Source organism: Panthera pardus, unplaced genomic scaffold (assembly GCF_024362965.1).
Source record: "Panthera pardus isolate Hobbes unplaced genomic scaffold, ASM2436296v1 HiC_scaffold_2, whole genome shotgun sequence".
Classification (NCBI taxonomy): domain Eukaryota; kingdom Metazoa; phylum Chordata; class Mammalia; order Carnivora; family Felidae; genus Panthera; species Panthera pardus.
The window spans coordinates 76,488,272-76,560,360 of NW_026526765.1; positions in this window are offsets into that span (position 1 = coordinate 76,488,272).

The following is a 72,089-nucleotide window of genomic DNA, read 5'->3' on the forward strand; positions in this document are numbered from 1 at the left end:
ACTAAGTCCAAGGATCAAACTAATAATGTTGATAATTCAATAAATATATCCACTGGAGACAACTCCATATTATGTCAAAACATTAATAAAATGTAAAAAGAAAAGAATTCATGGTGTAAGTAGTAATTTAATAGGAGTTACATTTTGGTGCTTATTTCACCAGTCATATGGGAGTGATTATATGAGATATTCTTTGATTTCTATTTCTACCTGCCAGATATTTCTTCACTTCTTCCTTATTAACAACATGAGAATCTGGTTTTGTTTAGTTATCTACTCCAAAAGAATAGTAACCTTGTCCAAAATGTAGAGGTAAGTATACTTCAATGAAAACTAATCATAGAAATCCCAGACCTCTCATAGATGATTAATTTAGGATGTGATACAGTTCTGTTCAATAGGATGTGAAGGAATGTCAGCTATGAGGGTTCTTGTACAGGTTTCCTTGATTTTTAATGATTAAATTAAAATAGACAGCATCCTCCCTATCCCCCAACCCAGTAGAAATTATTATATTTTTTTCTGTGATAAATGGAACTGCTGTATACATCTTGTGATACTAGGGTAGTTGGAAAGAGGACAAGACCACTGCACTGAGGATGGCAGAGAGAAAAAAAAAGAATAGCCAAGGTTCTAGGTAATTTTTTTTTTAACTTTTGAAATAACCATGTATAAAGTTTTACTATCAGGTTTACTCAGTATGAAATATAAAAATTTGAATTAGATTTATTTAAGCTTTTTCCTGCCTCTAGCTGAGGGACATCCTATTTGTTACAGCAGGCAAAGTATGAAGTGTACTCAGACTCTAGTGAATGAGGAAATTGGTTTGAGCTACAATTTGTTCTATGTGATCTCTCTGGGATTCTGACACCAAAAGTACTCCATCTGCTTAATAAATAACTTATCCTACCATTTGGTTCCCAAGTTCAAATTACAATCATTAAAGTATATAAAACATCTCAACTAGATTCAGATTCCCTGAAATATGTATGATTTATGACCAACAATACCTTGAAAATTCAGGATATTTATTTCTGAGATTTCTATGGCCATCATTTATATAGTTTCATGCACAAAGAATATTCTAAACAAGTGAACAAGAGTCTAAATAATATTTTGAATTACACTAGGCATAGATTTAACTGATTTAACTGATCAGATTTAACTGATCTAAAGCCATTTCTTTTTTTTTAAATTTTTAAAAAATGTTTTTATTTATTTTTGAGACAGAGAGAGACAGAGAGAGACAGAGTATGAGCAGGGGAGGGGCAGAGGGAGAGGGAGACACAGAATCCGAAGCAGGCTCCAGGCTCCAGGCTCTGAGCTGTCAGCACAGAGCCGGAGGCAGGGTTCCAACCCACGGACCGTGAGATCATGACCTGAGCGAAGCCGGACGCTTAACTGACTGAGCCACCCAGGTGCCCCTAAAGCCATTTCTTTAAAGGATTAATAAATCAGTTGCAAATTCAACTATAAGAGAAATACACATAGCAACTTAAAGTAGATGAAATTGACTTGTAATAGCAAAGAAGGTACCATAAAAACACAGATATGGAAACTTACATGGCTCTTAATAATCTAGTCTTTTTTTTTTTTTTTTAACTTTTCCTCCCTTACCCCATGCCATGTATTCCTGTGATCTCTCCTTTACTGTTTTCTTCAGAAATAGGGTTTGTTTTTGTTTCGTTTTGTTTTGTTTTGTTTTTTCCCTATTTTCTCTTTGAGGCCAGAGTTTTCATTCAGCTGAGATATTTCTCTACAATCCAGCACCTTCTCTTCCTGGAATACTCATTTCCCAAATCTCAATTTGATCAGCTTCTACTGCTTCTTCACTTCTCACATTAGATTCTGCTTTCTCCTTGCAGTTTTTTTCTGACCTACTACAACCTGTTTAGGTACCTTCCTTTTTAGGGCGCACCTGCTATTTTTCCCATTATGGCATTATTCCATTATGTTGAATTTGACTGTTAAATTGACTGTGAGTCCCGGGAGAACAGAGTGTGTTTGATTTGTTCATCGTCTTATAGCCAGCATCTGACACAGTGCCTAGGTCTGTAGTTTGAATAAATAAATACCTGTAGTTTGAATGAATAAATAATAATTATTCTGAGTAATGATGCTGATGTTTTAGAGCTTATAGGAAGAGAAGGGATTATACATATCAAGAACAGAATTGAAAACTTTGAGAAGAAAACAAAACAAACTCAGGCTCACTGGCAGATCATTTCAATGTTTTCAGGATGTGGTATCCTACAGGGTTGTAGTTTTAATTTTGTAAGCACCAAAAGCTAATGAATACCTTATTGTTAGCTTTCTGTTATATATGAGATGTGGTGCTAGGTGCTGATTAAATAATAATGAATAAGATCTTGGCTTCTCTGCCTTCAAGAACCGTGCAATCTATGGAATACAGATCTGAATAATGTGTTTCTGAGTAGGACTTTTAAAAAGTATTTGTAATTACCTTCATTCCTCAGATTCCTTTTCTCCCCTATTTGTCTTTTATTAACAACTTATCCAAGGAGTTTAAATTTAGATCACATGACAGAAGAACTTTATTATTATGTTAATCTCTGCATGGCCTGTTTGGTTTGCGAAAACCTACATGTGTTTCATCTTGAATAGTTGACTTTGTAGTAACTTTAAGAAAAGAGATAAGAAAGTGAAGAAATGTATTGGACCTTTAATTAAAGGGTGGTTCTAAGATCAATGTCAAGATGATCAAACTTTTCAAATAAATATAGTTTGGTTCAAGTTGTGGAACAATAATGTAATTTAATTTCTCTCGATGCAAATATGCTGAATGTTCTTATGAAATTAACCCTGGCCCAGTGTTTGATTACTGGAAATATCACACCTGTATGCTTTATTGACAAACATTGTTTTGTAAGGTTGAACTAAGTTACAACTTCATGAACTGACAATCAGTATTATGAATGCTAATTTTCAGCACAGCTGAAGCAGCAAACAATATTGAATCCTATTTAATACAAGCTACAAGAATAAGAAATATTTCCACATTATAAACCAGAGTCTATTTTTTTGTTAATGAGCCTTAAATCCTGCCTTCATATGCAGTATAGAGACTGAGCTCTTTATGTCCATAATGGTATTGGGAAGTCAGGTACTTCAATTAGGGCAAATATTAAGCAAAAACCCAAACAAACAAAATAAAATACTCATATGCTTCAGAAATTAGAGAACAAATCTATTTTTTCTGTTTTAGTGCAAAAAACTACTTTAAAATAATATAACTAGATTACAAAAACCATTTGTAATAATAGTAATACAAGTTACTCATTATTTTGCTATACTAACTAAATTGTTGCTATTATTAACTGTATTTATTTCTCTTTTCAGGCTTTTACTTTTTTAAAATTCACATTTTATCTTGAAAACCTTCAATGTTATCTCTCTATATGTCTATATATGTATATGTGTTATCTATATACAGTTTGTTTATTCATACATGTACAAAGGTTGTTTTTTCCCTTTAAGATTTTATTATGTTGACTCTTGGAATGCCTATCAATTTTATATCAAATATCATTTTCTATTAATCTTTTTTTACAAATTTCAGATAATATTTCCAAGAGAAAAAATAGACAACTGAAAAAGACCCATAGGTGATCCAGGCATTAGAGTATACAGGTTAGAACTTTAACTGAAATTAGCATGTTTACCAAAATGGGAGGAAGAATGCTTCATAGGAAAAGATGAAATGACTCACAAGTTTATTAGATTGTAACATGAAAAGTTCTTGGAAGAGCCTGTTATGCCTTCCAGAGTTTACTGGTGCTCTTTAATATAGACGGTTGGACAAAGACACTGGTGATTTCCTTTTGTTTTCTGAATTATGAATGGAGAAGCATGGGTGGAGAAGTCTGCTACTACAGACACAGCAGTTCAGCTACACAGAACACAGCACCAAGTGGGGCATCTTGTACTCCCCTATTAGGTGCAGGAATGTATGCCATTGCAGATAGCTCTGCTCAAGCTGTCTTTAAGCAACCTGTACTGATTTTGTTATGAACCTTCAGGAACAGTAACTACTGAAGGTAGGAGTCAAAAAGGTTAGCCTGCATAACGTAACTCATATCAGGAAAATATAAAGTGTTGAGTTTCCTACAGGGCCTCCAAATAGCCCAACAATATTCTGATGATATCAGTTTGCATTATGAAGACTGCTATGGATTTCATTGCTTTACTTTTATTATTTTATTTTACTTTCATGGGGAGAAACATTTCCCTTTAGTATATGTCTTAAACAAAGCTATGAAAATCATGGTGTAAAGAAAATTCCATATGTGTGATGCACTACTTGCACATAAGAATTTATATGTCATATTCTCATTATCTACTTTAGAAGATTTGAGGCAATCTTTATCACACTATTGGGAAATCAATAAACATTGCTATAAGCCAAAAATCATTATAAAATTATTAACTATTAATTCTTTTAAAATTGGTTTTGTTATCATCACAGATCATGTCACAAATGCTGATATCTATACCCCATTGGGAAATATGCATATGTGAACTGCCTCAATTCTGATGTTAGAAAGACCTAGACCAAATCTAATTTTCTACCACTTTCAATTCAAATAGTTGATAATTTATCCTTTATATTTGTTTAACATATCTTGCATTGATTTCCTCATATGTAATGTGCAAATAAGGTTATCTCAAGATTAAATGCAATGCAATGTTTTAAAAAAGCAAACAGTACAGTGCCTGGACAGAGTGCTTAAGCAGTGCACAAGAATTCTTATTATTTCCTAAACTGTTCCACTTTCTTCCTTATTTCTAGCCACTGAAATCCTAGCCATGAAGAGACTTAAATATTACTTCTATTTTTCCAGATAGGAGTAATAATTTCAACTAATACTTGAAAAATAATTTAAAATTATAAATATCAAAGTAACACTTGGAAAAATTCAACTCCTTTTAGGATTTTATTTCAAGATACAGACTCAAATATGAAGGAAAAATAAACAGATAACTCATATAATTACTACATGACATACCTTTCACAGAAGTGTTATTTTTATGAAATTGATATTTTAATATTAGAAATGGGGACTCACACTTACATTTCATAATTTTTTTCAAGATGTTATAAAAATAATACCCCCACTCTTATATACAACAGCTGCTAAAAATCCACCCCTCAGTACTTACATTATTTCAAGCATAGAAGAAGAAGGGATGTATGCCATTTTGTAAAACTAGAGTTTAATAATTATAATAATAAAAACTCTAATTTAAAGAACAAAATTAGCTGTACTTGCAAAAGCAGCGTAAAACACATTAAAATTTGCTAGAGTAAGTGTTTCTTCTTTTAATGAGCCAAAGCATATTTTGTGTCTGTACAATTGGGTACATTCCTACCAAGACAGGAAAGGGCTATTAAAGCTGAAGAAGCCAGAATATAGCAAAATCTTAATCTTAAATGCTTAATAATATCTTCATGCATGTAGAGATTCCACTTGACATTGTTAGTGGATTTTAATTAAATGTATGTAATTAATATATCTGTAATTATTATTCTTACTTTTAAGGGAGAGTGTACCTATTTACTATTAATTTTAATTGTATATAAAAATTGAATATTAAAAATGTAATATTTTTTTTTATTTTTACAGTGAGATTAGATCAAACTAAATAAGAATTTGGCACTGATAACTTATAAGGCAATGAATGCATAAAAAATATGTGTCAAACATGATTTTGAAGGGTCAGAACTTACTTTAGTGTCCCCTAAGTTTACATTAATAAGGGAAAAAGTGTAATCATTAAATCCATAAACAGTTACAATCACTTGACAAAGTCAAATTATAGCAGATGGCAACCCTGGATAGCTTAACAGTTTTCTGTAGTACTATGTGTCTTATCCAAAAGAGGTGTGAAATTCATTGATATGAAATGCATCAATAATAAGGGAGGCTGATGGAATGTCTTATCTTCACATGCAATTGGCAATCTTAGCAGTGTAAAATCATATTTTTTTATGTGAGGTTTTTTTTCATGGAAATGGATATCTCAGCTTACAAAAATACTCGATGTTTATATTCTATCAGTCATGAAAGGTCAAAAGCCAAATATAATTTCTCATTTAGTAAATTACATTCTGAATAGTACATGTTTCTTCTTTACAAGTGATTTGATAAAAGCTCTTGAGGACAAGCTTCCAACTCCTAGAAACGTGTCATTATGTTGAGAAGGCATTTAATAGAACTTGAGAAGATGACAAACCTTTGAGTAATGAAGATTTTAGGTTTCTAAGAGTTAGAACTATAGGGAAATCTCTTAAAATGGAGGGGCAGCTGAATCCAGAGGTTATACATCAGCTCTTTTAAGGTCCTCCCTCTGATCAGTGCTGCTATACCTTTAAGGCTGACTTTTCTAACACTCTGGACCAAAAAGGAGACATCTCCTTTGGTAATGCTGTGTAGAGCTGGAGATAGTTTAAGACTTAAAGATTTGGGGAATAAGAGAAGGAACATGAGCGCTGGTAATACAAATACTCTGAACGAGCTGGATTATAAGGGAGATTTTCAGAATTTGAGAGAGTGCAGTGGACCGACTGTGTCTGCCTAAATTGCTATGTTGAAATCTGAATTCTGATATGATGGTATTTGGGAGTAGGGTCTTTGGAAGGTATCTAGGTCATGAAAGTGGAACCCCCATGAATGGGATCAATGCTCTCAAAAGAAGAGGTCAGAGAGCTAGCTAGCTCTTTTTCCACCATGTGAGGATACACTTTGAAATCCACTGTCTTTAAAGCAGGAAATGGGCTTGCATCAGACATTGGCACTGTCAGAACCTTGATCTTGAACTTCCTCAGCTATGGGAATTTTAAGAAATAAATGTTTGTTTTCAAATCCCCCCAGTCTATGGAAATTTCTTAGAGCAGCCTGAACTGATAAGTGAGGTCTCAAACACCATCAACTTTTTAGATTTCCAATATGTTAATAATGAAGACATCAAGACATAATTATAAAAATTCATTGTTTATAGGTAAACAAATTTACACTTTTCCCACATAAATATGACTACTGCATATATAGCATCTTTTACTCTGTCACTAATAATCTAAATTTCAATTTCCTTAGAAATATGAATCTTGTGGACAAACGACCCTTTTTCCTATCTTTTGTGGAGGTACTGGATTACTCCACAGAATTTCTGTTTCATTGTGATCAAATCTTAAATATAGAAGGATATGCAACTGTGTCCTTAAATGCCTGCTATCATGTGATAGATGCTATCTTTTTCATCTATCACATATGAACACCTACTATTGCATGCAGACTTTAAGTTTTCTACTGAAACAGAGGCTGATTGACCTCCCCCTCTTCTCTGTTACCTGTGTCTGATTTTCTGCCAGAGAAAATTTTAAGACTAGAACCAGGCCTTACCCACATTTATTCAAAAAGAGACACATACAGTAACAATGAGGGCATTCCATTAGAAGCAGCAGGGTAGCCAAAAAGAACTTTTTGGTTTTGTAAAGCCAACAAACCTCAAGTGCTAAGACTTTGAAGATCTGTACTCTTGGAATTTAAAGTTATCTTCCCCATGTCATGTGGAAAAAATACCCAGTAGTCTTACAAATAAGTATATAATTATTGCATTTGTGATCAGGGTTTATATGTGTACTGAGCCACACTGATTTGGGGGGTAAATTTCTACCCATACGTCTTGTGATCTAAACTCGCATGCTCACTATCCATTATTCACCATTGAGGATTATACTAAGGGTGTGTGGGGATGTCAAAATATCATTGGCTAATAATTTATATCCTGTATATATCATGTTTTCCACAAGGATGAATTGAGCCACTCAGATTATTCCCTTGAGTAGTTGGAATTGGGCAATCTTCAGTGAATGAGGCAACTAGTTTTGGGTCCAGAAGCTAATCTAATTGAGAAATTATTTGATTTAGAAATAGTGTTGAAATGGGTGATGGCAAGCATACAGAGTGAGGGAGCAAGACCTATAGAAAGCAGAGGAATCTGTCTGATAGAGGAAGAATCAACCAGAAGAGCTAGAGACATAATCCAGGTTCTAAAAGAGAGAATTGCTGCAGTTTTTGACAGTTTCCTATGTCTAATTATCATGTATTTTCTTATAAAAAACTGTTTTTTTCTTGAGGTGACTTGAATCTGGGTCAGTTCTAGCTTTTACATAAACCTGACTAAATCATGATTAGGTTTTCCTCTCTATGCTTGACTAAAACAACATTTGGACAATAACTTGCAGGGGCAAATTGGATGCGTATTCTTTCTTCTCTACCTCACTTTATGGCCAGTATTCCTTTGAGGACACATTTAGAAACAGCCAATTTAAATTTGATAACAAAGTCATTGATGATTTAGCAGCTTTAACTTCAGTGAAGAGACTGAAGGATTCAGCAGCTGTGACAAGGAGATTTAAGGGTCAATGGCTACCCATCAGATTATTTCATAAAGAAGAAATGAAAACTGATTGATGCGATTGGCAAATTAATGATCTGCCGGAAATTATCCCATTCAGGAAGCTCTGGAGCCAGACATGAGTAACTTGGGTGAAATCATGAAAGGAACTCAGTTCAAACACAGATTCTAGCTTATATCCCTCTGTAACTTACTAAGTATCTGGTGGGTGCCAGGCACTGTGCTAGGTGTTAAGTGCCCATGGGAGGAAAAGTCCAACCAAACAACAACAAAAACAAGACTATCTACAAAGAACTATAGCTTTCTTTGTTTAGGGATTTGGATTTTGCAGCAAATCTATTATAGTACCTAACACTACTGCTAAGTGATAAATGTAAAGCTTCTCTTGGTTTCTAAAAGTGGTATTAAAATATAATGTTTTACCCATCAAAGCTAATATATGAAGTCATGAATAGTCAATAACACGTTAGCAAGGATTGATTGATTAGGTTAGTGGCTTACAAACAAAGAGAAAATTGTCCTTCTAGTAAGAGTTTTGGCATCAGAAACAGAGTACTGGAAAAATATTTATGGCAGTGACCTCATGAGGATCTAGAGATTAAAGACTACAGAGAACTCTTTTTTTTTCTTCTAAGAATAAAGCAGACTTGAATTTGGAACAAACAGCATGAAACTTATAATGTAGTACCTCTATGGAGAGTTAAAGAAAGTGAAGAAATGCTTTGAGAGTACTAGGTATTGGGTAAGGAGAGGGATGTAATGGACTAGAAGTTTAAGAGAAACAAATCCTAAAAATGAGTAATGTTTAGCAAAACGAAGTCAGTGAGAAGTCAGAACAGAAGTGCTGGAAATCTAGATGATGGTCTGGCCTAATTTGATGAGATTGAGATTCCATAGCCTGTTGTGTTGACCATGCTTCTCTAAAATGTGTCTCTTCATGGAAACATTTTAAAAGCCACATGTTGACCCTGAGAACCACTGGGAAAAAGCATCTTCCCATAATGATAATTAAAAACTATGAAAGTAGAGTTTTCTAATATCTTTTCCCTATGGTAGATTTAAAGTGCACCAGTAGTTTCTAAATGTGAAAAATTTAAATTCAAGACTAACATTACAATATTGATAATCATCATACAGTGAAATGATATGTAGGATAGAAACTAGTACTTATTAAAAAGTAAAACAAACAAAAAACATTGACCTGCTTTTGGAAAAAATCAGGCTTACAAACTCAGAATTATGTATAATGTAATTACCAGATTAGCATCTTAGGAACTAAAGTGGCTTTGAAACTACTTTGCTTTTAGAAAGACGCCTTGTTGAACTCTTATCTCATCTGAGAAAACAAATATTAACTTATGGAGAGGAAAAATGAATGGTGACATTTTATGAATATGAAAAGCAATATAAGTGCTGAATGACAATAATGCCATCTTCACATGACATCTGGGATTTTGTTTGGAAAAATTCTGTTTTTATATTAGATTACTGTTTCTTCTCTTCTGCATTAAATAAGTGAAATGAAAGTATATAAAGAAGCAGAAAACGGATAAACACAGAAAAAGTTTCAAGTCTATTTGAATATCTAATATATTAGAATTGATTGCTAACTGCTACCAGCTGTAAAGCTGAAGGAACTATAATACCAAGTCAAATATGCTAAAAAGAAAATAAACGTAAATAAGGGAAGATGTCACCACACAAAAGATGAATGTCTAGTCAGCTGTGGGAGACCTGGTTTCATGACGGCAAGTAGGAAGATCCTGAACCCACCTCTTCCCATGGACACAAGAGTCAACAACTACATATGAAAGAATTTCCTCTGCAAAAAACCTTGAGGCTGGTGAATCAGACTGTACATTAGGCAAACAGGAAGAAAACCCTATCAAAGGAGGTAGAAGATGCTGGCACGCAGTCTCCACATAAACCCCACCCTGGAAGTGACCCACAATCAGGAGAAATCTTAAAACCTGGTGCTTTTTCCTGAGGAGCAAGAGTTCTGCCTCCACACTGGACATCTCAACTTTTAAGACTTGCCACTGAGAGATAAGCCCCCAAACATGTAACTTTGGAAACCAAAGAGACTCAGGTCCTGAGACCGGAAAGACCGCAACTATCCAAAAAAGGGCTCCCCTCTCTTGTACTGGCTGTCCTGGGGCCCAGTGCAGAAGCAGCCATAAGCCCACCTTCTTAAAGGAGGCTCACCTGCTTATAGTAAAGCATCGGTCTGTTGAGAGGCATCTAATGTAACACACACCTCTAAGAGTTCTGCTTGTGTGTTAGATTACTACTGTTCCTTTTTTTCTGTATTCAATAAGTGAAATGAAAGTATACTGTAAAAAAAAAAATCAATGAGCTATGTGTTTTGGGATCTGTGATTCTACAAGAATCACCAAGAAGGCCTCCGAATTCTGCTAAAGGTCAACACAGAGTAGCCGCCTAAATGGAGATTGTGCCCAACACTGGGAAAGGAGAACAGCTATCATTTAAATCTTTAATATTGGAAATTAAAGAGCAGTGGAAGGCAAGAAGTAAAAGCTGAAACTTTAACTGAGTAGGAGAATATTAAATGCAAGAGGGGGAGAAGATCTGTTCTTACATCATCAAATTAACAGAAACAGACTCAAATTAACATAAGCAGAAAAAGGGGATGCATGGGCGAAGAGACGGAAACTTCAAGAAAAGGCGATTGAGATGGGAGAGGATCTAGGCATTAAAACTATGGATTGGGAGTCTCTTTCTACCTCTCTTAACCCTACTTCCATCCATGTTGGCTGCATTCTCAGTGGGTTTTGGCTCATAGGAATAAAAACGTCACCAACAGATGGAAAAAATTGTCTTTCTGGTTAGAACACTTAATGAAAGACACTGCCTCTTTTCCAAAGGTTTCAGCAAAGGTTCCTATGGGAGTCCAGTTTGTTCAGCTTGGTGTCTCTCCCTAAAGCAATCACTTGAGTCTGGAAAATGAGGAATCTGATTGGCGGATCTGGGCAAGGTTTCATTTCCTCATGGGCGAGGTGGGGCAGGATGAGCAGGTTACAGACACACTCAAACACCAAGAGAGCATTCCTCAGAAGAAAGAGGACCCAGAAAGGCAAACAAGAATGCGTGATGAGTAGACAAGGAACCCAGCCTTCACAGTCCATTACAGCCTTGTTTCTTACAGCGTGGTGTGCAAAGGGGCAGCATCAACTGTCACCTGGGAGCTTGTATAAATGCAGAAGAACAAGGCTTACCCTAGACCTACCAAATTAGAACCTAAAAAGATTTTAAAAAGATCCCCAGGTGTTCTGTAAGCATGTTAAGATTTTATTTCATTTATTTGAATGTTTATTTTTGAGAGAGAAAGAATGTAAGTGGGAGCAAGGCAGAGAGAGAGGGAGACACAGAACTCAAAGCAGGCTTCACGCTGTCAGCATAGAGCCCCAACTCAGCAACTGTGAGATCAGGACCTGAGCTAAACTTCAAGGCTTAACCGACTGAGCCACCCAGGCACCCCTGAATGTTAAGATTTTAAAAGTACTGATTGACACTTCCACAGAGGATTACATCCACAACCAATCTCCCCATCCTGCCTTCTGTCAGTTCGTATTATTAATCCTTTTCTTAACCATATCCCTAAATTCTTAGGCTCTACTTAGTGGCACAAAGGTTTCAGAAATTCTGATACTTTCCTCCTAAGGCTCTCATATATCACAATAGCAGAAATAATCCCAATGCAAAGTGACACTAGGGGACAAGTTAAAGTTTGCTAGCAGGGTTGATTACGGCCATCAGTTCCCTCCTCTATATAAATTTTAATTTAACTGTCTTCCATTTTATCCTTTATCAGCTTTTCTTTTGCTTTTTGTTACATTATCATATAGTATATGCAGATATAAATTAGAAGGATTATTGAGTGTTCTTTTAGTTGTAGTCCCTGCTCAGACCTTGTATGAATCACTTGATTGGCAGTTGTTTTCTCTGCTATTATCTGGGTAATCTCAAATACCCAGACAAGGGTTGTCAAAAACATTCACTGTTCTTTTTCTTCCATGGCTTTGTTGCTACTCTGCTGCATTTGCTCTGTGTTAAAGTGACATTACTCTCAGAAAGTTTTCATTTTGGCCATTACTAGCAGTTTCACTGCAGTTTTTCATGGCACTTTCATAAAATGCTTTGTTTTGTGCTTTGTTACTCAGTTGTAATCACAGGGCTGAGGTGATGTTGGCTTTCCTTATGGTCATAGTTTACTAAGATACATCGATAGCTTTGTGGAACCCAACTCTATGTGGCCAATATTGCCTTAAACATGACATTCATTTGACCCTTGACTTTAAATAAGTGGTAAATGCATCACTTAATTTATTCTAAGGCTTGTTTTTCCCATTAGCCACCAGTGTTCTTATTTCCTGACTCCTGAAGACATTTTGCTAAATTGTGTCATTTCTGGAAACAAACCCAAAACAGCCTATTCCTTAAAGTACGATGCTTACCCTTATTTTATTGCTTAGTAAAAGTAGATATTTAGCCTAGAAAAGTTTAAGTTGGAAATTTAATGCTTATTTGCACTAATATTCAGACTACTTCAAGAACAACCACAAATAGGGAGCGCCTGGGTGGCTCAGTTGGTTGGGTGTCTGACTTCGGTTCAGGTCACGATCTCGCAGCTTGTGAGTTCAAGCCCTGTGTTGGGCTCTCTGCTGGCAGCTCAGAGCCTGTACTCTGCTTTGGATTCTGTTTCTCCTTCTCTCTCTGCCCCTCCCCCACTGCCTCTCTGTCTCTATCATACTTTTTGGATTATGTTGAAATGAGAAGCTGAAAGGGTCAAAATTAAAATGGCTGTTTCATGCCTTTTAATACATCCCTTTGCACAATGAAAAAATGTTTTACTTACTGTGTGTAAGTCTCCACCCTCCCTCCCACTCCATGGGATAAATGATTGATTCCTTTTCCTTATGATTAGTATAATTACCTTGGGGCATAATTTGAAGACTGAGTAATATATACACAAAGCCATGAAATGACTGTTTCGTCTCTGCTGGGAAGTCATTTTATCCTTTAAGTTGGAGAGAAATGGAAGGTAAAGTGGACAAACACTGAACATATTTTTCTCAGTAAAATATAAAATTGGGTATCATGTTTTAGAATGTTAAACAGCCATCATTTTAATTTGTTAATTTAAATTTTAAAAAGTGTAAACGGTACTATATGTGAGCACAGATCTTAATCTAAATCATTCTTTTATTTGGGTTCGAGAGAAACAATGTGAAAGGGAATCTCAAATGTTTAGTCTAAGTCAGTCAAGTGAAGTAAAAAAAAAAAAAAAAAAAAAAAGGTGGCCGAGAGATAATAGTTCTCTCAAATATTAAGTGAGTTAAGATAAGTTCTTTCAATATCTACCTATATAACTAGGATCAACAAACAAGCATGGAAGAGAACAATGTGAGTTTTTTAATCCATTCATTGTTGAGGCATCTCTCATGGCTTATGGAAGTTCCCTAAAAGGATAAATGTATTTTCCCTTAATTGCTTAGGTTTTAGAATTTGCTGAACTTTATAGAAGTTTATTAGGAATTTCTGGTCTTTCATTAGTAGTCCTAGGCCAATGAGTCTTTGTTAAGATAGGTCTTCTTTGTGGGGCGCCTGGGTGGCTCAGTCGGTTAAGCGTCCGACTCGTGGTCCGCGAGTTCGAGCCCCGCGTCGGGCTCTGGGCTGATGGCTCAGAGCCTGGAGCCTGCTTCCGATTCTGTGTCTCCCTCTCTCTCTGACCCTCCCCCATTCATGCTGTGTCTCTCTCTGTCTCAAAAATAAATAAAAACGTTAAAAAAAATTAAAAAAAAAAAAAAAAAGATAGGTCTTCTTTGTCATACACCCTCGAGAGCACTGTGTCCAGTATGGTAGCCACCAGACACATGGGGCCGTTAAGCAGTTGAATTGCGGCGAGTTCAAACTGAGATGTCTTATGAATGTAAAATACACAGTAGATTCTGAAAGATTAGTTTGTAAAAAAAAAAAGAAGAAGAAGAACATAAAATACCTTATTACATCTTATATTTATTACATACTGAAATGACAACATTTTGGACATATTGGGTAAACACATCTTATTAAGAATTCATTTCAACTGTTTCTTTTCACATTTCAAAAGCGGATAATAAGGAATTTAAAATTACATATGTGGTCCTCACCTATGGCTTACAATATATTTCTTCTGCAGAGCTGATCTAGATTCTTTACTGTTTCTGAAAAGAATTTAGCTTACTGCACAATTGCTTAAAATACTTAAATTCTTAGTTGATTAATGAGATCTTTTCATCTTCAATATTTCTGGTGGCAATTGAGGCAGAAGGACATATGCATCTCTAATGTGGTTTGAGATTAGGAAAATATATAATGCAATGTATTTGATTGTGCAGTGCTTTTTATTCACTGTTCAAGCTGTCAAATAACTGCAATATAGAGACTAACAAATGAGTTAATGTTTAAAAGAGAAAGAACAGAAAAATGTTTCCCTGTGTACTCTTTGGAAATACCAATTACCTTGGCATTGAGTTACCACGTCTGTGGCTTAGCTAGAGGTAATTGTTTTTTTCCTATTGGAAAGAGAAACAGTGGCTCAAAAGGAAGATTAAAAATAAATGAGTGGCATTATCATTTATATTATTAAGCACCAATTTTTGTTAGTTTCTGAATTAGTCAGTTTGCAAAAAATGAGTAATAAGAAAAGACCTAGTATAAGAAAATGATGGAGCAGTCGGTTTCCTAGGCAGCAATTTGCAGAGGTATTCTGCAATGTGAAGAGTTGATGTTGAATCTTGCATTGTTAAGTGGCTTGGCTCAAAAATTTTTATTGACACAATTATGATGCATTTTTCCATTAGAAAACCAATTTTCACTTAAGCGGAGAAATCAAGCTGCAGCTTGATCGTTATGGTGAGAAGGATTATGCTGTCAAATCAGTTGGATCCATGTGAAGACAATGTGTTTTTTTTTTAGACAAATACTGAAAATTATTTGAGTGCAAAAGATCAGCATATCAATAAAGTTTCAACCTCACTGAATAAACTATAAAGACAACTTGTATCTTCTTTCTTAAATGGGAGTTTTAAAAGACTGGAAGATGCCACAAACAAAATTTTAATTTTCATAATTAATTTAAACATTCGATTTTGATTTTACATTGATTACATGGAATATTATATTGATGATGTTTTTTACTGCTGTTAATATTTCTAGTATTTCCAAGTTGTACACTTTTGAACACTGCAAGACGTTATCCACGGAGCTTTTAATTTGGCATAATTCTTTTGTTGTTTGTTAAAGTACGTCACAAAACCAGAAATAGTCAACGGACTAGATCTGTATCCATACATACTTTCATCTGAAGTTCTTAATTTTACCCTATAGCCACTAAACCAAACTTTGAGATTTTGGGAGTCTATCTGGGAGCCTAACCTTTGATTTTTTTCCAAAAGATTTAGCTTGCCTTTCTGGCTAATGGCACTTCCTGGCTGTAGCTCTGCCCTTGCGGATGAAGTAAATATTAAACAAATGTTTGATAGATAAATGAATGGATATCTTGACCTAGAGAATTTTGTAAAGCTATTGCTACTTGTGAGATGTATCTAGCTATAGTTTCTGTGAATTATGAAGTTCTGAGATGAGAACTTTAACATTATTTAACGAAATTGAATTCTGTGATGGTAATTAAAATGATTTGGCTGTGTTGATGGCAAGAATTATAGAAATATGAGTTTTTAAATTTGTTTCTCATTTTATATAATCCAGAATTATAAGTCTGGGAGTACATGCATCATATAGATGTTTTGGAAATTGGATAGCTTTGTGGAACATCCTAAAAACTGAGATTTCCATTGGAAATAATGGGGCTTAACAATCCAGAGGTAAAAAAGCATATATATATGAAATGGATGGCAGCAGCAGTTGTAGCCAGGGGAAAGTCAATGCATCATACATGGGTACAGATGTATCAGCATAGGAAGAGTATATAAGAGATTAAGCCCAGACCGGTGATATCTCTAGGTTTGCAAAAATTGGGAAGGTGATGATAGAGGAGAAGCTATTTACTCACACGGTACTACTGAAAACATGTGAAGATCCTTCTAGCATTTTGAATGGTTTCTGGTGGTCTGTCTGGCAGGGATGTCATAGCATGAACACATTACTTGAGGATAAATTGCTGGTAGAATGTAGCAAATTGCTGGCAATTTGGTGGATGCTTACCTTTCTGGAAATGTATGAGGTGGTGGACACTGTGTAGATCTTATTTTTAAAAGGATGACACTTTACGGGATAGAAACCATTATTACCTGTTGTCTTGACTAGGGGCTGTACTCAGGCCAGAGAAATGCAAAAATAGGGGGAACATTATTATTTTATAGGAAGAGTACTGTTTTTAACACTCAAATATAATTGACATATAACATTATGTTTCAGGTGTTTCAAATATGTATATATTGCATAATGATCATCCTGATAGGTTTAGTTAACATCCATGAACTATTTTTTATCTACATGTTTTAAGCCCTAAGCTAGGTAAAACAATGGTGAAAAGAATAAAACATTTTTTCTGTCCTCAGTTAACTTTCCAGTGGTGGAAAAAGATACATTCTTTAGATACAAAATCAAATTAAAGGTTAAATTTTAAAAAGCATTAATTAAAAGCAAATTAAATCATTTTTTATAAAACAAATTTACATTGGCAATATGACAAGCTTTATGAACATGAGATTCATGGTGTTCTGAAAATTTGATGAGATTTGATCCTGTTATTTAAAATACATTTGGAATATGGAACTGTAGATCCTTTCTGAGACTCAAAACGAAAATGATCCATGCCAGAGTACATAGGAGGTATCCTAGTAGAGGGGGTAGTTTCTCTAAATACTAGATATCCTTGGATACAGTGGCTCAGTTTGCTACAGGAGAACGTCTGGCAACAGGCTTTCCCCTGCTTTACTTGTGGTCGAGGATATGTTGGAAAGATCATAAAGGGTATAGATGCTTCTTTAATTTTGGTGAAGACTGTATTTTTGTATTTTTTGAACAGCTGAAGGTATAAGTAACTTATGCCAGTTCATCAAGATGTGCCTTATCGTCAATTTTTCCCTGGAGCTAAACATCCCTGAGTCTACCAAGTCTCACAAGTGGGACCCAAGATACATTGTTATACCTACTACAAGGTATGAGGAGTTGTCCACAGTGGCCTGACAGCTCTCAGACAAGCATAAGATCATCAGTGTGACCCATTCTTCCCCTGTGCATATGGAGCTGGATGATTTCCATTTCTTTCCAGACAACCAAATTTTCACAAACAGGATCACAGCCTTGCTGGTGGACACTGAACAGCAGCTCCTAGAAGGCTGGTAGTGCAGTGACTCCAAGCATAGGGTTAAGAGGTCAGTGGTTCCAGGAGGCTTTTGGAGTGACTGTGGTTGAAGAGCACTCCTAGGCCAAAGAAATCCAAAGACAGCCCTGCTCTTGAACTATGAAGGTCTAATATTCATACTGATCTCCATCTGCTGTGTGCTGAGCCAGACTAAGTCTACAGTCTTCCTGGGGAGATCCTGCCTGGTGCTGGCAGTGGTGAAGAAGTGACCCAAGTTGGGGAACAATGTATTCCCCTTCTTTGTTAACCAAACACCAAGTTCTTCAGGTAGGTATGGTTCACTTCCAAGGATAAATCCTGATTGGTCAAAGTGCATCATGTTAATTTATGTTAATGTTTTTCACCGTTTCTTGCCCAGTATAGGTCCAGCATGAGGTGAAGGGTTAATAAATTGCAACAGGATATCCACTGAGAAACCTCCGGGAAATATTTTCCTCCCTATTAAGGGGAAGATCTTTGAGGAGAATGCCCTCAGTTCCTAGTTTAGATACTATTCTGTACAGCAATGATGCACGTAGCCCTCTTTCCATGATAAGGGGAGGGAAACTTCATCATCAATTAATACAACAGAGAAGAAGAAATGAAGGAGCCTTCAGTATATCACCAAGTTCCTGAAAATACCTTGGGACTTTCCATCTCTCAATGATGTCTTAAGTGAACAAGTGATAAACAAATGCCTTGTGCTTTAAACACTGCCTAAAGCATTCTCTTGATGATGTAATTTTAGCTTGGGGATCTAAGGTGCTTGCTCATACCCATTAAGCTATTTCAAAATTCCAAAGGCCTGGCATGTGGACAAAGTGCATTATCAGGTTAGTAGGGTGGCCACAGTTTTGGCCACTGTTGGCCTGACAAAGACGCATTGGTCAGATGAAGCTATATTGGCTGGCATGCCTACATCCTCAGCACTGGCTTTCAGTGTACTGGCCCCAGACCATCTCTTTGGAAAAGATAAATGGAATAGCACTGATTAATGGACAGTGTAGTGCCTGTGATGTTGTTCTTTATAATCTACTCACGCCTTCCCACTCCACTTTCTCCTACACTGGTGCTCAAAGTGTTCTGGTGAAGAATATCAGTGGCTGAGGCTGGGAAAGTTTTTAAGAAATCGATGCTTCCACAATTTAATTGCTGAATGCTCAGAAGCAAACATTTGTTTTTCTTTTATTTTTTGCAAGGGTTTTAATTACAATCTCCTAACTAATTCAAGAAACTAGGGGAAAGTATTCTAATTTCTTTTTTTATTAAGTTTTTATTTTAATTCCAGTATAGTTAACATAGTTATATTAGTTTCAGGTGTAAAATATCATGATTTAACATTTTCATACATCACCCTGTGCTCATCACGACAAGTGCCCTCCATAATTCCCATCACCTATATCACCCATCCCCACACCCACCTCCTCTCTGGTAACCATCAGTTTGTTCTCTCAAATTAAGAGTCTGTTTCTTGGTTTATTGCTTTTCTCTCTTTTTTCCCCTTAGGTTTATTTGTTTTGCTTCTGAAACTCCACATATGAATGAAATCATATGGTATTTGTCTTTCTTTGACAATTCATTTAGTGTTACACTCTCTGGATTCATCCATGTTGTTGCAAATGGCAAGATTTCTTTTTTTTGTGGCTGAATATATATACATATATATGTGTGTATATGTACCATTCTTCTTTATCCATTCATCTGTCAATGGACCGTCTATCAATAGATAGATGTCCATCTATCAATGGACACTTGAGCTGCTTCCATACTTTAGCTATTGTAAATAATGCTGCAATAAACACAGAAGTGCATGTATGCCTTTAGATTAGGGTTTTGTATCTTTGGGGTAAATACCTGGTAATGTGATTACCAGATCATAGGGTTGCTTTATTTTTGACTTTTTGAGGAATCTCCATACTATTCTCCACAATGGCTGCACCTGTTTGCATGCCCACCAACAGTGCACAAGGTTTCTTTTTTCTAGTATCTCTAATTTCTTAATATGTAATTTCATAATTTCATGGCACTAATAAGAAGTAAGCTCTGTGGGGAGAAGCAATTGCTGCAGGATGAGGCGAAAATCTTGGGGTACTTGTCAGGAGATTTTAGTTCTTGTTCAGACCTGTTGGTGACTAGGACAATTACCTTGGACTTTCAGCTTATTCCTCTGTAAAATAAAGTATTTAGATGACTCAGTTCCTTTCACTAAAACACTGCAACGCTCTCCTATAGTTCCCACTACTTTGTTGCTTTACTGGAGGCTTCAAACCTAAGCTGTACTCTGTGTTGCAGCTCTAATATATATTGTGCTATTTCATTTTTTTTTAAAAAATGAGCAAGAATGTATATATAACTTTTGGTAGCCACTGGGCTTTATATCAAGTAACTCTTGATAGTTTTATACCTAAAGGACATCATACATCAAAGGGATGATCCACTCTGTAACTCTTGACATATTTTACATTGTCATACCAATGCATTTTCAGCTACGTATGCCAATACTAAGGTTATACTCAAGGTCTTAAAGTATATTTGGACTCCTTAAATTAAATTGAGTTTTCTGTGTCTCCTAGTATTTGGTGTGGGGGAAAAAAATCTATTTTGGTATGGGATTGGAGTAATTAAGTGTTGCCAATGAGGACAGGAATTGTCTTTCTGTAGGACAAAGAGATAAGTGCTTACAGGCTTTATATAAGACCTTTTAGATTATATAAAGTATGTAATTATATAATATCTATTAGTAATTACTAATATTATTAATAATATTCATATTACCTGCATGCTAAATTGATTTAAGAGATAGCCAAAAGCTCTCTATGTTCATACACACAGCCAATCACAATATCCTAAACTAAAGGCTTCCATGAAGTGGTACTGATTTTCCTGGAAGCCTTTGAGTACTGTAGACCTTAACTTACCAAAGTCAAAGTGGGAAAAGAAGGCCAATTATCATACACGTTATATGTTTTTACCAAAGATAACTGCTATGCCTTGTGAGAAGCCAGGTAGCCAGAGGGATTTTTCTGAGTCATCCACAAAGAATAACTCAGGGTCTTTCCAAAGGATGATTTATTTTTCTCTGTGTAGCAATAAAGATTTCCTCCTACTCCAATGATTCAAATGAGGAACTGGCCAAGAAGCCAGAGATTAAAATAAAGCTGTGATATTCCCCTTCCAACTCCTTTTGGAGCTGATTTTGCTTTTGGAGTGAACAGATAACATTTCAATCCAAAGAATTTTTTTTAACCATCTACACAAAGCTGTTACTAGTGAACACCTGAATAAACACTTCTCATTCTAACTGAAAAGGCACTGTTAGCATAATTCTTATTACTGTTGCACTTGTACTATTTTACTGTTATAAAATGAGGAATCCATACAGTCTAAGTGCTTCCTGCAAAGTCTCTGCCTTGGCATGTTTTGAGTGCTTTGGCTCTTTTTCTTGTTGTCTTCAGATTAACATATTCTGTATCTCCTGATATTAATGCCACTATCATTGACAAAAAAATGGGGTTTTCAACTAAGAGTGAATTGGATTCTTGGGTTTGTTAAGACCCCTGCACTGGAATGGGAGTACCAAAAGAAATAGTGCTTCAGCAACTATCTTCAGGGCCAAAATCCTGAGTCTAGATTACAAGTTGCCAGAGCCATATTAATCATGGGACATTGTCTGACTTCCCCCAATCAGAGGATTAGTCCAGGAAGGTGGTCTATTCATCCAACTCTTCATTTCTCCATATATATGCTTTGAAAATTCAAAGAAATGAGACTTATGGGTACTGGGAAATTTGGCAAAGGAAATCTGTCTTAGTGAGAGCTTAGTGTAGATGGTAACATAAGGTGTGGCTCTATTATGCCATCTGTTTTTCTTAGATGAATCCAAAAAAGAGAGACAATCTCTCCAGAGTCACATAGCTAGTAACCTGCACTCATCACCAGGTATGTCTCACATTAGAGCCTGGGTTTTGCACTCCTCCAGTGATTTGCCTGCTATTCTTTGAGATAGTCCCAAAAGTCCAGAGAGTTCCTCAGAGGTTTGGACAGAATGAAGGTTAAAAATTTCTTTATACTTTTATCTATTGTATATAATTAATTTTCATATATGACATATGTTTTAAAATATTTTCCATTATATAAAGACAATTTGAAAATTCCACAGTATTTTTCCCATCCTCTTCTTGGTTCTGTATATTCCAAAGAAAAGAGGTACATGGGTAGGTATATGTGCCAGAGCAACAAAATTATTTTCTCCCCCTACTCATCCAACCATCCATGCTTGGCTTTTAATATACATATTCACATATATTTTGCATGTATACATGCACAAAGAGAGAGAAAGAAAGAGATACGGAGAAAGAGAATGAAAGTGAAGGATACATACATTTTTGTTGTTGTTGCTAGAATTTTAACCACCTGCTTCAGGTGCCCAAAATGTAATAATTTTGACTTAATATAAAGATGGCCTACTTAAATCTTGCAGCATTTTCTGCTCCCTTTATCTTTTTGTCAACCAGCAAGCTTCAAGGATGTGGGAAAGACAGTTAAGTAGCTTTAGTAGCCATGTTCTGTGAGAACACTATTTTTTCCACTAAATTCTGGGTGCTATTGGCAGAAATGGAAATGGATATTTGTTTTTTTTCCTTTATATAAACTTTATTTATGGTCACAAGGACAGAACATAGCAAAATGTTTTGGACTTACAGCATATGAAATTCTTTGGGATTTCATGGTGATAAAATTACTAGCGATAGGAGAGAAACTCCAGGACACTGTGAGAATTGAAGGTTTGGTATAAGATCAAAGACCATACTTCCTGACTGAAAGGAGTGTCAATAAAAAGTAAGGTACTTATTCACTCTTAAGGTGAGGAAAAATTTGTTGGAAATCCAAGGCTTTCACAAATACCTAACTATTAAAATCATTATAGTGGAGCGTCCCAACACAGGTGAGATAGTACTGCTTTCTGCCTGAAGGTGGCAGCAGAGCCCCTGCGGGCCTGTGGAGGACTGGCCTGTGACCCCAGAATAGATTTCAGTGAAAAGGATAGGAGACCACAGCCATAATGTACAGAAGCCAAAAGGACAACTAAAGACTGTGAGGAATTGACAGTAAACTAAAATTCAGCAAAAGATTTGTGCATTAAGCCCCAAATCAGTCACATGCACACAGATAACAGAACTGAGGGCTGAGCTGCAGAATTCCTAGTGATTTTGAGGAAGCAAGGAAGCAGCACAGGTCTCTTAATGGGTGGAATACAAAGTTTAAACCTTTCAGAACATGTTTCCTCCTCTGTTGGAGATACTAGGCCAGAAAGAAGGAGATCTGGGTTCAAGTTCTACCTCAGCCATTCATTTGCGGTACAACATGGAAGAACACTGACCTGTTTTCACGCTTAGAGCAAAGGTTCTTCCATCTCTGGCATTTTAGGATCTGCACCCCGCATCCTGGCCACACTGACCCACACCTGCTCCCTTTCTGAATACTCCTCTATAACAGGAATCACCTCTTTTTGTGGGTTTTGGTCCACAGTCTCCATCTCAGGTTCAATTTCTTTATCTGACTAGTTTCCTAGTCCTCATCTTGCTTCCCTTCACCCCTGCCTTACCCTTGGTGTCTGATTTCAGTGTGCTTTATCGCCTCCTGTTTTACCCAACCCAAGTCCATCTCTGGACTGATTTGTCTTGTACTCTGACCACTGCCCCCATCCCCCTCCTAGGCCAAACAAATAATCAGAATTTATATATCTTAACTCTAAAGGAGAATGATACCAGGAAAGAAAAATATTAACTTTAAATCCACTAAAGGATAGAATGTGAGTTACAGGAAAAAAAAAAAAAAAAAAAAAGAAAAGCGTAAGAATCTTAGAAAATCTTTGTTGTTTACTATAAATACATTATGTAAATATGTTGAAGAAAATACGAAGTATTTGGTATTTATTGAAAACATCTGTGTTCAGAGGAAATGAAACAGAATACATTTTATAAAACATATTTGAATTTAAAGAAACAGATTAATTTATCAATTTTCACATCTAAAATTAGATTTTGCAATGCACACGTTTTCCCTAAGAATGGCAAAAAAGTTTAAGAAATAAAATATAGGAAATTTAATTTACTGGGAAGTCTTTGATAATATGGACAAAATCACTCATCACCAGGATTTCCTGTGAGAAACCTGTAGAAAGCTATCTGGAAACTATGTGCCCTTGTCATCTTCTGGTTCTTGCTATGCCTTGGCATCTCTTATTTCTCTTTCTGCTAATACTCTGGTGTATCACTTTCTCAGTAGTAACTGACCTTTGTTTTTATAAATGTCTGCCATTTTCATAATGTAAAATTGCTTTACGCAAGTCATTTTTGATCCATCTACTCTGACTTCTGTTGACACATCTACATTTTGTAGATTTGATGCCAGGCCATCCCCAGGTGGAATTTTGTAGCAAGAAGAATCACATATCCACCTGCGTCACAGATTGTGGCAGGCTTCTGCAGTGATCACAACAATGTGATTTTTGTAATGGATGATCATTAGAAAAGAATCCTCATGATATAATGTAGTTTAGGGTGCTTAGCAGTTAAAAAGCCACCTGCTTGAATACTTCTGTGCAGCCTCCTGGTTTCCAGAGCTCCTGGAAGCTAGATCACCCTGCAGAAAGAGACTGAACTTGGGAATTAGATAAATCTAGATTTGAATTCATGCTCCTCCTTTTACAATCTGATGATGCTAGGCAAGCTCTTTTACTTTTCTGAGCTTCTATTTCCTTTTTCTTACAATGGAAACAATACCTTATGGTAGGGTTTCCTTGCCTTAGCACTATTGACATTTTAGGCTGGATAATTCTTTGTGATGTGGGCTATCTAATACACTGTAGGATGTTCAGCATCATCCTAAGACTCTCCCCACTAGACAATTATTACCTGCCTCGTTCTGACAACCAAAAATATCTCCAGGCATTGCTGAATGTACTCTTGGGGAGAAATTAACCCTGGTTGATGACCACTGTCTTACAAGACATGAGGATTAAATATGCTGTTTGTGAAAAGCTTAGTATATTGAAATAACTAATTAATAACTGGCAGCCTCTTGGATATCATTTTCATCTGTGACTTGAATTAATATTTTGGGTACTGAGAATGTAACCACACAGATCAATGAGACAGGAACTGGGAGCCTGGTGATCACATGAAGAAATTTAAAGGGTCATTGAGGTGGAGTCACGCATGAAAGCAATCTGGACAGTACATGTTGGGCTGCATAGATTATAGTGTTATGCCGAACATTTAAATTACTGATATGCCCACCAGCCTCTTTTAAGTAGGCAGAGATAAGGATAATGCCTTTTGTTTTACACAGGGGTAAATTTGGAAGGACAGGAGATTTGGGCATATGTCATTAGTCAATGCTAACACTAGAGGGTTTCTAAGAGTAACAAACAATCAAACAAACAAACAAACAACCCAGAGCCATCCAGGAAACTGTATTCCTGAGAGAAATACATATTGCAATCCAGGATCTGTTATTCTTTCAGCAAGATCTTAAAAATGCCTCCCAAGAGAAGATTTCGGTTTTCAATTGTCTCTTCTCTGTTGTTTTTTTTGTGCGTGTGATATGTAATATTTTAACATGATTTACAATGTAGTAGATGAATTATAAGTTGAAAAATCCAGAAATCTGTGCCCATATTCTCCTATGCAACTATAAATATTTCCTTGGAAATCTTTGTGGCAATACACTATATACTCTGGGTATTGCTCTATGTAGTGTGGACAGTTCTATAAATTAGCTTGAAAGGAAAAGGGTAGTAAATGTGAGTCATGGCATCACATGCTGCTATAAACAAACTAGGGTGGGCTCAGTGACATTTTGAAGTCATTCAGAAGTGTTTTGTGAGGTCACCTGTCCTATTAGATGCATATTCTTATTAATGGTTTCTCTGCCTGTGTGTGTGTGTGTGTGTGTGTGTGTGTGTGTGTGTGGAGACTAGGAGTAGCTGGGGAAGAAGTTAGAGGAGGGGAGGCTGGTGGGAGGAAGTGTCAGCACTGGCAATTAAATTTATTAACTCAATTACCTGGGGTACCAATAAAAGCTGTAATCATGAGGCCATCTAAAAAGCATTAGCTGTTTTACTGCTAATGTGGCCCTTGCCAACATGAAATGGAACCAGATGCTCTTGGTGGGTGCCGGCAGCTGTTTGGTAGCACAGAATCAAATAGGTTGGACGGTGGGTAGGGCATCTGGATGAATGACAAAAAAATGCTTTGTATTTAGAGTGTCTTTATTCATGGAATACTAGTACATACTTTGCAAAAACGAATGCATGAATCTTTACCAGGCCTCCCTTGGGGAGATAACCATAAAGACCGGATGATCATTTTATGGATGGAAAGAACTATAAGTAGGCACACACAGAGGTATGCCGTCACAGGCCATCTGTGAGAGGCTGGGCTATAAAATCTTAGTTGAGATATGCCCTGGGTTTTCCTTCTCCTTCCCAGCTCTGCAGCTGAGGCTGCTCTAGAAGTTTTAGTGCCCACTTTAAATCTGTCAACCTAAGTATCCAGTGAGCTGCTCTGGAGGAGGCATCTACCCTGATCTCTGAGGTCGGAAATCACTTATTATTTTTATGAACAGTTACAGGGTGATCCTTGGACTGCTAAGACATCAGGGATGGCATTTGATTATTTAGATCCTTTGTTCATTTACCATATATTTGTTAAAAATAGGCTAGCTCTAAACACTGGCTTGGAGAAACAGGGTCAAAGAAAATAGTATTGTCCCAAACAGAGCTCTCAGGGCAGACTAAAAATACCCTTACATTTATGATATATCTAGGCAATTGTGATGGGTATACACAGTGACTCTTGTGTGAATGGTTAGGAGAAACTTCTTGGAAGTCATTAGAAAGGCATGTCTAAGCTAGATCAGAGAAAGGGTGTGAGATAACTAGGTAAGAAGTGGAGAAAACAGACAACATGATGTAGATGATGGAGTATGTCCAAAGGCTTAGTGGCAAAATCAACATTTTCTATTCCTGGAACAAAAAATGGTTCAGGAAGTTAGATGATGGGAAAGAAGGTGGAGAAGAGGAGAATGGAGGAAGATGAGCTGCAGAATTATCTAAAGGACTAGATAGATATAGGCACATGAAGATTTCAGATTTAATTTTTTTTAGTGTTTATTTTTTGAGAGAGATAGAGTGTGAGTGGGGGATATGCAGAGAGAGAGTGGGAGGTGCAGAGAGACAGGGAGATACAGAAACTAAAGCAGGCTCCAGGCAGCAAGCACAGAGCCTGATGTGGGGCTTGAACCCACAAGCCGTGAGATCATGACCTAAGCTGAAGTTCTCTGCTTAACCGACTGAGCCACCCAGGCACCCCTGAAGATTTCAGATTTTATGCTAAGATCAGCCAAAGAAGATACCAAAAGGTTAAAGAACAGGATTTTCCCTTTATACAGGTCATTTGGCTGGCATTTGGGGAGTGAGTGAAATTGGAGGTAAGACTAACACGTGGCAGCTGCAGTAATCCAGAAATGAAGTGATGAGAATCTGGCAGCATGCAGGCAATAAGGCAAGGGCTTTAGAAATAAATACCAAATGGAATCCTTATCATTTGGCAACTATTTGGGTGTGGGTATTGAAAGGTTTGAACTGAGCATCAGTTCCTGCTAGAGTCAGTCTATTTCTGATTCTCTCTTACCCTGGGGTGTAGCCATCGGAGTCCTGTTTGACATGCCTTGAACTACAATATTTCCCTCTGGCTCTTTGTGGCAGTAAAAAGTGGAGCTCAGTTTCTGTTACCTTTGTAATTTTAGGAAAGGCATTCACTTTCCATTTCTTGGAGATGGAAAGTTTCCTTTTGAAAATTATTACATACATTAGCCTTGCAAATTGTTCAAAGAGCTTAACAGGTTGTAAAACTGATTCACAGACTTAAAGAATTTCCATATACTCTTCCTACTTATGAATGTTTTGCAGTGATCACCCTGACAAGGCTAGGGTGGAGACAGGCAAGGACTCCGATGTTTCTTAACCTCTGCTTTCCATAAAGAAGTTACTTCTACAAGAAGTATATGGAAGTGCCCATCTTGCTATTCTCATTTCAGCAGCATTGAATACTACAATAAGGTTAAAATTAAAGAAAGTGTATCAATTCAGAAGACAGAATGATTGATATAGTTGACATTTCTTTGTTAATTTAATGATAATGAAGTAAAGTTGAATATTTGTTATATTGGTTTATTTTCTTCAATCATTATTTGTTTTTACTTTTTTTTAGGTTTATTTATTTATTTTGAGAGAGACAGAGATAGCATGGGGGGAGGGAGGGCAGCGAGAGGGCGACAGAAAGAATCCCAAGATGGCTCCAGGCTGCCAGTGCAGAGCCCAATGCAGAGCCATGAGATCATGACCTGAGCCAAAACCAAAAGTTGGGTGCTTAACCAACTGAGCCACCTAGGCACCCGTATTTGTTTTTTACTTTTATTTGTAGCGGTGGACACACTTAAGGTGACCTTATATTCGTCATATCCTAATAAAATGTACAAAGGTGATGGGATTACATTGCATTATATAAGATTCCACCTTAGCAAACTGGAGTGAAATTCTCTGTGGCATTGAAGAAGTAAGCTACCATGGTTTTATGGGGCCTCCCAGAGAACCATATGCAAAGGAATTGCTGGTGGTATCTGGGAGCTAGCTGAGGGTGGCCCCTAGCTGACAATGAGCAGGAACATGTGGATTTAAATCCTGTAACTCAGTGGAATTCAATTCTGCAAGAAACTACATGAGCTTGGAATAGGACCCCAAGCTCTACAACGCAGCCAGTGTGACAGCTTGGGAGCATCCTGGGGAGGTTTGTTTTAAACCATGAAAGCTGAGATTATGAACGTCTATTGCATCAAACTGCAAAGTTTGTGGTGATTTGTTATCCAGTAATAGGTAACTAATAACAATTGTCATTTGATCAAATCTAGTTTTGTGTGATTTTTCCACTGTTTTAACAATATGGAAATACTCTGCCCGTATCAATACTCTGCCAAACCATCAAATAGTCACCTAGTGGTGTGTTCAAGTTCAGAACAAATGCCTGGCTGGCACTACTAGTAAACAAAATTAAAGAAGCTTCCATATTTCCAATTCATTCATTCATTCATTCTTCATACTCATCTAATAAAACTATTAACCTCTTTAACACCAACTGTATTTCATCCTTTCCAGATTCTGTCAGTTTTTGTAATGCCAACAAGTCTGATCTGCCATCCTGGCACTGTTGCTATGTAAAACATTCAAGATTATCATGACCTTTAGCAACTCAAAATGTTAATGTGAGATAACTTGGTTGGGGATTTTGTGCTGGGTGTTGGTGTGTGTTCCAAATGGTGCCTGTGCAATTTGGAGGTGGGTTTCCGAAGTTAGTGCTGTTGTTATTTCTGATGTCACTTCTCAAGAATTACACTATCATTTACCATCTTCTTGACTCTCATAATCTGGAGTTGAGAAGCTTTGTCAGCTTAATACAGTATTATGAAGAGAGAATTTAAAGTTGCTGGTGAGAATTCCTCCCTTCTGTGCTGTTCTAGAAATTGAGTTATGATTAGAAATTTCCTATATAGGTAAAATGTATTACTGAATAAAACTTCTAAGGGTGCTTCCTGACCAGAACTGCTCATAATGAAGTAAAATCGCCTGTTTTGGAGCTAGAAGAAAATAATATTTCAGATGGACACATAAATGAATACACACATTCAATAAATCTAGTATCTTGAAAGAGATTTTGCTGAACCGATATCATTAAAAGAGCCCAAAAATCAATTGTGCAGCCCTCAGCACCCCATGAAGCACTCCTGGGTCTTCTGCATTTGATAGTAATAAAACTCTGTTTGCATTTCCATGCTCATTAATGGAGGCATTCTACCATTGGGAAAGATTTAAATTTCCATAAAAATGCAATGAATCTGGAGGTGGCATAAACGTGTTTATAAGATGACAAGTTATGATCAGTGCTTCCTTCCATGTGGTGGTCTCCTCTTTATTAATCCTCGCAGGAGGTCACTGCATCAGCTGCTCATTAATCATTTCCCCTTCAGTGAAATGACTTTGAAAATGTAACAGTGCAAAACGTATCTGTCGTTCCATAACAAGCTTGTTAAATACTGGTCTTGAATGACTCAAAGTAACTAGGCATTTGGCAATGGACTTGCAACTAATTTGTGCATTTGGTATTTGCTTTCATTAACTAGTGAATAACAAGCAATGGGTTCCAAAAGCTCAAGAAAAAATACAGGAATTTAAAAAATAATATATATTAAAATTCAATGTGATAATATCCTCCATATTTCTTCCTACAGAATGTTTAAAATTAAAACACCTGTAATATATTATATTAGTCATGGTATGATAGGGAAAGATAGGATTCAGTAGGCAGAAAGGGAGAGGCTAGGACCTGAGGTCCCTGGGTGGGGAAAAACACAAATTTTAAAACATATCTTCTAGGAACATCTGACCTTGAGCAAAATCCCTCAGGCCTGAAGTTCCTCTTGAGAATGTGACAGATACCATGTATTCCCACTCAGTTTTCCCTCAGAATTTGACAAACAAAAGACCTGACTAAAAATAAGTAGACCATAAAACATATGACTCACAAAAACAGTATGGCCATAGATCACCCCCTCATACAATGGAAATGAGCCAATCAAAAATGAAGGACTGGCATTTACAGTTTCTAACCAATAAGGGTAGAACCTGAGAAGGAACAAGGGGGAAGGTGGGGGGTGAAGCAAACACTATAAAACAAAGTCCCTTGCCTATGGTTGAGGACATTCACTTTTGAATGCTCCCTCTCTGTAAAGAGAGCTTTCATACAATTCTTTCTACTTATAATCTAATAAACTTTTGCCAGCTGCTCATTTTATTCTGTGTTCACCTCTTCATTCTTTGAAGTGGGGAAACAACAAACCCTGGGTATTGAGGTAAAAAAAATCCCGCAACAATGGTTTAGTTCAGTTCAGGTGCCAAGGTTTGAATATGATAAATCTATTGCTTTTATGTGAAGAACTTCTGTGATGAATTATAATAACAGGTCAATAAATGACTATTCATGTTTAATCTGGATGAGGAGAAATTCTGAGTTAAAAGAGACTTAACACTGAAGCCAGTTGAGGAGTGTATTCATATATTATGCAAAATAATTACATACAGAGTCTCAACTGAATAAAAAAAGGCACAAAGCACTCTCAAAAGTGTCTGGGGCAGAGTGAATCCAGGTAAATAGATAACACTGTTAAAGCTAATTTTCAAAATGAAAAGTAGGGGTGTCTGGGTGGCTCAAGCAGCCCAACGCTTGATTTGGCCCAGGTCATGACCTCACGGTCATAAGATCAAGCCCTAGCGTGGAGCCTGCTTGGGTTTCTTTTTTTTTTTTTTTTCTTTTTTTTTTTAAATTTTTTTTAACGTTTATTTTTGAGACAGAGAGAGACAGAGCCTGAACGGGGGAGGGGCAGAGAGAGAGGGAGACACAGAATCGGAAGCAGGCTCCAGGCTCTGAGCCATCAGACCAGAGCCCGACGCGGGGCTCAAACTCACGGACCGCGAGATCGTGACCTGAGCTGAAGTCGGACGCTTAACCGACTGAGCCACCCAGGCGCCCCCCTGCTTGGGTTTCTATGTCTCTCCCTCTCTCTGGCCTTCCCTTGCTCCCTCTCTCTCCCTTTCTCAAAATAAATAAATAAATAAATAAATAAATAAATAAATAAATAAATATTTAAAAAAATAATCTGCAAAATGAAAAGCAAAATGTAAAATGACTAAAAAATACAAAGATAAATGCTCTTAAGTAAAAAGAGTATATAATATCCCAGTGTACCGTAATGCATTCGAGGTAAAATAGAAACTTTCAATAATTGTTTGTGTAATGGACGAGAACATAAAAAGGAGATGACTTCTAAATAGATTGTACTTAAAACCTATTGACATATATTTGCATACTGCCTGTCTTTTGGGGAAATATTATTTATCATTAGATATTGTTTACTATTATCTCACAAATCTGCACTTTATGATTTAAACATCAAGCTGAAAGTTCACTGAAGAGTCACCTTTGTTGTGCCGCATTATATCATGGTATCTGGGAATCCTTAAAAAATTCTTACCTGAGCTGTTTGGTTTAGCTGCCATCCAGTGAATTTGTTACATGAAGATATGGATAAATTGATGTATTTACTATAATCATATCTCAGTTTATGCTAGGATAGCCAATATATAATTAGAATCAGACTTGTTTTATTTGCATCTTTGTTTGTTTGACTATATGATCATTTTGCTATTGTGCTATCATTAATAGTGCTGTCATTATGCATTGCATGCCTTTTGTTGCATTACTGGAAAATAAATCTATGGCTCCAAAGGTTCATCCCCATTAATTCTTAATTAGCATTTCATCTAAATGCATCACTGTAAATTTATTTATAAAAATCACATTTTCATTCATAAATAACTAGAATTTCATGAAATCTTAATACTCCAGCTATGCCAAAGAAAGATGGAAAAGGAACCTAGTTTTGAAGATGATTCAGGATGCTTTTCAATTACAAAAAGAATTAAGAGAGCTTTGACATTTATCTGGATCTAAAGTGACAGTAATAGATTTTAGACACATTTAAGGAATTAACATAGTATTAGTTTCCATTTCCCTCCCAACCAGTATTATGTAAGTCTATGAATTTTAATTTGCTAATCACTCCACTCAGAAAAGAGCAAACATCATCAACATGCAACTTTGTTCCTCATGTCCTTTTTAACTTCATGTGATAGTCAAAAGCTGCAAAAATAAAGAAGTAAAAGTTTTTTAACTGTTGTGACTGTCATAAAACAAAATTGATTTCTTAATAGCTAACGTTTGTGTCAGAAAGCCAAACAATTGAGTTAGATTTGAGTTAGATGCGTGTATTCTGACATATCACTATACCTAGAACTGCAACCTACAGAAGGGATTTTTATGTTCACCTTTCCTTGATCAAGAGTATAGGTTGGAGAGTTCTCTCTCTCTCTTTTCTTCTCTCTCTATTAATTCCCCAAACCTTGGAAACAGATGCATGAGGATTTGCTATGGTGGCCAAAATGGCTTCATTTTTTTTAAATGACATTTATTTATTGAGAGACAGAGAGAGACAGAGCATGAGCAGGGGAGGGGCAGAGACAGAGGGAAACACAGAACCTGAAGCAGGCTCCAGGCTCTGAGCTGTCAGCACAGAGCCTGACACAGGGCTCAAACCAACGAACCGCAAGATCATGGCCTAAGCCCAAGTCAGAAGCTTAACCAACTGAACCACCCAAGTACCCAAAAATAGCTTCATAGTTTAAATCTAACTTATTTTTATGCTTTGTTGGGTTTGTTTTATTTTACTAAAATTCAAAGAATCAGAAATTAAGGCTTTGAATATTCTTATCTTGCCAGATTTATTAGGTTTTCGTATTTGAATGGATCCTACAATGATTTTTTTCTCATAGATGACAGCGTTGTTCAAGCATTAGAGTAGAAGGGGCAGTTAGGGGTATACCTTGGTTCTGAGTTTTGACATCCAGTCCAATTGCCAGATAAGCCTCTTTGAGTCTTCCTTCTACCATCAGTGGAATAAAGACCATTACAAAAACACTCTGACTGTTTATTGGGAAAATCCCTGCCATGGAACTCTTAAAGTGTTAAAAGCAGAATAAGAAGAATTCCAATCTAGGTCTTTGTCCTGGAATGATAATACAAACAGACAAGCCAACAGGGGTGGTGGAAGGCTCCTGAGTACTGATGTGACTGAGGCATTGTTATCCCTTGACCTCTCCTTCTTAGATACTTAACAGTAGGGAATCCTCGGTTGACTTCCACGAATTCATAGATGCTTCTACCAGACTGCATTATGGATTTAGGATGAGGACTAGAATACAGGGAATAAGCACATAAATCTTGGTCCAAATCCTCTTTCAAAATGACATTTAGAGATCACCTGTCTGGAGTTTTCATTTCACGCTATCATAATCTAACTTGATTGCACCGTTGTGTCCTGAATAATACATATTTCCATTATTAGTTCCCTATAATCTTCATAGCTTTTATAAGAACTTATTGAACAACAATAAGAACAATGGAACACTTCTTGAAATATTTACAAAGAATTGTTTTCACTACTAAAGAAGCTAATCTAATGTCTAATAATTTTTGTTGTTACTAATGAAGATCTGTTTTAAAAAAACCTCTTAAAACCATGGGGTTGTATGAGTCGGAGTCTTCTATATTCCACATGTAGGTGAGACCATATAATATTTGTCTTTCATTTAGTATAATGACCACTAGGCACAGGCGTGCCATCGGAATTGGCAGGCTTTCCTTCTATTTTAACACTGAGTAATAGTCCATTGTATGTATATACCACACTTTATTTATCCATTTATCTGTTGATAAACATTTAAGTTGTTTGTGAAGAGGGGGGAAGGAGTGGTGATGGTTAAAGAGTACAAAGTTTCAGTTGCACAAGATCAACAAGTTCTGGAGATATACTCTACAGCATAGGGCATATAACCAACAATAAATATTGTATATTTAAAAATTTCTAAGAGGGTAGACCTTATGTTAACTACTTGTACCACATAGATACAAAAATAGTAATAATTAACAGGGTGGGAGGAAACTTTGGGACTTGGGTATGTTTATGGCTTTGATAGCAGTTATGGTTTCATGGTGTATACTTATCTGGAAATTCATAGAGTTGTATACATTAAATATGTATGCCTTTTTATATGTTGATCAATCATAGTAAAGTGGTTTTAAAAAATACCCTCTGGTTGATTATGATATATTTATGCTTCTCTGTGACTATTACCTTGAATAATCCCTTCCTTAACTGAATCTGGGTTTGACTATGTAATTTGTTTTGGCCTTTAGGATAATAGGTCAGTATCAAACATGACAAAGGAAAAGATCCTTGAAAATCATTTCCCAGTTGTTGCTCCTGGGGGAGCCTGCTGCATGTTGAGAGACATATAGCCCAGTCGGCCGCATCGCCCTTTGAGGATCAGTCAGCCCTGCAAAGCAGTACTTTCCAAGTGACCAATATTTGAATGCAGATGCATGAGAAAGCACATCCAGTGCCAGAAGAAGGACCACCTAGCTGAGTCCAGGCCAAACTGATGACTCATAGAATTGTGACCGAAATAAATATTTGTGTTTTTTTCTGTTACTGAAAGTTGATGTGGTTTATTATGCAGAAAAAAAATCTAACTGATATAGAAATTGGTACCAGAAATGAGGTACTGCTATAAACAGAAAATAAAACATGACATTGGCTTTGGGATCATGTGGCAGGCAGCAGAAGCAAGGAAATTGTTAATGTAATCTGGAAAAGCAGGGAGAAAACTGTTAGTTGAAGGCTGAAAATTTTGGTGAGGAAATTGTTTTTGGAGGCTAGAAAAATGGCAGCTTGTGTAGGTCTGAAACAGTTGGCAAAACTGGTACCTATAGTATTTTGGAATCTCAAAACTGTACCTAAAACTTTTTTGGTCTTATTGGAAATGATGTTGAAAACATCTGTTAGCATGCCTAACCACACAAAACAAGGTATTACAACAAGTAGCTGAGCTAAATAGGAAACCATTTATATGTAAGCAGAATTTAGAGGCAAGACAGAGGAATAGGACTAGCTGGTTATAAAACAAACTTGGCTCTTAGTTCATTGTCTCTAGCTTATAAATGATTTTTAAAGAAAATATAGGGGAAAAAATAAAGAAAATGCTGTCTGGGGAGAGTATTCAGGCAAGGGTATGACTGTAAGGACTACAAACTTCTCTGGGTGCCTTGGTGGCTCAGTCGGTTGAGCATCCTGACATGGGCCTGATCATGGTCAGGGCATGATCTCTCATTTCATGAGTTCAAGCCCCACATCGGGTTCTGTGCTGATGGCTCAGAACCTGGAGCCTGCTTCAGATTCTGTGTCTCCTTCTCTCCATCCCTCCCCCACTCACAGTCTGTCTCTCAAAAATAAACATTAAAAGAAAAGAACCACAAACTTCTCTTAAAACTTCCAAACTAAATCAGTGCCTAGAAGATCCTACAAACCAGACCAGGGTTTCTCAAACTCAGTACTATTGACATTTTGGACTAGATAATTCTTCATTGTGGGGAGTGCCTTGTGCATTGAAACATGTTTAGGAATATCCTTGGCCTTTACCCACTAAATGACAGAACACCACCCTCACTCTAATTGTGACAACCAAAAAATGTCTCCTGACATTTTAAAATGTCTCCTGAAGAGCAAAAGCACTCTCCACTGAGAGCAGTTGAGTCAGACAAAAGAGATTCTAAGGATCTTTAAAACATTGGCCACAGAAGCCTGAAATGCCCAGAGTGGAGAAAGGCTGATCTCAAAAAGAACCGTTGGTGTATTTCTGCTTGAATAAAGTGGGTCTCAAGCTGACATGTAGAAATTCCACAAATTTTTAAGGAGTTTTATTAACAAATGACCACACCAGATTAGATAAAAATGTGATGACACTGCTCGAGTTTCTAAAAGACTCTTGGGCCTTTTTATAAGCAAGTACCAGGCTAAGAAAGCCACTACACTATAGGAATACATAGAGGATCATATATATATATATATATATATATATATATATATATATATATATATATCATATATATATATATATGTATATGTATGTGTGTGTGTGTATATATATATATGTATATATATATATATAATGTGTGAGTGTGTGAATCCAAGAGGCCAGATATATATAGATATAGATATAGAGATATAGATATAGATATAGATATAGATATATAGATATATAGATATATAGATAGATAGATAGATAGATAGATAAAATGTGTGAGTGTGTGAATCCAAGAGGCCAGAGAGAAAAGTCAATAATAAGGATAGATAATGGAGTGGGGATTCACTCCTAGGGAATAGAATGTGTCCCTCATAAAGGAACATTCCTTGCTTCCAGTGTATAAGGGCCTTGGTAGATACCGTTACAGTTGTGGTTCCTTGTTTATTCATGCCTGCCTCTTCATGCCTGCAGTGGTCTACTCTAACACTGAATCTTGGGCCATCTTCATGACTTATTTTGGCCAATGGCACAATAGCGAGTCTACTTGATATAAACAAACAATTGAAGAAAGCTTGCCTATTGGGGCTTGCCCTCTCTTGATGCTCTTTGACCCTCTACATTTCCACCTTGTAGAGATGGCTTCACTGGCCTACTGGAGGAGGAAGAGGTGGGACCAGGTCACTCTCATGATCTCAGCTGATGAGTCAACCCCCAGAAGCAGAAGCAACTGAGAAGCAGAAGTAACAGCTAAACACAGAAGCATGAGTGTACCTATTCAACAATGGCAGAAGAATAACTTGAATATTAACCTCCATACAAACCTTTGAACAAAATAATCACTGCTGTGTTAAGCCATTGGGATAATATAATCATTAAATAATTATGTAAGAAGAATAACTTGAATACTTATATTCAAGAATAACCTATATACAAACCTTTGAGCAAAATAAGTGATTGCTGTGTTAAGCCACTAAATTGTGGGATAATATAATCATTAAATAATTATTCACAGATAATCTGTTGCTAGTTGGAATTCATGTTAAAAATACTGTAAGAATGTGAGATTTCCACACTACTATATTTCCTTTTTACTACTGTTTGCATAAAGCCTACGCACAGTAGGTCCTTAATACATATTTAGTGGAGACTTCCTGAGATGGCGGCATAGGAGGACGCTGGGCTCACCCTGCGTCCTGCTGATCACTTAGATTCCACCTACACCTGCCTAAATAACCCAGAAAACCGCCAGAGGATTAGCAGAATGGAGTCTCCGGAGCCAAGTGCAGACAAGAGGCCCACAGAAGAGGGTAGGAAGGGCAGCGAGGCAGTGCGCGCTCCACGGACTGGAGGGAGGGAGCCGGGGCGGAGGGGCAGCCTGCCGGCCAAGCAGAGCCCCCAAGTCTGGGTGGCAAAAGTGGAGGGGCGGGACGGAGTGTGGTCCGACAGCAAGCTCAACTTAGCGTCTGGGAGGTCATAAGTTAACAGCTCTGCTCAGAAAGCGGGAAGGCTGGAGGACAAAAGGAGGGAGAGTTGCTGAGCCCCCTGATGACAGAGCTCAGTTTGGTGGGGAACTAAGGCACTATCCAGCGCCATCTCCCTCGCCCATCCCCCAGCCAAAATCCCAAAGGGAACCAGTTCCTGCCAGGGAACTTGCTCGCACTTCGCAAACACCCAACTCTGTGCTTCTGTGGAGCCAAACCTCCGGCAGCGGATCTGACTCCTTCTCTCTGCCACAGGGCCCCTCCTGAAGTGGATCACCTAAGGAGAAGTGAGCTAAGCCTGCCCCTCCTGCCCCCGTGCACCTTGCCTACCCACCCCAGCTAATACGCCAGATCCCCAGCACCACAAGCCTGGCAGTGTGCAAGTAGCCCAGAAGGGCCACGCCACCCCACAGCGAATCCTGCCTCTAGGAGAGGGGAAGAGAAGGCACACACCAGTCTGACTGTGGCCCCAGCAGTGGGCTGGGGGCAGACATCAGGTCTGCCTGCGGCCCCGCCCACCAACTCCAGTTATACACCACAGCACAGGAGAAGTGCCCTGCAGGTCCTCACCACTCCAGGGACTATCCAAAATGACCAAACGGAAGAATTCCCCTCAGAAGAAGCTCCAGGAAATAACAACAGCTAATGAACTGATCAAAAAGGATTTAAATAATATAACAGAAAGTGAATTTAGAATAATAGTCATAAAATTAATCGTTGGGCTTGAAAACAGTATAGAGGACAGCAGAGAATCTCTTGCTACAGAGATCAAGGGACTAAGGAACAGTCAGGAGGAGCTGAAAAACGCTTTAAACGAGATGCAAAACAAAATGGAAACGACGACGGCTCGGATTGAAGAGGCAGAGGAGAGAATAGGTGAACTAGAAGATAAAGTTATGGAAAATGAGGAAGCTGAGAGAAAGAGAGATAAAAAAATCCAGGAGTAGGAGGGGAAAATCAGAGAACTAAGTGATATACTAAAAAGAAATAATATACGCATAATTGGTATCCCAGAGGAGGAAGAGAGAGGGAAAGGTACTGAAGGGGTACTTGAAGAAATTAAGGCTGAGAACTTCCCTGAACTGAGGAAGGAAAAAGGCATTGAAATCCAAGAGGCACAGAGAACTCCCTTCAGACGTAACTTGAATCGATCTTCTGCACGACATATCATAGTGAAACTGGCAAAATACAAGGATAAACAGAAAATTCTGAAAGCAGCAAGGGATAAACGTTCCCTCACATATAAAGGAGACCTATAAGACTTGTGACTGATCTCTCTTTTGAAACTTGGCAGGCCAGAAAGGATTGGCACGAGATCTTCAATGTGCTAAACAGAAAAAAAATGCAGCCGAGAATCCTTTATCCAGCAAGTCTGTCATTTAGAATAGAAGGAGAGATAAAGGTCTTCCCAAACAAACAAAAACTGAAGGGATTTGTCACCACTAAACCAGCCCTACAAGAGATTCTAAGGGGGATCCTGTGAGACAAAGTACCAGAGACATCACTACAAGCATAAAACCTACAGACATCACAATGACTCTAAACCCATATCTTTCTCTAATAACACTGAATGTAAATGGATTAAATGCGCCAACCAAAAGACATAGGCTATCAGAATGGATAAAAAAACAAGACCCATCTATTTGCTGTCTACAAGAGACTCATTTTACCTGAGGACACCTTTAGATTGAGAGTGAGGGGATGGAGAACTATTTATCATGCTACTGGAAGCCAAAAGAAAGCTGGAGTAGCCATACTTATATCAGACAAACTAGACTTTAAATTAAAGGCTGTAACAAGAGATGAAGAAGGGCATTATATAATAATTACAGGGTCTATCCATCAGGAAGAGCTAACAATTATAAATGTCTATGCGCCGAATACCGGAGCCCCCAAATATATAAAACAATTACTCATAAACATAAGCAAACTTATTGATAAGAATGTGGTCATTGCAGGGGACTTTAACACCCCACTTACAGAAATGGATAGATCATCTAGACACATGGTCAATAAAGAAACAAGGGCCCTGAATGATACATTAGATCAGATGGACTTCACAGATATATTTAGAACTCTGCATCCCAAAGCAACAGAATATACTTTCTTCTCGAGTGCACATGGAACATTCTCCAAGATAGATCATATACTGGGTCACAAAACAGCCCTTCATAAGTTTACAAGAATTGAAATTATACCATGCATACTTTCAGACCACAATGCGATGAAGCTTGAAATCAACCACAGGAAAAAGTCTGGAAAACCTCCAAAAGCATGGAGGTTACAGAACACCCTACTAATGAATGAGTGGGTCAACCAGGCAATTAGAGAAGAAATTAAAAAATATATGGAAACAAACGAAAATGAAAATACAACAATCCAAATGCTTTGGGATGCAGCGAAGGCAGTCCTGAGAGGAAAATACATTGCAATCCAGGCCTATCTCAAGAAACAAGAAAAATCCCAAATCCAAAATCTAACAGCACACCTAAAGGAAATAGAAGCAGAAGAGCAAAGGCAGCCTAAACCCAGCAGAAGAAGAGAAATAATAAAGATCAGAGCAGAAATAAACAATATAGAATCTAAAAAAACTGTAGAGCAGTTCAACGAAACCAAGAGTTGGTTTTTGGAAAAAATAAACAGAATTGATAAACCTCTAGCCAGGCTTCTCAAAAAGAAAAGGGAGATGACCCAAATAGATAAAATCATGAATGAAAATGGAATTATTACAACCAATCTCTCAGAGATACAAGCAATTATCAGGGAATACTATGAAAAATTATATGCCAACAAACTGGACAACCTGGAAGAAATGGACAAATTCCTAAACACCCACACGCTTCCAAAACTCAATCAGGAGGAAACAGAAAGTTTGAACAGACCCATAACCAGCGAAGAAATTGAATCGGTTATCAAAAATCTCCCAACAAATAAGAGTCCAGGACCAGATGGCTTCCCAGGGGAGTTCTACCAGACATTTAAAGCAGAGATAATACCTATCCTTCTCAAGCTATTCCAAGAAATAGAAAGGGAAGGAAAACTTCCAGACTCATTCTATGAAGCCAGTATTACTTTGATTCCTAAACCAGACAGAGACCCAGTAAAAAAGAGAACTACACGCCAATATCCCTGATGAATATGAATGCAAAAATTCTCAATAAGATACTAGCAAAACGAATTCAACAGCATATAAAAAGAATTATTCACCATGATCAAGTGGGATTCATTCCTGGGATGCAGGGCTCGTTCAACATTCGCAAATCAATCAACATGATACACCACATTAATAAAAGAGAAGAGAAGAACCATATGATCCTGTCAATCGATGCAGAAAAGGCCTTTGACAAAATCCAGCACCCTTTCTTAATAAAAACCCTTGAGAAAGTCGGGATAGAAGGAACATACTTAAAGATCATAAAAGCCATTTATGAAAAGCCCACAGCTAACATCATCCTCAATGGGGAAAAACTGAGAGCTTTTTCCCTGAGATCAGGAACACGACAGGGATGCCCACTCTCACCGCTGTTGTTTAACATAGGGTTCGAAGTTCTAGCATCAGCAATCAGACAACAAAAGGAAATCAGAGGCATCAAAATTGGCAAAGATGAATTCAAGCTTTCGCTTTTGCAGATGACATGATATTATACATGGAAAATCCAATAGACTCCACCAAAAGTCTGCTAGAACTGATACATGAATTCAGCAAAGTTGCAGGATACAAAATCAATGTACAGAAATCAGTTGCATTCTTATACACTAACAATGAAGCAACAGAAAGACAAATAAAGAAACTGATCCCATTCACAATTGCACCAAGAAGCATAAAATACTTAGGGATAAATCTAATCAAAGATGTAAAAGATCTGTATGCTGAAAACTATAGAAAGCTTATGAAAGAAATTGAAGAAGATATGAAGAAATGGAAACACATTCTGTGCTCATGGATTGGAAGAAGAAATATTGTCAAAATGTCAATACTACCCAAAGCTATCTACACATTCAATGCAATCCCAATCAAAATTGCACCAGCATTCTTCTCGAAACTAGAACAAGCAATCCTAAAATTCATATGGAACCACAAAAGGCCCCGCATAACCAAAGTAATTTAGAAGAAGAAGCCCAAAGCAGGAGGCATCACAATCCCAGACTTTAGCCTCTACTACAAAGCTGTAATCATCAAGACAGCAAGGTATTGGCACAAAAACAGACACATAGACCAATGGAATAGAACAGAAACCCCAGAACTAGACCCACAAACGTATGGCCAACTAATCTTTGACGAAGCAGGAAAGAATATCCAATGGAAAAAAGTCTCTTTAACAAATGGTGCTGGGAGAACTGGACAGCAACATGCAGAAGGTTGAAACTAGACCCCCTTCTGACACCATTCAGAAAAATAAACTCAAAATGGATAAAGGACCTGAATGTGAGACAGGAAACCATCAAAACCCTAGAGGAGAAAGCAGGAAAAGACCTCTCTGACCTCAGTCGTAGCAATCTCTTACTCGACACATCCCCAAAGGCAAGGGAATTAAAAGCAAAAATGAACTACTGGGACCTCATGAAGATAAAAAGCTTCTGCACAGCAAAGGAAACAACCAACAAAACTAAAAGGCAACCAACGGAATGGGAAAAGATATTTGCAAATGACATATCGGACAAAGGGCTAGTATCCAAAATCTATAAAGAGCTCACCAAACTCCACACCCAAAAAACAAATAACCCAGTGAAGAAATGGGCAGAAAACATGAATAGTCACTTCTCTAAAGAAGACATCCGGATGGCCAACAGGCACATAAAAAGATGTTCAACGTCGCTCCTCATCAGGGAAATACAAATCAAAACCACACTCAGATATCACCTCACGCCAGTCAGAGTGGCCAAATTGAACAAATCAGGAGACTATCGATGCTAGAGAGGATGTGGAGAAACGGGAACCCTCTTGCACTGTTGGTGGGAATGCAAATTGGTGTAGCCGCTCTGGAAAGCAGTGTGGAGGTTCCTCAGAAAATTAAAAATAGACCTACCCTATGACCCAGCAATAGCACTGCTAGGAACTTACCCAAGGGATACAGGAGTACTGATGCATAGGGGCACTTGTACCCCAATGTTTATAGCAGCACTCTCCACAATAGCCAAATTATGGAAAGAGCCTAAATGTTCATCAACTGATGAATGGATAAAGAAATTGTGGTTTATATACACGATGGAGTACTACGTGGCAATGAGAAAGAATGAAATATGGCCTTTTGTAGCAACGTGGATGGAACTGGAGAGTGTGATGCTAAGTGAAATAAGCCATACAGAGAAAGACAGATACCATATGGTTTCACTCTTATGTGGATCCTGAGAAACTTAACAGAAACCCATGGGGGAGGGGAAGGAAAAAAAAAAAAAAAAGAGGTTAGAGTGGGAGAGAGCCAAAGCATAAGAGACTGTTAAAAACTGAGAAGAAACTGACGGTTGATGGGGAGTGGGAGGGAGGGGAGGGTGGTGATGGGTGTTGAGGAGGGCACCTTTTGGTATGAGCACTGGGTGTTGTATGGAAACCAATTCGACAATAAATTTCATATATTGATAAAAAAAGAAAAGAAAATACGTATTTAGTGAAGAAAAACTCATTGTAATCAGCCTCTAATGTTTAGATACTGGCATCATGCTTTGGCTACCAAAGTGTTTTCTTTGATAACTTAGAACATATTGCACCTTTATATTGGTCTTTTAATTCCAAATGATTCAATCTCTTCCTTTCCTTCCATCCAATTCTAAGGGAGATTTTGTGGTTAAAGGAACTTTTAGCAAAGCCTGTCAATATCTTCACAAAATAAGATCGATATGATGATACATAAGCGGTTGCTATTTTCCCTTAAAAATTATTCCTAATGATGAGAATGCCCTTTATTAACAAGATTATAGAAACAGCTCATTTGCATAAGCATACTAAAAGGGAGCTAGAGAGGGCAGCTCTAAATCTTCATGTGGGGGGAAAATCGAAAATAGCAATATGCTCAATAGGTTATGTGCATGGTCTGATCACAGGGCTGTGCATGTCACTTTATTAATTAACATATAAATAGCTGCTATTTAAAGTTCTGTCCCTGAATGAATCCCTACAAGATACATCAACTAGATATTCTGATTAATGAGATGGCATTTCATAATATTATAGAAAATGAGGATCTCTGTCAGGACATGGGGAAATTGGAGGGAATGGTGAACAGTGTGGCAGATGTCTTCATCAGACAGAGAGCTGTATGACGACATTCAGATCCACTTTGACTGAAATAGGCTTGGGGAATAGGAAGTAAGCCAGGACAGTGTGGGGAATACAATTGTATATGTATTACCGATTATCAAAGGATTTGCTTAATGCTTTTTTGTAGTTTGATGACATTTATTTTTACAACAGGATTCTAGCCAGGTTCCTTTCAATTGAAGAGAACTCTATCTGAGAGAATAGGAAAGAAGATATACATGGTATCTATTACCTTACAAAATATTTTAAACTAAATAATTTCTGACTTTTATTGAAAAACAGCTTGTTAGACATTGTTCTGTTCTCTTAAATATCATAAACCAAGTAATATATTTTCATGAAATATATAATATTTATGTAAATATTATAAAATATATAATATACAAAATTATACACACACACACTTATATATAAAACCATGCTCCTTCCAATTTGGAATAATTTAGCTTTTAGCCAAAAATAAATTACTATTATTTTTCCTGACCACCAACAATAAATGTAATATTTAGCAACATTTTTGTACTGAAAAGTGAAGAGACACATGCATGTCCCTACCTGACTAAATATGGAGCATTTAGTTAACAATTATTTTCTCTAGCTACATTATTTTAAAAACTATATCAAGTTAAAAAATGTATATTTTATATAGCTTTAATTATATAAATTAAATATATGATTATATATATTGAGATCTTTATACCATTTTACATAAGCAATCTTTTCTGATACTATATATCATTTTGTAATAGGTCAATATTTTATTTCATAGCAATAGTTACAAAGAGATGCTTCCTATATATGTTAGCACTATGCATGTTAGATTTTCTTTAATAATTCTAATTTTAAGTAATATTTCCCTGCACTCTTAAATGGGTCGTTAAGCCTGGTATTAGCCAATACTACTTAAATAGCTTAATAAGTTTTGCCTAATATAAATCTTATAATTAGAGAATATTTTTTTTTCAATAATTAAAAAAGGATACACTAAAGACCTCCTTATAATCACATCAGTTTTTATAGGTCCTTTTGGAGCCACAAATCCCTCAGCGCTAATTGAATGTAATGAAGTGGGTATAGGCTTAATTAATATTTTTGAATTATATGGTGTTGACATATCTGTAGTTTGGGTCTGCATTTTTTCATCACAGAATCTTCTTTAAAAAAGGAAAAATAAGACATTCCTTTATTAGCACCCAGTTCTGATTTCATCAGCTCTAAACATTTCATCATCATTTCTGTTAGGCATGAACCCCCTTCATTAACAAGTTATTTTTTAATGTCCGTGCCTAGTTTTGCACATGAGATTGAATGACACAGTATTCATTTAAGAATGGCTTCCAATACTTATGCCATTAGTACATATAGGTTCAATTTTTAACTTGTTGAGTGTGGAATTGGATTTGATTACACTTAACATTGCTTCTGACCTAGTTATCCTGATTCTAGGTCAATATGCTGAAAAAATATTATTATATATCAAGAATGTGACAATGTAAAAAATTTTACTGATATAAACACTTTAAATTTCACCTAAGCCAATTTTTATGTAGTTTTTATATATTATGACTTCTCTTGTAATATTTTTTGTCCTTGCAAAAATCTGTACTTCTATATCTGTCAAGTAATTATTTGTCCTCCTTTCTTTCAAAAACATGTAAGATTCTTCACACTCTCTAATAACTCTGTGTTTAATATTTGCATGGATATGCTTAGCTACAAGCATTAGATGTGTTATTTGTTTCTTCTCTATTTCCTACATTATGGGCTTGAACAAGTAGAAAGAATAAAGAAAGGCTTAGAGTAGATTTCTATTATCCCATCAATAAATACTAAACCATGATCTTTTTTTTTTTTTTTTTTTTTGTAGCTGGTTAAATCAAGACATTGTAGCAATATTCTGCATGTGTTATGTATCACTTTAAATGCGTACACAAATTAAATTATATATTAATATCTTGCTTTCAACACACAATGAGGCAAATGCTATTATTGTCTACATATTACACATAAGGAAACAGGCAGAAAATGCTTGCACGACTTTCTGAAGACCATTCTCTTGAACTTGTGCTCTGAATCACCACCCTGTAATAAGTTAACTTCAAGACATCTAACCATTAATAATAATTCCGTGAAGTTGTATTTCCCAGATTTTGCTAATTTACTGTACCCAACTTAATTGCTTAGGATATTGGTTGTTGCAAATTTGTCATTTCTCATTTCTCACTGTTGCTCCTTTCATATGTAAAAAATAAATATATTTCAAATCTGACCCAAAGTGAATTATTCCACCTAAATTAAATGCTACTCAGATAACTTCACAGTAGTACTTTAAATGATATAATACTATCTATCAATTTATGCGTTGAATATTAAAAATTTCGCTGGAGTAAAATAGTTCCAACAAAGCCTCTCCGTTTTAATTATAAAACATTTTTTTATTAACATTAAACTGTCTATATGTCAGAAGTCTCTGTGAAAACAAATCAACAGATTCTACTGTATTATACACCAAGTGAATTACGGTAAAGGAATGTGACAATTTGTGCCTAGAAAATTCAGTTTTTCTATTCGATTCACTCATTCATGTTTCAACTAACACCTAATAAGTCTACTTACCTAGTTTCATCTAATCAACCTATTTCTCTAGGGCCTATGTAAATTTTAACACTGGACCGTCATATGGACCTGGATCCTTGATTTCTTTTACCTGACTTGGTGAATACGTGTGATCGGCTGCTATAAGTTCCTGTGGAAAAGGTAACTACAAGTTGACTATCTGTGTATTTATCTGTTCTCTTGTTTTTTCTTTAACTCCCCCTATCAAGTTCTTTTCCACTTTCTGCTTTCTCTAAGAACATGTCAAATAATTTCTACACATACTCTAGGCTCTCCAGCAAGGAAATACAAGATAAATCATTAATGTTTACAAAGGTGATCTGGAAAGAAAACATGAGAACATGCTCCTTTTGAGGAGCCTAGTTATCTTACTCTTTGTTACATTGTTACAGTTATTTCATTAGCTGTATTATACTCTAACAGTTTTAAAAGTGGACATATTGGAGGAAATTTAACATGGAACTAAAAGCCTTTGGTGTGTATGTGTCCCCGTACATGTGTACAAAATCAAGTGACAAATCCTAGGCAGAAAAATCTAAATGTGGCCTGCTAGTTATTTCTAAAATCATGGAGTTTATTTTTGAGAGTCTTGCACTGAAGAGTGGCATGATTTACAGTTCACCAGAGTCTCCAGCAATGCTATATAAATACTTCATAAAATATTCTATTGAGAGTATTAGCATTTTGAGATACAGCAGAAATTATTTATATGCCTTTCCTTTTGGTAAACAGTTTTTGTCAGTAAATATGAAGACATGAAGGACTCATATGTTTTGTTTATAGTTGGGAAATCTTGCTTGGGAATTTACTATAAGCCGAGGCTTTGCCTGCTGAGATTTTGTTACGTCTTTATTGCAATAGAAGCAAATTCCTTTCTTTAAAAAAAATATCTCAAGATTAGTACCATTAGGAAATGCCTTGTATTTTGCAAATTGGTTTTGTTCTAAGGCATCTTTTATAAATCTTCAGTATTTTAAGAAGTTAACCATTTCTTATGGGCCAGAAAAAAATCTTCCTTCTTCACTCAATTTCAGAAAAGAGAAACCTGTGTAAGTGAGATCGGGGGAGGCTGAAAACTACCCAATAAACATATACACCCTACCCAGACAATTTAATTTGCAACATAATTACAAAACAAATATTTACATATAATATACAGAAATAGATACTTCTAATTTCCCCATCTTTAATCCCTTGGGCACATCATATTTCTGAACTAACACCAATTTTAAGTGATTTCATTTAGTCATGACTTCACAGAGAATAAGATGAGGAAAGATGGCCTGTTTTGCTCAACAAACATTGATAAATACTTGCTCTAATCCCAGGAACAGGTTTAGTGCCATGGACACAAAATGAAATACCATGTGGTGCTTGCTGATGGAGTACTTTTAAATTAGTAGGAAAAAGAAATGTGTGCATCATAATGAAAATAATTCAAAAATAATTGTTATGACAATAAAATAAAAATAATTGTTATGGCAAGATGATATTGCAGAAAATAAGGAGGAAAGATTATTTTAGAAAAAGAGAATTAGAAATTCCTTCATGAATTTAGTATTTAATGTCCAGAAATTTCTAACACATGCCCAACTTAAAATGTTTAGGGCAAAGATAATTCTGTTGATGATACCAAAGTGAACATAAATCATTATTTTCTCCTAATCCAACGTATTGTTTTAATATATATTCTTCTAGACTCTTTTCTTGATTATAAAGAGATATGGGAATAACAAGACAACATGATCTACATATGCTTTACATTTGTTAGTAATTTAAGTTTATATTTAAATTTATCACCATTTTTATAATTTGGAAATTAACACATGGTATTTTTAAAGTGCTAAATCCAGAGGTGCCTGGGTGGCTCAGCTGGTTGAGCGTCCAACTCCGGCTCAGGTCATGATCTCACAGCTTGTAACTTCAAGCCCTGTGTTGAGCTGTGTGCTCACAGCTCAGAGCCTGGAGCCTGCTTAGGATTCTCTGTCTCCCTCTCTGCCCCTCCCCCACTCATGCTATGTCTCTCTTTCAAAAATAAATGAACATTAAAATATAAAAGTGCTAAATCCAAATTTTTTCTGTCATAATTTTTATTATTTATCAGTTTAATTTCCTCTGTGTCCAGATAATATTCAAAAGCATTATATATGCACTGAATGCAAAGGAAAGGTATGTCATTAAGTCTAAATATCTGAAGATACGAAAGAAAAGTCCACTTCTCCATCCTTTCTTACAGATCAGCTCAGAGATGATCATTTAATAGACACCTACATATGGATGTACCTCTGATCTCTCAGTGTGACTACTGACTCTCAAGATAGATTTGTAACCTGAAAGAATCATTGGTTGGTTTGAGTTTTGTTTTCGCTTTTTTTAATAAAAAACTAGTATGTCCAGCATCCATCAGGTAGAGAATTTTTGTGCTTGTTACATCCTGCTAGTCTGTAGACAAGAAAAATCACATCTTATTCTTTCTTAATACCAAACAACCAAACATGAAAACTAAAATCAAACAAAAATACAAGCCAAAAAAACAAAAACAAAATGAAAACAAAAACAAAAAATCTCTTCTTTCCAGTTTTGCTGTTATTGTTGTTTGATTTTGCACAGATTAACCTTCTCAGATTAATAGGTCATAGAATGAAACAGTTTATAAACTTACTTAAATACTATACTTATGGCTCTTACCACACACACACACACACACACACGTGTGTGTGTGTGTGTGTGTGTGTGTGTGTGTGTGTGTGTGTGTATTTATCGAATCTTGATATCTTCACCTTATTAGGGAGAGTTACAGATAAAGATCTCTCAAAAGTAAGGTCTCTGTGGAACATGGCTCATTTCTTTTTTATGAAGGACCTAAAGACAGAATATTTGAAATTCCAAACTGCTTTGATGGTTGAATCAGTGATGTGGAAATGCCTGCACATAAGAACGATGTCAGAATCATGATATTGAAAACTACTATTGATCCACTTGTGTGGAAGTCTTGAGCAACGTACCTATAATCTTTCAGTGACTTCTGTAAGAATTATAAGTTCTGTATGACCTAGAATCTCAAGGAAACTAGAAACACCATCCATGTTTGTGCTTAGAATTTACTTATTTATGTGCTTATTTGTGATTTGGTCTACAACAGAAGTGTTTGAAAGACAGCATCCAGTGGTTGGAATGTCAAATATTCCACTAGGAAGAATAATGGAATGTGGAATAAAGATAAGTAATTCCATGTACTTGGGTGATTTATTTAGCAGTTTTGTTATCAATTCTATTTTCCTCAAAAAAAAAAAAAAAAAAGAAAAAAAAGATCAGACTTCTAAACCTCTGGGTATTTACATTTTTGTTGTAAGATCATACAGGCAATAAACATGCTTACACTGGTTTCTAGACTTGGTGCTAAAAGCTGTGATTTAGGAAACAATCAACATTTAAATAGGGAAAATTAGAACATAAAATAACTTGTTGTCACATAAATTATTTTTATGATATAGTACTGTAGCTATGTTATGCATAGGCATGTTCTCATTTAAAATTGGGTTGCATGAATATTGTTTATGCCTTGACAATATGCATGCTTTTTTTTGCTATAAAAAGATCCTAAATGCTTTTTGCATATTCCATAAGCACATCCTACAGAGTTCTTAGTAATAAAGCACTGACTTAAAGGTTAGAAGAGTTGCCATACATTTGTGACTGTGCCCCAGTTTGCTCCTCTACTTTCATGGCCTGTAGACACTTAATTCTTTAGGACAAATAACATGGAATGGCAAGTGACAATCTATTCTAGACTCATTCAGGGACATAATACTGAAATGCTGACACATGTTTAATGCATTAGTATTGAATAATGGTATAGCTCACAATTTATTAACATAATATTTCTAGCAACTTTTTCCTACCATGTTATATTTTGGTATTTCTCCCATTTAACAGAATTTGTGAGAATATCCCCAATTAAAATTCCAAAGTCACTGGTTCATGTTTGTTTCATGGGTAGCTACTGGACCAAAAACATTATAGCTAAACTTGGTCCTGCTTATACCTTTTAATCAAAAGACCATTAAAAAAACATAGTTTTACTGACAATGATTTTAGGTGTGGCATATTATAGGATTTTTAAATTGGGGTTGGACTATTTATAGGATGTCTCTACTTTAGGTAAGAATTATGAAATAAGATGGTGTGAGGTGTTGATATCCTGAGATTAGCAAATAGTTTAGAGACAAAAGAGGAGATGGCCTGTTGATAACAAACTTTCTATATTCTCCAGATGGCCAAGTTTCACATATGATTTAAATTATTTTCTGTCATTTTCTCTCTCTGCCCTTCCCTCTCTCCTGAATATGTAAATTGAATGTGTGGATGCTAAGTCTTAAAAATTATACAAACTTCTCACTTACAATAAACCTTTTCAGCATCAAAAATTTTCAGGCATATTCACAAAGTTGGCTTTGTGAAACTTCAGAGATGTGTGAGTCAAAAACTTTTGTTTTTTTTACCAGTCTTCTTCCTCTCGGGGTAAATATTGCATTGTCCCCCACAAAATACCCTGCCTTTTTCCTTCCATGTCCACCATTCTCTCCAATGCTATGGTAAGACCCATCAATAACAGCTCACATATCTCTGGTACTTTTCAGTTTACGAAGTGATGATAGCACTCCATGTGATGTACACAACTACCCTGGGGGTGAGTTAAAAAGTTAGCATCTCTACATTGTGTGTAGATAGGGAGGCTGAAGTTTAGATTGCTTAGTGAGTGGTAGAGCTGAAACTGGAATCCATATCTAGTAACTAACTTTGATGCTCTTCACATTGTTGCTACAGAGCCTGTCACACCCATCCTGTCCTCATGCTAACCCTAGAATTGTCGAACTGGAATTGTTCCAGGGTTATCTCAGTACATCTGCTTAAATGTGTGCCTTCTTTATAAAAATTAGAAAAAATGTGCTCTCAGAATGACCTTGCTGGTGCACTACTTGTCTAGCTAAAAAAGTTATGTGTATATGTGTGTATGTGTGTGCACGAAGAAAAATATCTGGCTTCTGCTCTGATGGGCAGTGACCCAGCCTGTTAATGGCAGAACCAAGGCAAGTAAGACAGCATAAGATCTCTGACTGAGCCTCAAAAACAGGGGTTTCCCTTCCCACTGCCTGTGCTGCATTCCAGTCCTGCTCATCTCCATTCCGCTCGGCACTATCTGGTACCTCACCAAATTCAACACCTTACCAAGATAAAAATAAACTTGTTCTCCATTTCTGTATTATAAAACCTTGCCAGTGGCTCTATCAGGTCTATTGCTCCCTCACATATCTGCTTCTTCATTTTAAAAGAGCTAAGACATTTTTGAAAGTATAAATGGAAATATATATGAACAAAACAGAAATTTCTGAAGATAGAAAAATATGATTTTACCATAATTAGATTATCATCAATAGAACTGGAGGATCAAAGGATTAGGTAAAATGAGGGATATGGGCATTCCTCATATTTCAGTCATTAATTTTTTTTAATTGTACCCTTTGAATCTCCAACTTCCTTTTCTGTTCACATCTTTGAGGTCTTTAAAAGATTTAGTGTGATTCTGTGTGTTTGTAAAACAACATAATTGATGGGTTCTTTGTATAAACAGACCGACATTAATGTAAAGTTAGAAATATGTTACAAATGAGTCTGATTTCTCAATTTTGCTTTCTCAGATGTGACTGGTAATTGGTCTTAAGGAATAACTCAGTATTTCCTCTTTCAGGAGACTTATGACAGTTGAGCAGCAATCAGGAATGAATAAACCCAAGGGCGGAGAACAATCTCACATACCCCAACAGCAAATAATTGCAACATTCATTTCTAAAATCTGTAGCAAATCTTTGAACAGATTCTCTTAAACTCTATTACAGCATATACTGCAATATGGGCTCTATAAAGATGAAATATAACAACTCACTTTTGCCTAATTAAATGCAGACTTTAAGTTTTTAAATCAAACAACTGCCTTGATTATAAAGTCAATATAAAACTAAAAACAAACATTTAAGAATATATCAAATATGTCCATGTGCCATGCAGCAGCCATACCTTCAATGAAATAAAAATGCAGAGGAATTAACATTTTAAAATCATTTTGAGAGGCAAGTTAACTTTCTAGTGTTGAATACTATATAATTTTCATATTTGACATCCACTCTCCTCCTTTGTGCATGTCAAATGGTTCCTTAAAATATTTATAAAAATAAACAGGAAAAGGCAAAGCAGTATTTATTTAGCAAATTATCCAGCAGCTATTGATATTTCACATCATATATTAAAACAGAAAAAAAGGGGCGCCTGGGTGGCCCAGTTAGTTAAGCATTCAACTCTTGATTTCCACTCAAGTCCATGATCTCACTATTGGTGATTTTGAGCCCTGCATGGGGCTCTGTGCTGGCAGTGCAGAGCCTGCTTGAGATTCTCTCTCCCTCCCTCTCTGCCCCTCCCTGCTTGCTTTTTCTCTCTCTCTCAAAATAAGTAAATAAGGTGAAAGAAAGAAAGAAAGAAAGAAAGACAGGAAGGAAAAAGAAAGAAAGAAATGCATCTGCTTTCTAAGGATTTTGAAATATTTTATTTTGGTATCACCAACACTATGGTTGGAAGAATAGTAAAAAGAATTTATTGTTGGTGTTCAGTGTTTTCTAGAATCCTGAGGTTTGTGGCTTAATATATAAAAGACTTCAACAATACACAGTATTTTTTTTATTTTGGTTGTCTTTAAAGAGGATGTCAAAGTTAGGCAAGATAGGAATTAAGTTGACTCACTAGAAACCAATATGGATGGTGTCAGTTAGAACATTGACCTTGATTTAAAAATATACATTATATGTATTACATACCGTATACCATATAAAACACAAGACCCATCTATTTCCTGTCTACAAGAGACTCATTTTAGACCTGAGGACACCTTCAGATTGAGTGAGGGGGTGGAGAACTATTTATCATGCTACTGGAAGTCAAAAGAAAGCTGGAGTAGCCTACTTATATCAGACAAACTAGACTTTAAATTAAAGCCTTTAACAAGAGATGAAGAAGGGCATTATATAATAATTACAGGATCTATCCATCAGGAAGAGCTAACAATTATAAATGTCTATGCACCAAATACGGGAGCCCCCAAATATATAAAACAATTACTCACAAACATAAGCAACCTTATTGATAAGAATGTGGTAATTGCAGGGGACTTTAACACTCCAAGTACAGAAATGAACAGATCACCTAGACACATGGTCAATAAAAAAATAAGGGCCCTGAATGATACATTGGATCAGATGGACTTGACAGATATTTCTAGAACTCTGCATGCCAAAGCAACAGAATATATTTTCTTCTCGAGTGCACATGGGACATTCTCCAACTCAGATCACATATTGGGTCACAAAAAAAAGCCTTCACAAGTACACAAGAATTGAGATCATACCATGCATACTTTCAGACCACAATGCTATGAAGCTTGACATCAACCACAGGAAAAAGTCTAGAAAACCTCCAAAAGCATGGAGGTTAAAGAACACCCTACTAAAGAATGAGTGGGTCAACCAGGCAATTAGAGAATAAATTAAAAAATATATGGAAACAAACGAAAATGAAAATACAACAATCCAAACGCTTTGGGATGCAGCAAAGGCAGTCCTGAGAGGAAAATACATTGCAATCCAGGCCTATCTCAAGAAACAAGAAAAATCCCAAATCCAAAATCTAACAGCACACCTAAAGGAAATAGAAGCAGAAGAGCAAAGACAGGCTAAACCCAGCAGAAGAAGAGAAATAATTAAGATCAGAGCAGAAATAAACAATATAGAATCTAAAAAAACTGTAGAGCAGATCAACGAAACCAAGAGTTGGTTTTTGGAAAAAATAAACAGAATTGATAAACCTCTAGCCAGGCTTCTCAAAAAGAAAAGGGAGATGACCCAAATAGATAAAATCATGAATGAAAATGGAATTATTACAACCAATCCCTCAGAGATACAAGCAATTATCAGGGAATACTATGAAAAACTATATGCCAAGAAACTGGACAACCTGGAAGAAATGGACAAATTCCTAAACACCCACACACTTCCAAAACTCAATCAGGAGGAAATAGAAAGCTTGAATAGACCCATCACCAGCAAAGAAATTGAATTGGTTATCAAAAATCTCCCAAAAAATGAGTCCAGGACCAGATGGCTTCTAAGGGGAATTCCACCAGACGTTTAAAGCAGAGATAATACCTATCCTTCTCAAGCTATTCCAAAAAAAATAGAAAGGGAAGGAAAACTTCCAGACTCATTCTATGACGCCAGCATTAGTTTGATTCCTAAACCAGACAGAGACCCAGTAAAAAAAGAGAACTACAGGCCAATATCCCTGATGAATATGGATGTAAAAATTCTCAATAAGATACTAGCAAATCGAATTCAACAGCATATAAAAAGAATTATTCACCATGATCAAGTGGGATTCATTCCTGGGATGCAGGGCTGGTTCAACATTCGCAAATCAATCAACGTGATACATCACATTAATAAAAGAACAGAGAAGACCATATGATCCTGTCAATCGATGCAGAAAAGGCCTTTGACAAAATCCAGCATCCTTTCTTAATAAAAACCCTCGAGAAAGTCGGGATAGAAGGAACATACTTAAACATCATAAAAGCCATTTATGAAAAGCCCACAGCTAACATCATCCTCAATGGGGAAAAACTGAGAGCTTTTTCCCTGAGATCAGGAACACGACAGGGATGTCCACTCTCACCGCTGTTGTTTAACATAGTGTTGGAAGTTCTAGCATCAGCAGACAACAAAAGGAAATCAAAGGCATCAAAATCGGCAAAGATGAAGTTAAGCTTTCACTTTTTGCAGATGGCATGAAATTATACATGGAAAATCTGATAGACTCCACCAAAAGTCTGCTAGAACTGATACATGAATTTAGCAAAGTTACAGGATACAAAATCAATGTACAGAAATCAGTTGCATTCTTATACACTAATAATGAAGCAACAGAAAGACAAATAAAGAAACTGATCCCATTCACAATTGCACCAAGAAGCAAAAAATACCTAGGGATAAATCTAACCAAAGATGTAAAAGATCTGTATGCTGAAAACTATAGAAAGCTTATGAAAGAAATTGAAGAAGATATGAAGAAATGGAAACACATTCCCTGCTCATGGATTGGAAGAATAAATATTGTCAAAATGTCAATACTACCCAAAGCTACCTACACATTCAATGCAATTCCAATCAAAATTGCACCAGCATTCTTCTCAAAACTAGAACAAGCAATCCTAAAATTCATATGGAACCACAAAAGGCCCCACATAGCCAAAGTAATTTTGAAGAAGAAGCCCAAAGCAGGAGGCATCACAATCTCAGACTTTAGCCTCTACTACAAAGTTGTAATCAAGACAGCAAGGTATTGGCACAAAAACAGACACATAGACCAATGGAATAGAATAGAAACCTCAGAACTATACCCATAAACGTATGGCCAACTAATGTTTGACAAAGCAGGAAAGAACATCCAATGGGAAAAAGACAGTCTCTTTAACAAATGGTGCTGGGAGAACTGGACAGCAACACGCAGAAGGATGAAACTAGACCACTTTCTCACACCATTCACAAAAAGAAACTCAAAATGGATAAAGGACCTGAATGTGAGACAGGAAACCATCAAAACCCTAGAGGAGAAAGCAGGAAAAGACCTCTCTGACCTCAGTCGTAGCAATCTCTTACTCGACACATCCCCAAAGGCAAGGGAATTAAAAACAAAAATGAACTACTGGGACCTCATGAAGATAAAAAGCTTCTGCACAGCAAAGGAAACAACCAACAAAACTAAAAGGCAACCAATGGAATGGGAAAAGATATTTGCAAATGACATATCGGACAAAGGGCTAGTATCCAAAATCTATAAAGAGCTCACCAAACTCCACACCTGAAAAACAAATAATCCATTGAGTAATGGGCAGAAAACATGAATAGACACCTCTCTAAAGAAGACATCCAGATGGCCAACAGGCACATGAAAAGATGTTCAACGCCGCTCCTCATCAGGGAAATGCAAATCAAAACCACACTCAGATATCACCTCACGCCAGTCAGAGTGGCCAAAATGAACAAATCAGGAGACTATCGATGCTGGAGATGATGTGGAGAAACGGGAACCCTCTTGCACTGTTGGTGGGAATGCAAACTGGTGCAGCCGCTGTGGAAAACAGTGTGGAGGTTCCTCAAAAAATTAAAAATAGACCTACCCTATGACCCAGCAACAGCACTGCTAGGAACTTACCCAAGGGATACAGGAGTACTGATGCATAGGGGCACTTGTACCCCAATGTTTATAGCGGCACTCTCCACAATAGCCAAATTATGGAAAGAGCCTAAATGTCCATCAACTGATGAATGGGTAAAGAAATTGTGGTTTATATACACAATGGAGTACTACGTGGCAATGAGAAAGAATGAAATATGGCCTTTTGTAGCAACGTGGATGGAACTGGAGAGTGTGATGCTAAGTGAAATAAGCCATACAGAGAAAGACAGATACCATATGGTTTCACTCTTATGTGGATCCTGAGAAACTTAACAGAAACCCATGGGGGAGGGGAAGGAAAAAAAAAGGAGGTTAGAGTGGGAGAGAGCCAAAGCATAAGAGACTCTTAAAAACTGAGAACAAATTGAGGGTTGATGGGGGTGGGAGGGAGGGGAGGGTGGGTGATGGGTATTGAGGAGGGTACATGTTGGGACGAGCACTGGGTGTTGTATGGAAACCAATTTGACAATAAATTTCATATTTTGAAAAAATATATACATTATATGTATTACATACCGTATACCATATAATACCATGTAATTACATATAATTGTATACTGTTAAAATCACATATTATTAATATATTATTAATATACAAAATATAATATCAATATTAATATATTGATGTGATGTTATTAATATATGCAAGTTTTATAAAATATGTGTTATATAACATTTAATAATTATACATAATATATATCTTTAGCCACTGCGTTTGTCAGAGTAGGCTTAAGTGCCAAAACAAGCAACCTCATAAATTAAGAGGCCAAACATAAAAAAAATTTTATTTCATTTCCTGATTACATAATGGTCCATCACAGATGTTCTTGGTTGAGTAGCTCCCTTCAAATTGTCATTTTTTGTCTTGGGCTATATCCTTTTACATTCTGCCAATCTTCAAATTTGGGAAGTTCTTCATTTAATGGTCAAACAACCTGAATCCCCAGTAGGAGGACTGTGAATTGAGACTTTCACCAATAAATGTATAAGAAATATCGAGTAGGATCAAGAGACAAGGCTCCAGTTTCACATTTGTGAGGGTTGTTCCATGGAAATACTGGTGTCACTTGATTTGGACCATTCTATCTCCATAGCTCCTCTTGTCCTATTCCCAATCGCCCTTCCATGTCCCACTAGCCTTTCTCAGGAATCTCCCCTGCTTATCCCATGAGAAAGAATCATCTGTCCTTCGTTCTTCCTTTCATCTTGAAAATACTGTTGCATTGGACTGTTTTCCTCATTAGCTAAGAGTAAATAAAATTCCGTTTAAAACTTATTAATATTCTTAAAGAGTAAGCCCAAGGGAGTTACACATAATGTTAACATACTCATTATATTAACAGGTGTTACACTTCTTTCTTGTGAAAATTAGCCCTGGCATTCCTGTACTGAAAATGAGGTGGTATCTTTATGAGAATATTCTCATTACATAGGGTCTCCACATTAGATGCAAATGCTTTTTAAATTTTTTTAAGTTTATTTATTTATTTTGAGAGAGAGAGGGAGAGAGAGTGTGTGGGTGCAAATGAAGGAGGAGCAGAGAGAGAGGAAGAGAGAAAATCCTAAGCAGGCTTCACATTGTCAGTGAGACACAGGGCTCAAAGCCACAAACTGTGAGATCATGACCTGAGCAGAAATCAAAAGTCGGACACTTAATGGACTGCATCAACTAGATGCCTCAGATGCAAATGATTTTTAATAATTGCAATGGATGACCCCTTTTTACCACCTACAAATCTTATCTTGTCCTTCTGCATTTCTGCCTTAATATAAAGGGGAAGGGAATCTCCACTCATTTTGCTGTACTAACAGAAAAACTGAAAACTGAGATCTCTGCACAGTTGTACAACCGGGTGCTAAGACAGATAAAACGTGTAGAGGATAGAGGTTGGAACATTGATAATGTCTTGATATTCTACCAGAAAAATGTCTACTATATCTTTATTTAAAAAAAAATACTCTCCTTTTTAGGAACATTTTTAGGTTCACAATAAATTGAGAGGTGGGTGCAGAAATTTTTCATATACCTGCTGTTCCCACACAAGAATAGCCTTCCCCCATTGTTAACTTCATTGGCAAAATGGTAATTGCTTACCAAGAATAAACCTATGTTGACACATTACAATCACTCAAAATCCATAGTTTACCTAAGGGTTCACTCTTAGTGTTGTATGTTGAGTGGGTTTGGACAAATGCATAATGACTATATCCACCGTTATAATATTCTACAGAGAATTTTCACTGCCTTAATAATCTTCTGTGCAATGGCTATTCATCTCCTGCTAACTCCCCACCCCTGGAAATTACTGAGCTTTTTGTTTCCATAGTTTTGCCTTTCCAGAATGTTATATAGTTGGAATCATACAATATACGGGTTTATCAGATTGGTTTCTTTCAATTAGTAATGTGCAATTTTTTCTTCCATGTCTTCCTGGCTTGACAGCTCATTTCTTCTGATTGCCAAATAATATTCCATTGTTTAGGTATACCACAGTTTATTTACCAATTCACTTACTGAAGGACATCTTGGTTGCTTCCAAGTTCTGGCAATTATGAATAAAACTGTATAAATATCCATGTACAGATTTTTGTATGGATGTGAATTTTCAACTCCTTTGGATAAATACCAAGGAGTGTGGTTGTTGGATCATAGGTTTGACTATGTTTAGTTTTATCAGAAACCACTGAACTCTTTTCCAAAGTGACTATACCAGTTTGCATTTCCACTAACAAAGTATGTAAGTCCCTGGTGCTTCACATCCTCACCAGCATTTGGTGTTGTTAGTGTTCTAGATTTTGACCATTTTAATAAGTTTGTGGTGGTATCTCATTGTTGTTTTATTTGCATTTCCTTGTTGACATAAGATGTGGAGCATTTTTTCATATGCTGATTTGCTATCTGTCTATCCTCTTTGATAAGGCATCTTTTAAAGTCTTTGACCCATTATGTAGGAAAAACTTCTGCTCCTCTGTGTTTTTCCTTTACTACTCAGAAGACTTGACTTCTGACATTTCTGTCATCAAATGTATGGCTTTTTTCCTCCCACCAAGCAATTATCTAGAACACCAGCTGGGTGTCCTATAATTCAATTCAATTCTGACACTATCTACCTGGTATAGCCTCAGATTCCACAAGTTGAGAGTTCAATTCCACAAGACTGTCCCCCACTCCCAACTTCAGATGTGAATTGCAAACCCTAGGTTCTCACCTGTATTTCTGACGGACTGGCTATAAATAGGGACTCTAATGTCCCATTTCTTGGGTTAAGTATTTTGTTAGAATGGCTCACAGAACTCAGGGAAAACTTTACTTATGACTTCTGGTTTATTATGTAATAAAGGATATGATAAAGGACACAGAAGAACATCCAGATGGAAGAGACACATGTTCATGTGAATATCCATAAAATAACTTGTTGAGATTTTTGACTGATACTGCACTGAATCTATCAATCAAGTTGGGAAGAATTGATATCTTGACAATATTGAATCTCCTTATCCATGAACATGGAATGTCGCCTCATTTATTTAGTTCTTATTTTATTTCATTTATGAGAGTTTTGTAATTTTCTTCCTAACAATGCATGTCTTTAAAAACTAAAAGTTATTTGATTGCCAAGTAATACATTTTATGATACAAATACAAATAAAAGCATGACTTTTGAATTGTTCACTTACATGCGATTTTTTTTCAAAAAGTTTGTAATTTAACCTTCTAGGGAACAATTTAAAAGATAATTCAGAAACAGCTATAATCCTTTTAATCAGTCTCACTTGCCTGCCTCAAAGTATCAAATGAATGTTAAGAGAAACATGGTGTGGTAGTGGTGGTAGCAGTAGAGGTAGTACAAGAATCTTTGGATTATTTGAAAGTTACAAATGCAGTAGTTTTAATGTAATGATGGAACATTTCAAAATGGCTGTAGACAAGATCCTTAAGCAGCTCAAACACGGAGAACAATTACCAAAAGACCAAAAGATTTCTAGGGTGGCATTCTTTCAAATATAAAATGATATTCAATTTGATAGCCAATATGTATTTCTCACACAACACACAGACTAGGTGTTTATAGCACTGTTGTTGCTCTTTATCAAAACATTTTCCGAGTGACACATTTTCACAAAGAGTGTCATAAAGTGAAATGCAGATTAAGCCCACGTGGTTCATATTAGTAATCATAGTTCATAAAACATTCACATTTCATTTCCTAATGAATAATCTTTATAAACTCTCAATTCTCTCATGACAAGATTTGAATACTTTTATTTATCTTGGCCTGAACATTTTAACTTTCTGTTACCAAATGGTTTAATTGCTTTAAATATGATTGGCAGTTTCCATTGTTAGTGTAGCTTATTTACATGATTTTTATATGATAGAAGGAAAGAGACCCTTGAAGAAATAACAATTGTTATTTTAAGTGGCTTTTAAAAAATTAATAGCTCTTTATGTCTGCATAATGTTCTTTCTTACTAACAAATTGAGGAAAACAGCTAACATTACTGAGATCATCTTACTACACCAGAATTTTTATTCATATCTCTATTCTTACTATTTAAGAAACTTAGTATGTAGGAATACGTCTTTAATGTATGTGTATAATTTTAGAAATAAAATTATACACAGAATGATTATAATAATGTTTTCATATAATTGCTTCATTAATTTCTTCTCATTTTATAGTAATCTGTTTCTCATATGTACAGAATAACAGAAGCAGCAAGAGAGTAAGTGACTGACTTTTACCAGATAATTGTCATAGAGTCAAGACTAGGGCACACATTACTCTTCTAATTTTAGTTTGCACTATAGTCTTCATGAAATTAATAGGATAATGGATCATTGTGTTTTAATTGCCATGTTCACCTTAATTTGAATTATCAGGAAATTTTTCTAATTATTTTTTTTCAGAATTTTCCCTTTTTTAAGTTTTTATTTAAATTTCAGTTAGCTAATATACAGTGTAATATTAGTTTCCGTTGTACAATATAGTGATTCAACACTTCCGTACAGCATCCGGTGCTCACTACAAGTGCACTTCTTAATCCTCATCACCTATTTAAGCTACCCCCCCCCCCCACCTCCCCACTGGTAACCATCAGTTCGGTCTCTATAGTTAAGAGTCTGTTTCTTGGTTTGCCTCCCTTTTTCTCTTTTTTCCCTTTGATCATTTTTGTTTGTTTGTTTCTTAAACTCCACATATGCATGAAATCTTATGGTATTCACTTTCTTTGATTTACTTAACTTAGCATAATACTTTCTAGCTCCACCCATGTTGTTGCAAATGAAAAGATTTCATTCTTTTTTATGGCTGATTAATATGCCATTATACACACACACACACACACACACACACACACTTCTTTATTCATTCAACAGTCCATGGACACCCAGGCTGTTTCCACAATTAAGCTTTGGTAGATAATGTTGCTAACAACCCATAATTATACGGACAGTTAATTTTTGGCAAAGTAGGAAAGAATACCCAATAGGAAAGATAGTTTCTTCATCAAATGGTATTGGGAAAACTGGACAGAAACATACAAAAGAATGAAACTGGGCCACTTTCTTATACCATACACAAAAATAAATCCAAAATGGATTAAAGATCTAAATGTGAGACTTGAAACCATAAAAATCTGAGAGGAGAACACAGGAAGTAACCTTTTTGACATCAGCCATAACAACTTCTTTCTAGATATGTTTGTTTTATACTTTTACTCCTGTTTTCCTTTGGGTTACACATCTAAAATTTTGAGCAGTATGCCCTAAAATTTCATTCTATATAATCAAAGACCTGGGTTTATAAATAAGGCCACATTGGAGTCTTTTGAATCTGTTGCCTCCTTTGATATAAGAACTAACTTTTGTACTTAAAGCCTTCAAAATATTTCAGACAAATTGTCACAATGACTTCCTAACAGGTCTCCTTACCTTCATAATTCTACTGAAAACACTCAGTCTTAAATATCTTTTTAAAATGTCTATTTTACTATCTAATTATGTCACTCCTTTACACACAATATCTTTTTTTTTCTTATTTCTTTTATGCTTCTGCTTTTCTAAACCACATTGCCTACATTTACTAACCTCACTTACTACATATCTGACATATCAAATCTGTGGCAGTCCCCTAACAATTTGAGATGTTCCACATCTACGTTTATTGATCTCTGTGCCTAGAATGCTTCATCTGTTTGGTGATCTAGTTGTTGCTTATTGAAGATCAGTTGAATGATCTCCTCCACAGGTAAACAGTACTTTCTTTGAGCCATCTTTGCAAACATATACCTCTGTATGTTATGTTACTATGATATATTACAATTATCTCTACATGTTGAATTTTCTTGAGGATCCACTAGTCTGAATTTTCTAAAGGATAGCAAATGGAGTATTTACATTTGTTTCACTGGTCCGTAGTCATACAACTTGACACAAGGTAGGTGCTTTATAAACATTTGGTAAACATGAATATTGCTGGAACAGCATTTAAGTCTGTAGGTTGGAATTTGGTATACTCTTAAATCAGCCCTGGCTTTTTCACAACAATCACATTTTAAGAATAAGTCACATTTACTTTGGGGCACCTGGATGGCTCAGTTGTATAAGCATCTGACTTGGGCTCAGGTCATGATCTCACAGTTGGTGAGTTCAAGCCCTGTGTCAGGCTCTGTGTTGGTAGCTCACAGCCTGGAGCCTGCTTCAGATTCTGTGTCTCCCTCTCTTTCTCTGCCCATCTCTCACTTACGCTGTATATGTCCCTCTCAAAAATAAACATTAAAAAAACCAGAGTAAGTCATACTTCGAAACTAACTAATAAGTTACTTAAGTTAAAACTTGTTTCTTTAAAAGTTTATTTATTTTGTGTGTGTATGAGAGAGAGAGAGAGAGAGAGAGAGAGAGCGCACATGAGCAGGGAAGGGCAGAGAGAGAGAGAGAAAATCCCAAGCAGGCCTGGTGCTATCAATGCAGAGCCTTGGCTGGGGGCTCAATCCCACAAAACTGTGAGATCATGACCTTAGCCAAAATCAAGAGTCGCAGGCTTAACCACCTGAGCCACCCACGCTCCCCAAAGTTGTTGTTGTTGTTTTTTAACATTGATACTGATTCAGAGAGGGCAAATAAGATTCCAGAAAAGTTCTTAATGAATATTCATGCAAGATCTCTGATTTCAAAACATAAAAAAGGAGGAGAAATAACAATAAAATTCCAATATACTAAAATTTGATTATATACACTTTGTATTATTCAAGTAATGTTTATGATTTTGGGCTTCTGTTCGAATTTAATTTCATGTTTTCTGGCAAAAATATGCATCTATAATAACAGCTGTGCTCTTGAAATGTAAGTACTATTTGTCTGTATTTTGAACCTGGCATTGGTATCTGTATGAAGTAGAGGATTTGGAAAACATATTTGAATTTGTCTATTAAAATCAACAATGATATGTTCCGTAGGTGTGGCTTATCGAGTAGAAGTATTTACATGTCTATGAGGTCAGATGTACATGAAGGCTGTTTTGTTTTTGGGTAAATTGAATTCTCTATCTGATGTAGTTTTAGAATAATAGCCTAAGTATTAAATTATACATATGTCTCACAGAAATTTTAGTGTCTATGGTTTAATTAATGCCTTTACTATTTACTTTAGTGTTTTTAGCACCAACCAGGAGAACAAGGTAAATAAAAATGTCTTTCCGATTTCTTGGATGAAGCTTTTGCATTGGCATTTGCTGTTTCTTCAGGAGGACCGGGGACTGCATATTCAGTAAAAGGGGTGTCACCATGCATATTTTTCAGTTATTCACTTCACTATTTGAGAACATATCTGTAACAGGAAAGTAAGGAGAGAGGTTTCTTTAATGCATTTTCTACTCATTCTTATTCTCTCTCTGTGGGTCTCTTATAAATATCAGTGCAGTACTTTTCTTCCTGTTTTGTTGTGAGTCATTAAAACACTATGAGGTTTTAAAGTAATGCTTTCCTCTGTCCACAGATTAAGGGATGCAAATGTGAAGCTAACAATATGTGAATAGATTTATTAGGAAAGGTAATAAGCTGCAGATATTACCCATTGTGTATGTTCTTGTTTAAGGAGTAAAAATCCAAGGGATGACAGCAGAAATATCTGAATGTTGAACTGAAAAGCCATCTGTAAATATTTGAAATCATGCAGAAACACAAAGTAATCACTGAGAAAAAGTTTTACAGATATTCCAGTGAAATCAACTGGTGACTTTATCTTAGAAAAAATTAGTACTTCATGTACCATCATACTACAGACAAGATTGCTCTTTATCTATTCAGTGGGTCTGCTCTATTTCTGAAAATAAAACAAATAATAAATGTACTTCCTCCAAAAGAAGACAGGACCAGCCACCCTGTACTTTGGCCTTATGTTTACTAACCTAAGGAGCATCTGCACCTACCATCAGGTGCTTGGCAGTTTCCTGGGGCGTAGGGCCAGTGTGTTTCTGCACTCACCCTGGAAACCATCCAGTGGAGCTCATGTGGCAAATGATGCATGGAAATAGGAGGAAAAACATCTCCCATACTATAAGCCTTCTGTTATCTTAAACAACATACATTAAAAGAGAAAGAGATATCTCTATCTCTTGTTGTTTTCCTCTGTTCTTACTTCAGAATCTTAGTTTGAACTTCAGAATAGATAGTTGCATTATGTCTGCTAGGATAAGAAAATATATTTGAAATGATGTTCAAATAAATTAGAAAAGAAGAAAGACGTTCAGGGAACCTAGATAAAAGGGCAACTCTGATCACCAGGTAGAGGTTATCTTGCTGAGAAAATGAGACATGATTTTCTTGTTTTGTTTTGTGTTCTCCATCTCTAGGACCACATATCCTTAAGAAGACTCCTTTGCATTTGAGACCAGATGTCTAATGCCCAGCCTGACATGAATGACTGTAGTTATTTCTTAATGTTCAGAATTTGCAAACTTTAACACTTTTTTTTAATTGAAAAATTTTACTTTTTAAAAGAAACTACTAATTACAATTGATTAAGAGGTCATTGTACTGTTGAGAAGAAAAATTAGTTCTGTTTGGAAAAGAACAGTGTGGAGATAGGTGTCCAATCCTAAGACTGAGTAGGTTATGAAAATATTAGAATTTAAGAAATATACTATCATTTTCTTTTTGAGATTTTACATTACTCTTCTTATTTAAAATATTTTGGGGGCGCCTGGGTGGCTCAGTCAGTTAAGCATCCAACTTCAGTTCAGGTCATGATCTCACGGTTTGTGGGTTCGAGCCTGGTGTTGGGCTTTGTGCTGACAACTCAGAGCCTGGACCCTGCTTCTGATTCTGTGTCTCCTTCTCTCTCTGTCTCTTTCCCCTTCATGTTCTGTCTCTTTCTCTCAAAAATAAATAAACATTAAAAAAATCTTTTGAAATTCCTTAATGAAGCAAGCATAGTCAACATGGTCTTTTAATACTTATTTTTAAGGAGTTCATATTATTAAAAACCAGACATAAAGGTCTAAAAGATATATCTACATAAAATATATAATGCAATTTTGTAATTTTTTTGAAGGGGTGGAGTAAAGAAAGTCCATACAGCCCCATACTACCACAGCTAGATTAATGAAAATGAGGTCCTATTGTCAAAAATATGGGGATGTGAAAACACTGGTAGCTTTGAAGGGGAAACAAAGAATGATGAATAGAGCTCCAGGAGTTTTCATAGAAATAACAATTATCTATTAAGTTCTTAGCAAATGGTCAATGCTGTTAATCTTAACTCCACGGAAACTAGCAGTAGCAACAGCAAGGAGCAGTATTTATTACATGCTTCCTGGTTGCCAACCCCTCTGTTAAATACTCTTCAACAATATGCGGTGGGGTAGACTCCAAGTTGATGCTTACTGACTTAAAAGTCCATGTGCTAATCCCTAAAGTGCTCCATGAGGTTAAGTAAAATATAAATCTTGGATCTTCTTGTAGTGGAGATAACCCCAAAATTCACAACAGTAAATGATGAGATACAGGTCTTTATATGACACTCTATACAGTGGGATAAAGGGAAGAAGGAAGTCACTAGACTGATCAGGAAAAGCTTTTTGGTGGATGTTTTGAGTTGACCACTGAAAATGCATGGCATCTACTTGTTGGTGTTAAAGATGATGGGGATGGTGGGAAAAGAGAATTCCAATTTAGAAAAATACATGAAACAAGACATAGAACATAATGTATTCATAAGACTGCATTTGATTAAAGTGTATTAGCAGAATTCAACTCAATTCAAAATTGCTTGAGGCCACCCTCCCCACTCCTTCTATAGCCCAACCCAACAAGATACTTTTGCAGAAATCGCTTTGTTGTGAAATAAATTGCTGGTGGAAACAAACTGAGGAGAGTAAGCTATTCATTATTCTTGAAAATGACTCATTCAATTCTGTATGATCTTATTTTATCAGTCTAAAATGATTAGCTACATGACTTGAATAGCTAAGCACAAAGAATAAAAATGTCTATCTGGGAAATAATGGCAAAATGAAGTGGGCAATAGGACAAAGATGTGGGCATTTTCAGTAAGTTTTTCCTTGATGCAAAACATTTTTCCTGGAGTGACCACTCTTGATTTGGTGCAATGCTCTGTCCCCTTCACTTGCTTCAGCAGAGGTGAAGAGGAAAATGCCAGACAATGTTATGAAAAGGAGACTAATTCAGTGAAGAACAGTTCAATGCAGGACAAGATTAAAATTTCAGGTTCATCTGTGAGACATTAAGTAACTCATTTGTCTTACTGTAGAAATCCTAAAAATAGATAGACTGATCCATCTCTACTTTTTTTAATTTCATGAAACCAAAATTTTTAAAAAGTTATTTTTAGGTCCATGAAGTCAGAATAGAAAAAAAAATATTACCTAGGTTTTTCAGATTAAATAACTTGTTCTAGAGCAATGGAGTAAATATTTGATTTAAAAAAACTTTGGGTGTGGACATAAGGTTGACATCCCTTCATTTTTTTCCAAGAAAGAATAAATAATAAAAGAAAAACACTTGGACTCTTCCTTCCCATATTTTTTTCAGCATAATGTAAAGTACATGATCTGGGACACCTGGGTGGCTCAGTCAGTTAATCGTCTAACTCTTGATTTTGGCTCAGGTCATGATCTCATGGTTCATGAGTTTGAGCCCCATAGAACATGTGTGTTCTGCTTGGCATGCTCTCTCTCCCCTCTCTTTCTGCCCCACTTATGCTCTGTCAAAATAAATAAACTTAAAAAAAATTTAAATAATGTCAAGTACCTGATCTTACAATAAAGGGTTGTGACTTAAGTTGCGTATATTAAGTTGCATAAACTTGCTACACTTTTCTTATTTCTATTGTCTCCTGATGGAAAAGCAAAAGGTTAACAGTGACTGACTCTGGTCAGTGGATGGGTCAGGGAACACCTGATCTCAGCCAATGGTTTGAACACATTTTGCAATCTTACTAATCATGAAACAAAATATTTTAAGTAGGACACAATATGAAAATAGCTTTATCTTATTTCCTCCATAGTCTTCAAACTCACTTTCCTAAATTTCTCTTCCCTATTCTTTGTGAACATGTGAAACATATTCCCTAAATTTTCTATTCATTTTCAGGGCTTAGAGCAGTTTTATTTCAGTTATTTAAAAGTCCTAACAAGTTTGAATCAAAACTTTAACCTCTCATCCAATTCACATTTAATGCCCTTTGTTACTCAGGTCATCCATAGGCTTCTCAGACCACTAATAGGAAAGGGGACATGGTCTGTTTTTTTCATCTCCTTATTATCTTACTTTTCCACTCCTTTTGCTATTTCTGGGCTTTTATGGGATCCAGGGCAGGGACAGAGTAAGGGTGAATAAGACAGGAAAGTCAAATTCCTCTTTGCTTGGTGCTAATATAATCTAGCACTATATGGTGCATGACCAAATTCCGGCTCTCTCTTGCATGAGACTCTTTTGTGTAATTTTGAGACCCTTCCTTTGGGGACTGCTGCACTGAACTATTACTTGCTATCCATAATACTCCATTCAAAAACCTCTTTACATTCTCCCAAACTCATGCCCTCCAACACTACCCCTCCAGTCTTTCTACTAGAATACCTGGGCCTGGAAAGCAGATATTCTGGGTCAACTCTCTAGGAGATAAATATACATATCAAAGACCAAAGGCAACTGAAATTCAGGTATTGTTGCCCTAATAAATCCTGGAAGCACAAGTCACATTCATTACTCTCCTCTTTCCTTGTCCTGTTCCATAAGCAGTCACAACCAACTGCTCAACTTGAGAATTCAGAGGGGAGTCAAATCCAAATCCGTATGTCCAACCCAAATAGAGGACAATACCACATTTACCAAATATTCTTTCATTGTGCTTAGTGATGTGCTATGACAGGGTTAGATATTTTTTACAGACTAGCAAATGTCCAGCCAGAAATAAAATCCTGGTATGTCCTCTGGAAACCAACCCAATGCCACCACCTGGGTCACAGTCTCATCAAATTCCCTTGATGCTCACTTGCCTTGAGGTGTGTAAGAGAATATGGCCCAGCACTCTCTACTCCCACTAATTGCTACAAAGAATAATGTTTTTTCCTCCTCAATGAATCTCTGGCCTTTTATTTAGCCTGCATAGTGGTAGCTGGGCTATTTTTGATAACTGTTTAGTAAACCTTGAAGAAGTGTGTGGACTAAAAACTCATTGCCCATGCTGGTAAGAATTGCTGCCTTAGACAAAAATCTCCATGACAGTTGAAAATATCCTATCCAAGCTTCCCAAGATGTATTTATACTTTTGCCAAGTTATGTTTGAATATTGTGAAAACCATTGATCTAGACAAACCAGAGTTGTAGATCCTAGAGATTTCTTTTATAAGTTAGGGTTAATTGTAAAGCCTTTATTACTTAAAGAAATTATAGTGAATGGCCCAGCTTTGCTTGATTTCAGAACGGGCATACATAAGAACAATATGCTTCTGTCTTCTACTTGGAAACTCTAATCTACAAAACCAGTGCTGTGTGACAATGTTTCCAAGCACAATCGTCAGGCTTAATTTGAAAGTATGGTATGTGCTTCCCAACAGATATTTTAAAATCACTGCTACTGAATTCTCAAGAAATTGCTATATGAAATTTTTCTTAATGCTTCTCAGTGACAGCTCTCTTAAACCCATGTCTCTGGCAAAATGAATGGCTTGTTTATAGTCCTTATAGTATCATTTCCATTTTACAATTCAATATAGCCAAAATTAATATGTATATTTTTTACTTTTTAATTTTTATTTATTTTCGAGAGAGAGAGAGAGAACTGAGGAGAGGCAAGAGAAGGGGACAGAGCATGTGAAGTGGGCTCTGTGCTGACAGCAGTGAGCCCAATGTGAGACTTGAAGCACAAACAATGAGATCATAACCTGAGCCAAAGTCTGATGATCAACTGACTGAGCCACTCAGGTACCCCCCAAATTAATATTTTGATACTCCATGATTGTGTGATAGTGTGTGTGATTGTGTGTATATGAGTTGTTCAGTATCCTTCACAATCTCTAATCTCCTTTAATTACCAAACACAATATATTGGAGTCGATCTCAATATGTGCATCAAACTTAATGAAAAACAGAGCATTGAGAAAGCAGATAAATGGCTACAGCTTCTACCTTGGCTCTTGCTTTACATGTTCATCCAGTTCATTGGTTCAACATAGGGTTTAGGAGGTTCGTGACAGCTGGTGACTTATTATTGATGGTAGCAGAGACTATGATATATCAGCATTTATCTATTGGGGATGTTACAGAGACCAAAAACTAATGTCACACCATATAAAATGTTTCCATTTTAAGCTGATATATTTGTAATTGTCTTTCATGTAAAGGGCGTTTAAAAAAATGAGGAGCTTTATTTTCATGGTAGGGTTTAATATATGAAAATGTTCACTTGAAAAATAAAGCAAAATGAAGCCACTATTTTTTTCTTTCACACCAATTTTTAGGAACATGTGATATATTTATTTTTAGATGACCTGAATAACTTGGGGGTCATAAAACAATAACTTTTGAACAAGATAGAATCATTATATACTAAAATGTCAACTGTGTAAACTATTAGTATGAATAGTTCAGAATCTAAACTTAGTATCTTAAAATTACACTATTATTGCAGCAAAGATGTTCATTTTACTTAGAACCCAAAATTAGATTGCAGAATCATTTGATGGCAGATGGAAAAAAACCCTTGACATCTGTCTCTACTTTTTTTTCCTACTAAGATACTATTAATTTATCTAAAATTTCAAATTGTTCAGAGAACTTTTCTCATTTTGTTTTCAGTAGGTTGATGCAAAGTTTGTAGGAAACAAGGATAAGCTGTCATTTTTTAGTTGTGGAATTATATTGAGTTAAGATTTTGTCTTCCTACCTCTCAGTATACTTCTTTTTCCTATGCTATAAAATAGTTGTAAAAAATAGTTGATCTCATAGCTATTCACCAAATTATATGGAATACCGTTTCACTCTAGCCAAGTACCTAATACATGGTGAAAACCGCATTATGTATTTGGGGGAAGAATGAGCTTTTTTCCATCCCAAACTTAATGAAATTGGAAAACACCAAAACCCAAGGGGGGAATTCTTACTACAAAAATGTTTGCAATGCCAAAATAAAACTTTAAAACATGGGAAAAAAAATAGAAAGTAAGCATGTTTCAACAATGGCTATTATTTACATTATTTTACTAATTACTATGTTTTTAGATAACAGATTTCATACATATCCCCTTTTATGTAATTCAGAAAATAAGGCAAAATAAGTATAGAAATGCTATTCTTAATATATAGCAAGAGGCAAAGAAGAAAACCTATAGAATGTAGCAGTGATTATTTGAAAAACATTTCTGTGTTATCTAGGGAAAAATGTGCTATTCCATGTATATCTGAAAATAGCAATTTAGTATCATCAAATATTATATATTTGTTCATATTTAATTTCTATACAAAATGTATTTA